Source organism: Lactuca serriola, chromosome 8, assembly GCF_051521515.1.
Source record: "Lactuca serriola cultivar US96UC23 chromosome 8, Lser_US96UC23_V15, whole genome shotgun sequence".
NCBI lineage: Eukaryota > Viridiplantae > Streptophyta > Magnoliopsida > Asterales > Asteraceae > Lactuca > Lactuca serriola.
In genome coordinates, this window is record NC_136415.1 from 235,076,164 (window position 1) to 235,148,252 (window position 72,089).

Sequence of the window (72,089 nt, forward strand, 5' to 3'; positions counted from 1 at the left end):
CATCCTCTCTCCTGATATTTCCTAAGTTGTTAATCCTAAAATACTCAAACTTATTCCAAAAAGCTTGAAAGTTTTCAGAAATTGTTTTGACTTCTATTGAATTGACATGTTGTACAGAATAGAAATTCGGGTTATCACATCATCCCCTCCTTAGAAGGAATTTCGTCCCGAAATTAGAGTTTAAGCAAATAAGTAGTTACAAATAACTAAGTAAAAAGATGAGGATATTTCAGTTTCATCTGATCCTCTCGCTCCCTAGTGAATTCAAGTCCTCGCTTGGCGTTCCAGCGAATCTTCACTATCGGGATGCGGCTTTGTTTCGTTTGCTTGACCTCCCGGTCCATGATTTCTACTGGTTCTTCCACGAAGTTGAGGCTCTCATTGATCTCGATCTCGTCGACTGGGATTACAAGAGTCTCGTCGGACAGACACTTTTTCAAGTTTAATACGTGGAAGGTAGAATGTACGTTACTGAGCTCGCGCGGTAAGTTAAGTTTGTAAGCTACAGGGCCGATTCTTGCGAGAATCTCAAAAGGCCCAATGTACCTTGGATTTAGCTTTCCACGCTTTCCGAAGCGTATCAAGCCCTTCTAGGGTGAGACCTTCAATAGAACACTGTCGCCCACCTGGAATTCTAACGGTTTTCTTCGTTTATCAGTGTAGCTTTTCTGTCAGTCTCTAGAGGCTTTCAATCGTTCACGAATCTGAACGATCTTCTCTGTCGTTTCCCGTATGATCTCTGGACCTGTGAGAGTGCTATCAGGAACTCTCCCTTTAGCTATCTGGGTATCACCCACCTCAACCCAGCACAGAGGGGATCTGCACTTTCAGCCATCGAGGGCCTCGAATGGAGAAGCCTTAATGCTTGTGTGATAACTGTTGTTGTAGGAAAATTCTACAAGGGGTAAATGAGTATCTCATGCTTTCCCAAAGTCAATCACACAGGCTCGCAGCATATCTTCCAAGGTTTGGATAGTTCTCTCACTTTGTCTGTTGGTTTGTGGATGGTAGGCTGTACTCATGTCCAGCCTAGTTCCTAAGGAACTTCGTAGCGATTGCCAAAATCTCGAAGTGAACCTACTATCTCTGTCCAAGATAATGGATAAGGGAACACCATGCAGTCGTACAATCTCTCTAATGTAAGTTCTTGTAAGTTTCTCCATCTTGTCTGTTTCTTTGATCGGCAGGAAGTGTGCAGACTTGGTCAAACTATCGACGATGACCCATATGGTATCAAGTCCACCCGTTGTGTTGGGCCAATTGGTTATAAAGTCCATAGTGATCCGCTCCCACTTCCACTCCGATATTTTCGGTTGTTGTAAGAAACCGGAGGGTTTCTGGTATTTGACCTTGACCTTTGCGCAAGTGAGGCATTTACTCACGAAGGTAGCAATCTCTACTTTCATGTTAGGCCACCAGTATAATTTTTTAAGATCCAGATGCATCTTATCTGAACCTGGGTGAATGGAATAACGAGTGTTGTGCGCCTCGTTCATGACCAAGTCTCTGAAACCACCGAGTTTCGTGGTCCAGATCCGATCCATGAGATAACAAGTTCCACCACCTTTGACTTCCAGGTTCTTGTCCATCCCTCGCAGGGATTCACTGGTCATATTTTCAGGTTTCAAAGCGTCGAGATGAGCCGCCTTAATTTGTGTGGACAAGTGTGAATGGATAGTCATTGTCAATGATTTGAATCTACGACCAGAATATTCCTTTTGACTGAGGGCGTCATCTACTACATTGGCTTTACCCGGATGATAACGAATTTCGCATTCGTAATCACCGAGTAGCTCGACCCACCGTCGTTGTCTCATGTTGAGCTCCTTCTGGTCGAATATATGTTGTAGGCTCTTATGGTCTGTAAAGATTGTGCTTTTCGTATCGTACAGGTATTGTCTCTAGATCTTTAGAGCGAATACTACTGCTCCTAGTTCAAGATTGTGGGTAGTGTAGTTGACCTCATGTGTCTTCAGCTGTCTCGAGGCATAGGCGATGACCTTACCTCGCTGCATCAGAACACATCCGAGACCTTGGTTTGACGCATCGCAGAAGACAACAAAGTCTTCTATCCCTTCGGGGAGGGATAGTATTGGTGCGGTACACAAGGCTCATTTGAGCGTTTGGAATGCTCTCTCCTACTTTTCTTCCCAGTCAAAGGATACGCCCTTCTAGGTAAGTGTTGTAAGAGGTTTCGCTATGCGGGAGAAGTTATGAATGAACATGCGATAGTAGCCAGCGAGACCTAGAAATTGACGAATTTCTGTAGGCGTCTTCGGTGCTGACCAGTTCTCAATGGCTTTGATTTTGGAAGGGTCCACGTGTATTCCTTCTTTGCTAACTACGTGCCCTAAGAATTCGACTCAACGGATCCAAAATTCGCATTTCGAGAACTTCGCATATAGCTTCTCCGAACGTAATGTTTCAAGGACTTGTCGCAGATGTTGACTATGCTCCTCCCTACTACGTGAGTAGATAAGTATGTCATCGATGAAGACAATGACGAACTGATCCAAGTAAGGATGACACACCCTATTCATTAAGTCCATGAATATTGCAGGCGCGTTTGTTAATCCGAATGGCATCACTACGAATTCGTAGTGCCCATAACGAGTTCGTAAGGCTGTCTTCAGAGCATCCTCCCCTAGTACTCGTAGTTGGTGATATCCGGATATCAAGTCGATTTTTGAAAAGAAATTCGCCCCTTGGAGTTGGTCAAATAAATCGTCGATCCGAGGCAAAGGATAACGATTCTTGACGGTCAGTTTGATGAGCTCCCTGTAGTCGATGCACATTCGAAATGACCCATCTTTCTTCTTGACGAACAAGACTGGAGACCCCCATAGTGAGAAGCTTGGTCTTATAAAGCCCTTGCTGAGCAGTTCGTTAAGTTGACTGGACAATTCTTGCATCTCTGCAGGTGTTAGACGATAGGGCGACTTGGCTACGGGGGTAGCCCTTGGAACTAATTTGATTCGGAACTCGACTTGACGTTGCAGGGGTAATCCTGGAAGTTCTTCTGGAAAGATGTCGGGAAAGTTGTGTACTACTGGAATGTCCTGAATGTCCTTCGTTTCTTGGCTCACATCGACCACATGAGCAAGGAATGTGCGACATTCCTTTTGTAAGAATTTCTGAGCTTGAATGCTCGAGATGATACGAAGGTTTGTGTCGGGTTTGTCGCCATAAACTACTAGGGTTTTGCCAAACAGCAGATTAAGGCGAACAGCCTTTTCGTAACACATGATGTCGGCACGATGAAAACTCAATCAATCCATGCCGATAATGACGTCAAAACTTTTCATTGAGACCGACATGAGATCAATCGAAAATGAATGGCTATCTAAAGTTAGGGTACACCCTATGAATATGTTGCTAGTGTTCTCTGTCTTTCCATTAGCCATTTCAACAGTGAACGGTTCTTTAAATGCTCGTGATTTTTGCTTAAGTAAATGAGCAAATTTTTGGTTCACGAAACTCCTCTCCGCTCCACTATCAAATAGAATGCATGCATAAGAGTTATCGAGGAGAAACATACCAGTGACCACTGTGGGGTCGGCAACCGCCTCCTCATGGCCTATGGCCAGAACTCTTCCTACACCACCGACATTTCTTGCCTTCGGGCAGTTCCTCTTGTAGTGGCCCACCTCGCCATAGTTGTAGCAAGTTTGGCCCACTCTAGCACCGGGGACTTGGTTGATTGGCCTCACCGGAGATTTTCAGAAACGGGCACTGTGGCCTTTCCTATTGCAGTTTACACACTGCATTTCTCGGCAGGCACCCACGTGGTGGAAGTTGCATTTGTTGCACTTGGGCAAACTCCCAGAGTACTGCTTGACTAGAGCAGCAGCAGCAGCAGGTTCTATCGCAGAATGAACTGCCACGAGCTGTTGCTTTTTGGCAAATGTTGCCTTCTTTTTGTCATCCTAAAACTTCCGCTTGGACTCAGCGGTTTTGGCGGATTCTGAGATGGCCAGGGTGGTTGTTGCGGCCGGGGTACGGACCCCATGGTCTATGAGCCGCTGTGCCAATCGCTTGGCACTATCAAATGTAGTGGGGTGTGATGCCAATACATTTCCCTGGTATGGTGGCATCAGCCCCCATATATATCTCTCTATCTTTTTCCCCTCGGTATGCACCATGTTGGGACAGAGGGCCACCAATTCACAGAACCTAGCGATGTAGGAGACTACGTTGGAGCCTTTCATGGTTAGGCTCCATAGTTCTTCCTCTAGTTTCTGGATCTCGCCCCTCGGACAGTACTCCTCAATCATGAGGTCTTTCAAAGTTTCCCAGCCCATAGCATTAGCCATTATGAGAGATAGTGACTTAACATGGCTATTCCACAATGATAGGGCTTTTGTTTTAAAGGTGCAAGCAGCGAACTTCACCTTGCTCTCCTCGGGATAGGAGCAGATTTCGAAAACCGATTCGGTTTTCTCGAACCATTGCGAGAGGGAAATGACTTCGCCAGTCCCTTTGAAGGACAATGTCTTGCAGTTGGTGAAGTACTTGTAGGAGTACTCTTTCAAGCACACATGGATTTCACCATGAGTAGATAGGACAAGGGTTCCTCCTCCAGTGGAACCGGATGAATGATATTGAGCCATGGTTGTAGCCACAGCTGCAGCTACAACAACATTTAGAGCTGTCGTGTCGAACTGAGCAGTAGGTGGTGTTGGTGCGGGAGGATTGCTTCTTGGTGATTTATGTGGAGGCATCTTTGCACTATAAGTTTACGAAGAGGAAAACATTGATAAGAATTTAATAGAAAAATTGATGAGAATGACCCATGGACTAACTCGCCATAGGCCAACTATACAACTGAATAACACAACTACTAGTAAATGAAAGCATATGGATATAAATTTCCATGAGATTTAGATATCTGTCAATATTAATGGAATTAAAGATGTAACAAGTTCGGGAAAAATGACATATAAGTAGGTCTTACATCAACCAAGATGGGAAAATTTTGATAGAAATATTACCTAATCAAGACCTTAACAGGTCTAAGATTTACAGGGATAGGAATTTAGCATAGAGTTTTTACACAAACTAAGTTATATCCATAAGAGAAATTGATGAGAATCTATCGGCGACGAGAACTACCAACGTGAGTTCTTGACCCTGACAGAAGACGTTTTATGTCCCTCACGCGCCTATCAACTCTTGCTTGCTGAGCTCGAAGTTCCCTGACTTCGGCTTGGGTTTCAGTGAGTTCCCTCAGAAGAGCTACATTGTGGAGCAGAGTCCTTTCATGAGCGGACTCCAACTGGAGAATGTGGACAGTGTTAATGCCAGAGTTGGCATCAAGCTCCACTACTCGGCCGATAGCTGCTCGACCTTGCTCGGTGTTTCGAGCAATCCTACGAACCATGATGGGTAGGACCCTATCAACTTAACCTCCCTCATTGAGGTTGTAGAAGCTTCTGTCTCCATTGTAGGGCATGGGCTGCCCCTGTTCTTGATTCCATCTGTTCAAGTTTGTGGCCCACAGAGATGTGGGTCCTTGAAATGCTGGACGAGGGTTTGGGTTATGAACAGTTGGGGGTTGGTTGTTGACTTCTGGCTCTGAGTCATAACCATCAGAAAAGCCTTCAACTTCATGATCATCCAAGGGGATTGGGTGATCGTCTTCTGGTTCTTCTCCCAGCCATCCTGCATTGCCGTGGTTGGGGTAGTACGGGTCTCCTGGGAGATGGAATCCAACCATTTTATCTACGCGAGAAAAGGGATAAAGAAATAATTAATAGAAGAGTTAACTAGATAATTATAATATGATCTTTATCATACTCCAATACTTGTTTAGTGCATACCAGTTATATGTATTCCAAAACAGGATAGCCCTTCGAATAAGTGAATCCTAACTTTAAGCCCACAACCAAACAAGGATAGGAAGTAAAGCAAAGATTACAGATTCTAAGGCTATGACATCCTAGACACATATAATCGTAATGTATCCACTCAACAACTATTGACATACTAATAAGGACCTTTAGTTCTCAGATAAGTAATTATAGTAACACAAAATACTCCTATAGTACTTTAAGTTTAATGTTCTTTTCTACTGTTCTTGTTGTAGAAGTGTTGGTAAGCTTTTAGACTTGTTGCAACCTCACAACCATACTTAGGCACATGCTAATCACTCCTCGGATAATGTAGTTGATCAGGCTACATCTTCTTAGGGTTGACCATATGTCTCCAAGTCTACTTGTGGTGTCCAACAATCGTAATACTTTTGTTCTGTCCTAGTGACACTGATTTTTGTATGAATGCAGGTATGTATACTTGGGTAAATATTTTATTATTTAAAAGTATAAACTCTTTATCAGATTATTTTAATCCCGCTTATGCTTATAGTTCATATATCTTTTATGGGTTGATACACTCGATTCACTATAAACAATTCTCTGATACCAATCTGTCACACCCCAAAACCTATGAATGGTGGAAACGTTCTGGGTGGGGGACGTCATGTACAGTATCCCAACAATGCAAAGTAGTAAACAAGCAACAACATCATCCATTGCATTAATAATATAATTTCATACAAGTGTGTTCTGTCAAGTTATATAGACACCAAAAACAATATACATCAAAAATATAAGACGAGTCTTCAACGAGCTCCATCTTCTCAAAACTTGGCTCCGGTACCTATCTACTGGTGACCTGAGAATACAAGTTATTTTGAAAGAGTTTATCAACTTTAAAGCTGGTGAGATCATAAGTATATCAGTGTCTATTTGTATGAAAGCATTTGTAAGATGTTTTGTAAAATGTACTGTGTATGTTTGTAAAAGTTTTGTATTTGTTTGAACTCTCCTAGAAAACCCTATGTTTCCTACTAAAAGTAGCCTTCTACCAAGGCATCTAGTATATATGTGTGTGTCTCTTGTAAGAGTGTGTATTTTCCCAAATTCGACTATCATTAACCAAAAATATAGTTTCTACATTACCGTGCATCGTATGAATGTTCACGAAGTGAATGTAATGGGAATAATATTATAGTACTGTGGTGTTGTATTAAGTAACTACTGTTGTACTAACTACCTTAAGCCAATTGTTATTTAAGATACCATGTGATCGACCTGTATCTTGCTACCGAATCAATAGTAAAACGACGATGTAAGACGTCGTAAGAAATGACGTGTGGCACCCGTAGACTTGCAAGTCCCACTGTAGCGAGTAGCAAGGTGTAGGATAGTCAATCCAGTATAGATCTATACACAAACACATACGCTCCCCAATTAAGGAGATTCTGATACAAAAACAGTCATGGCAGGTAGTGACATGCCCCGTTTAATGGCTCACATAAATGTATAAATGTATATGTAATGTATTTGTGTGCTAGCTATATTGTGTGTTCTTTCTCTGTCTAGCCTGTATGTTTGTTTCTCATCATAGTGTCTATTGTTTGTTTCTCATCATAGTATCATATGTTGTTTCTCATCACTCTGTATCTATTGACTCATGTATGAACTGACTCATTGTATGTTTCATTGTTCTAGTAATAGTATTAGTATCTTCCTAAACTACTCCTATAGTAGTCTACTAGCAATGTATGAACACGTTTGTATACCTTTTCTACCCAAAGGTATGGATCTGAATGAAAGAACATTTATGACTATATATGTATACAGGATATACAATTAATATTTAAACTACCTTCGGATGGATAACCGATGCCCTAAAGCCACATCCAAACAAGGAAAAGGAATTAAAGCGAGTTAGCCTTCCTAAGTCATTTAAACATTACTTATATAACTATACATATATAGGTAGGCATTTGACAATATATAAGTATAATAGAATTTAAGTAAAGGTATTTGACAAGTAAAAGAGTTTGTAAAACAGTTTGAGGTAAAACAGTTTGGTAAACAGTTTGAAAAGTAAGAAAACCACTTATTTGGTAGTTATTAATCACATGTGATTGATATAATAACTAAAATTATTCAACTTGTATTCCCCCCATAAAAGCATTTAAAAACATTTAAAATGTCAATTTAAGGGGTATGAACGCACCTATGGTGAGTGGTATGGATGAACTGATGAAACAGGATTGCTAGGTGTCAAGTGAAGTCTTGAACACACACAAGGATCCTAGTTACCATATAATACCACATATATGAATCCAATTAGTCTTAAAACAACTAATCAACAAAGTTAAGACATCCTAGGACATACTAAACACCTTATATAAGTGTTATAAGTCCCAAAGATTGCATCTAAGTGTTGTAGGACATTGCTATTGAGTTTAGGGTTCAAAGAGAACCCCTAATATGAGTTTACGGTTTTTTGACCATCACTCATTGAGTTTACGTAAACTCATGAGTTTACGGTCGTATACTCATGCTTCCTTGATCATGAGTGGTTTTGAAGTTCTACAAGTCCTTAGAAGCATTTCTACTTGATGGTTAAGCCTTTGGAAGAGATTAGGGCACCATTTCCCTCCTTTGAGGAGTTTACGGCCCTAAGACCATTTGATTTTGGGTTTACTACCGTAATCCCTTAGGGATTATGGTATTTTGATGTTTTCAAGTCCTAAACATATAAAGGAATGAGTCTAGACGAGTTTCCAAAGCTTGTGAAGGGACTAGGGTCACTTTGGCCCCTAAATTAGGGTTTACGGTCCAAGGTGTTCTTGGACCGTAAACACCTTTACTCTTGGTGTTTCTTTGTGTTTTCTTGATGTAAAGAAGTGTATCAAGCCTTAACATACTCTAGGATAGAAGTACTTACAATATAGAAGCTTGAAAAGGTCCAAAAGTCCAAGAACACTAGTGTGTGTTCTTGGTGTTCTTGGTGAAACTTGAAGAATCAACCTTTTGGAAAGATTTCATGGATAGAAGTATGTTAAATCACTAGATTAAGTGATATACTAACTTAAAAGGGCTAGAAACACTTACTAGATGAAGATCTTGAAGAATTCTTTGGATGATACTTGAGAGTGTTTGAATTTTTTTGTTCTTGAAATTTGTAAAAATGGTAAAAATAACTAAGTGTCACCTTTATACCTCTTTCCTTTAGAGTTTACGACAGTAAACTCCTTGTTTAGGCCGTAAACTCTAAACTTTTGATGTGTCGGGACTTTATTGTTGCACAATAAACCCTAAGGCATCATCTCTCCTGATATCTTCTAAGTTGTTAATCCTAATGTAGCGACCAAAATTTTCTTTCGTTAGCGATATTAGCTTTTACATTACTCGAATAATTATTGATGCGAATGATTTTAAGTTAGAATGGTATAAATTAAAAAAAAGGGGTATCAATTAATACCTAAAATAATTAATCGGTAAAGTAGAAATAAAGTCCAAGGGCCAATTTGCTATTCTTTAAAGTACACCATGCAATAGTTTTGGATCATGTGGATTAAAGTGTCTTTTTTGCAAAGCTTAGGGACTGAGGTTGTAAATTCATATTATTTATTTCCATTTAATTATACGCAACGTACGCATTATATCTTTCTTTTTCCGTTACCTCCGACGGCTCAGATGCCGCATGCCAACCCTAAAAGAAAATGATCGCATGTTTCCACCGAATGATTTTTGTTTATGCGGCGACGAGAGAGAGAGAGTAGAGTCGTCGAAAGAAACATTGAAAGAGATGAGAGGGTTGTGCATGTATCCGACGAAGATCCGAGATTTCCGATGATTTTTTACATGTTCGATCACCACCTTCCTAGTGAATCGATCAGAGGATGCAATGGAACTAAAGGAACCAAGTGAACATGGTGCCATGAGAGCTTGAGATGGAATCGAGGTCGCCTCCGGAATAGTTGCGGGTTCTCTGATGAGGGAAGGAATTATTACAGCCATGAATAATGGTTGGATTCTTGGTCTATTCCTGAATTTAATAAAAAAACAAGCATGAGGGTAATGGGTAATTGAAGCTGATGATGGTGGTTAACAGCGGTGTAGAGTGATCTAAGATCGAAACCATGGTTGTGATTTCTTCGTCGTCAATGGAGATCTCATTTGTTATGAATATAAGAAAGATAAATATCAACGAAGTCGTTAGTTGAAAGGAAGGAGGTACCCACACTTTCTATCTTTTGTACAATTGTATATTATCTATATGGCTATAACTGAATAGAAGTTTATTATATATAGTTATCTAATTAAAAATTGCATATGTTATGACAAGGCAGTAGCTTGGATGATAAATGGTAGTCTCTTGCATAGTCTTATTTCATACATAGATCATTTTACTCATATAAGTTGTTTTGTTTGCCAAACATTTCAAATGTTTATTGCTTATTGCTTATTCCCACCGCAATAAACTAAAAACTATTTATCCAAACACCCCCTTAGTGCCAAAACACTAAAACGTATGGAATCATTTTAATCCTATTATGTAGTTAAATACTTTGGTATTAAAAATGGTAATCTTAATTAAGTGATTAAATATAAATACAATTATACTTTTATTTAGAAATCGTATTAATTTAAGGATTGAGGAGGTCACATTTTACAGTGATTTGATTATTGAAGCAAAAGTCTTTAAAACCCAAAACTGGAAATTGCAAGAAATTGTCGGATCTGTCCCTGTATTGGAAAAATTATAAAAAAAATCACCAGGATTTGGATTAATGATCCGTAAATTCTAAAAGTTTGCATATTGAGTCTAGTTTCTAGAAAGTCCGATGTCATCCCAATTAGAGCTGTATATTCGGTTTTATGCTTAAAACACTGAACGGGGGTCGGGCCGGGAAGTATAAAAAAAAGTAAATAATAATATAAAAGTTAGAATAAAGTTGTATTTTTGAAACATATATTTTATTTGTTAATTGAGTATTATGTGTGGTGTTTAGGTGGAGCCTTGAGAATTTCAAGTAAGTTCAAGACTTGGAATAGAATGAAAATTTCATCAAGGCTAAAGGTGAGTTCATAGTTTTAACTCACTAAGGTTGCATGATTGAAACGTGCAATCCGTAGATGGTGATTTGATTCACTTTAGGATGACCATGTCGTTACTTGTGCTTGATGATGATATGATATTTGTGATGCTAATATATGCTTTGTGCTAATGCCATGTTATGACCTAATTACTATGTTGCTTACACTTTGTTGTACTTGATGTATATGACATGCTAACTTAAGTTGCTTGAAATATGAGGTATGGTTGTGTTTTGATGTGTTGGCTATGAATACATTGCATGTTTAATACACATTTATATGGTATGCATTACATGCTTCACTTAATGTATAAATGACATTGCGGGGTTATGCGTAGAGGGTTTGGGTAGTTCATGATCTTTGCCTAAAACCTTATCCGGATCATTGAGGGTGCCTACTAGGTTGAAAGAGTACCTACAGGAAGAGCTATAGCCACAACGGTGATTAGTTGCCGGTCTTTCTAGATGACCGTGTGACACATGGTTTGTGGGCACTTCGGTGTTCGTGGGCTGGAGTGATGTTGGTCCCTCGTTCGCGGCCAGCGCAAACATCACGTGGGAATCGGGAGGTGTATCGTTGGAATTGGCACCGTTTGTACCGATCCTGAACGACATCGTGTGGTACTTGTACTGTGCAAAGTCGGAGTAGCAAAAGTGGAGTCACGGGGTTGGTGTTTTAGGTGGAAGTCATGAGCCACTTAGAGCATTCGGCTGGCCGTGCACACAAGTAGTGAACAGGGTGTTTCTCTTGGGTTAGGTTGCACTAAGAGACACTTTTCTATCAATCGGTTGGATAGATATAATAAAAGGTTGAACATGTAACAAACGGTTTGTTGCATATTAAAAGGTTGAATATATAACAAAGGTTGGTTATTAATAACAAGGTTGAACATGTAACAAAATGTTGGTTGCATATTAAAAGGTTGAATATATAACAAAGGTTGGTTATTAATAAAAGGTTGAACAATTAAAGGTTACTTAAATATGAAATGTGATTATTTATATGTTATGCGGTTGCTTATGTGGTATTTGGTTGATCGTATATGTTATGTGGTAGAAATCTGATTAAACATATATGCATTTTTGCGGTTGAATAATTATGATATGCGGTTGTTTTCTAAGTGGTATTTGTCTATCATTTTTATGCTTCATCATAAAATGAATGATCGACCCATTTGGGGTTTGTATGTTTTATGTGCAACTTTATGAACTCACTCAGCAGGGGCTGACACTTGTATCGTTTCTCTTTTGTGCCTTATGATTGGTACATCCAGTTTAGAAGATTGGCCTTGGTGAGAGGGGTTCTTATGGGTAGTAAATTTATATTAATGATACCACTCTTGGACATGTTTTTGATTAATTACTTTAAAGTACTATTGTTTACATTTCAAATGGTTTGGAATTATGTTTGAATTTTTGAAGTAACGTTGTGGTTTCAAAAATGCTTTGAAAAAAAAAAAAACTAAGTCTTCCGCTAACGTATTATGTTAAATATATGTTTTAAAAAGAAAAAAAATTATGGTAAAAATCACGACGTTACAACTAAAATACTCAAACTTATTCCAAAAAGCTTGAAAGTTTTCAGAAACTGTTTTGACTTCTATTGAATTGACATGTTATACAGAATAGAAATTTCGGGTTGTCACGGTCTTCAAACATCTAATATTAAAGAAACAACCACATTTGCAAACTGGATTTTGAATATAGGTGAAGGAAAGGTTGGTGGCTTAAACGACGGTGAGACAATTATTGATATACCAGATGATATTCTCATTACAAATTCATCAGATCCTATTGGTTCATTAATTACATTTGTCTATCCTTCTATTATTGAAAATGCCAATAATCCAATGTTTTTTTCAAGAAAGAGCAATCCTTGCACCGAAAAATGAAGTTGTTTAAGAAATAAATAATCGTTTGTTATCATTATTTCCTGGAGATGAAAAAGAATAATTAAGTTCAGACAGTCTTTGTCATTCAGATTTTGTACACGATGACTTTGAGGAATCTTTATACTCTCCTGATGTTCTAAGTAGTCTTAGACTTTCAGCTTTGACAATTCATAAATTGGTATTAAAAGTCGGTGTTCCAGTTATGTTATTGAGGAATATTGACCAGAAATACGGTTTGTGTAATGGAACAAGGATGCAAGTTATAGCATTGGGTAAGCGTGTTATAGAAGTAGAGATAATTTATGGAAGTAATATAGGTAAACATACATTTATTCCAAGAATGTCACTGACCCCTTCGGATAAAAGGATTCCTTTCACGTTTCAGCGAAGACAGTTTCCACTTGCAGTCAAGGACAGATGCTATCAAAGGTTGGATTGTTTTTGAGACAACAAGTGTTTACTCATGGATAGTTGTATGTTGCATTGTCTAGAATTAAAAGCAGAGACGAATTGAAAATATTAATTTTAGACAATGAAGGAAACCATACCAATAAGACTGTTGGATTAGTGTCTAAGTCCATAACAATTTTGGTATGTATTTGACCCGATGGTGCATGGTCCTTTTGGGTTGTCTTCACCAAAGCAACTTGTAGGATAAATTAAGGAGAGAAAGGTTTAATTATGATTTATTAATATATTATAAGAATAATATATTAACGTAGAAATGATATTATTTAATTAATATTAGTCAAGAATTAATTAACAATTAATTTTGTGGTTAAAAGAGATTAATTAAACTTAAGGGGACTGGAATTGTAATTATAAGATAATTGTAATTGGGCTATGGATTACCTACTAATATAGGTTGGACGAATTCTATGGGAAGCCCATAAGAATTCATCCAAGGGATATGATAAAAGGAGTCCATGGGCTGCTTAGGGCCTAAGCAGTCAGATTGGGGCTTCCTAAGTGCAAAACCCTAATAACCTAAGTATATATAAAGACCTCTAAGGCCTCAAAAACGTGGTGAACACTCCCAAAAGGGTTTCTGGTTGTTTTTGGTGTTCTTCTTCTCCTCATTCTACATCCTTATGGCTTATGGTGTTTGTGACTCCATTAGAGGTGCAACACTTGAGGCACTAAGCTTTCTGAAGCCAAGGAATAGATTGTTATTGCTACATAACAATCAAAGGTAATTTCTAAACTCTTAATTCAGTTCATACTATGATAGAACTAGGGTTATGGCTTTGGATGATTCAATTGCATGTTCATTAGACAAACTAGATCCAAAGCTATTAGGGTTTGCATGTACACCATAGGAATGATGTAGTGCTCAAAACCCATCAGTGGTATCAGAGCCTAGGGCTGTTTGTTAATGAATTTGATGCCATTTGATTGAATATTAACTGAAAATCGAAAATTTTGAGTTTTTAGGGCTGGACTCGCCGAGTCCATGACTAAACTCGCCGAGTCCACTGGGAACTCGACGAGTCCAGTGCTGACTCGACGACTCAGCGAGTCTGCTAACTGATTTTCCCGATTTTCTTGCTGTTTCGGCTTAGGATAATTATCAAAAATGTTTTTAATTAATAAAATCCGATTTTTATTGATTTTGGGTGAATATCCTTACAAAAATAGAAGATAGTTACCAATTAATCAAATATTTGTTGCCTTATAAGATAATGTTTAATTATTTGAGTTATTTGATGAATTATCTTGCAAATAATTGGACTAGGTCAAAATTAGATAATCACCAATTAATTGTTAATTGCCTTATTTGAATTTGTGATCTAGAATGTTCTTTATATAGTTTTGAAAAGTTTAAAAACTTGCCCTCAAGTTTTGGAATTTAAAATTTTGATTAAAAGGTTTAATTTTGAAATATTTAAATTCTAAACCCTAATGATTTGAAATATTTCAAAACTTTCCCTCAAGTTTTGGAATTTAAATTTTAATAAAAAATGTTGAGTTTTTAAAATGTTAAATTTTAAAACCCTAAGTTTTGAAAAAGTTCAAATTGCACCCTATGATTTTACTAAATTAATTAAGTGTATAATTAAAAGAGAGTTAATAAATCCATAGTGGTATGGTTTACATTTAATTAAATTAAAAGTGTAATTTATTAAATTAGACCACCTAGTATTTTAAAAGTGTAAAATACACCCTTATACTATATATAACATTAACAGTATAATATTCTATATGTATAACTTAAACTGCTAGTCTTACTGTTAGCAGGCCTCATTCACGAAGCCGATCTATAAGGGGGTATAAGGTTATGGCCTATAAAATGGTCGTTTAATGGGTGTCCACCGCTTCCTTGATTGGTGGAGGGTTGTTAGCCGAACGGGTAGGATAGGGCAAACCCTTTCCATAAAAAGTTTAATGAAGTATAAAGTAACTAAATGTTTTTACAAAATTCACAATCTTAGTATAAAGTAACTAAATGAAATTACACTTTGTGCCCTTACGAAGACGTTAGTGGAGCGTGTGTGGTTAATTGACACACTAAATGGTTCTAAGCAAAAGTAGCAAAGGGTGACTCAATGGTTGTTATAGTTCGGTGCAGCGTGTGTGGTTAACCGACACATCGAATAGGTGACTGTTGATATGTGCATATTTAATTCATATTAAGTATAGATTTTTATTCATTTATTAGCTAAATTATTGCATTTTATGGACAAAAGGTACTTAAAAGTGTTTGAATTATATTTCCAGTCCAAAAATGAAGCTCGAAAGCAGGAGAAGCGGTTGAGAGATCGAGAATGGAACAAAGAAGAAAAACACCAAAAATAGCACCTACTTGGCGAGTAGGGTCGACTACTCGGCGAGTCCAAGCAAAGATTCGAGAAGATAAAGACTCGGGATCCCAGAGACTTATCACAATACGGGGACTGAGAGATGGACTCGACGAGTCGCCACCTGACTCGACGACTCGATTCGTATATTTAAAGATAACTCCTCAGAATGATGGGGGAGAATTCTGGAACGATTCAGAAGAGTTTAGTTGCGATAAAGAGGTCAGAAAAACCCTAGAAGACGACGAGAGAAGCTAGAATTCAATCCCGAAGGAGAATTAAGGCAAAATTTCATCATCTCACTTAATCTTTTGTTTTGACATTATGGTTAAACAATTAGACTTTGCTTGTTTGCTGTTATTTACTTCAATTATGAGCTAAAACCTTTAGACTTATGTTTGGGGATACAAAATTGATACTATGGTTTGATTGATCGGTAGGATTAATTCTAAGTTGGTGATTTTTCTTATTTTAGCTTGCTAAAGAACCTTGTGTGTGAATATTAATTAATTTTCTGTTAATAGGAAGATAATTGATTAGCATGAACATCTATTGATTATCAATCTCATATGCTATGTGATCACTTTGCCATATGTCTAGGATTAATGAACATGAAACTAGAGTTAATAAGAAAATTGAGTAAATTCATGTGCAAGCTTGTGTGATGACCATCAACAAGAAGTTAATTAAAAGATTAAATTAGTTAACTATTGCAAGTCTAAATTAAGCCGAATAATTAATCTAGTAAATCTAATTGAATTAGACAACTGGCCACTGTTTAAGTTAGTTTATTTGCTAAGGATTAGTGTAGTGAATGCGAATCTAATCACTTGAATCGGTAACCAACAAAAGAATTAATCCATTGCACCATTACCTTGAAATCAACCATAGGATCAATTGCGTTGAACTAAACATAAGTTCCTTCCCAATTATTGAATCTAGTTAGTTCTTTGTTTTCTAGTTTTTAAATTAGTAATAGTTAGCAAGTTTCTAGTCTTGTAAAACTAGAGAAAACCCCTACGTATTAATTAATTTAGATAGGATTAGTTTTATGTTTTAATTTGCCGTTCCCTGTGTTCGATACCCTACTTATTCAACTATACCACAATTGATAGGTTCACTACGTTTGTGTGTTATTTTTTAATTAAAAGTAGGTTTAAAACTAAGTGAGTTTGTACACATCAAGTTTTTGGCGCCCTTGTCGGGGAACGGTTCTAAAATTAACATTAAATTTTAATTTAATCGATCCTTTGTGTGGGATTTATCTTACACAAAGTTATTTTAAAAGGTAATTCAGTAAGTAGAATTAGTTTTAATAAAATTCCGTTGTTAGAGTAACTAGAAATTTTTTTCTGTTTTTGCCTTGAACTCGCCGAGTGCACTCGTGCCGACTCATCGAGTACATCGCTGTTACAGCTTTAATTTTTTTTTATTTTTGTTCTTTTTACGTGTTTTCTGTTTTATTTACAGTTGTTTCATGACCCGAGGATCTAATACACCTCTGGTCCCTCCTCTTGAAGACCTGCAATCCGCACTAAGGAGGAGCAAAGGCAAAACCGTTGGAGAAACCGCTTCTTCAAAGAACTCATCACTCAAAAACCTAAAGTCCGTTTTCAGCAAGAAGAGGAGCAGCAAAGCCGGAGCATCCAATGCCTCTTTGACAATCGAAGACCCAATTCAAGAAGATATCGAGTACGAGACCGATGAAGAAGAAGAGCCCACATACGAGCACCACTCCGATTTTGAAGACGATTTAGCTATCACTATGGCTAATATCGATGAAGTCCCCATGGGGGAATGGAAGAAGAGGATGCGCGATGACACTGGCCCGGGACTTGTGCAGCCCGCAATTCCCGCTACCACTACTTTCGAACTAAAAGGCCATATTCTCGCCCATCTCAAGGAGATCCCTTTTTATGGGAAGGATCACGAAGACGCCTACAAGCACTTGGACGAAGTGAATGATGTGGCTGACTACTTCAATGTACCGAATGTCCCCCGCGAGACCCAGCTTCTTCGCATGCTTCCAGTCACGTTCAAAGGAGCTGCAAAGGATTGGCTAAAGTCACTTCCTCTCGGATCGGTCACCACATGGGCCAAGATGAAAGAAGAGTTCATAGACCACTTTTGCCTGCCCTCCAAAATAGCCAAGCTAAAGAAAGCTATTGCCAACTTCGAGCAACAACCCAGAGAATTTCTTTATGAAGCTTGGGAAAGGTACAAGAGCTTGCTTAGAAATTTCCCACACCATGACCTTAATAGCCAACAAGAGGTCTCCATTTTCTATGATGGATTCAATGTCACCACAAGGCAATTGCTCAATTCTCAAGGACCGCTCACGAAGAAGGCGCCCCCGGTAATCAAGGAGTTAATTAAAGAATTCTCTAAGCACTCTAGAGAATACCACAATCTAAGAAATGAAGTAAGTCGGGGGGCAGTGAACTCGGCAAGTGATAGCATGGCGGCGGTGATAGCTAAGCTTGATAGTCTTGATAGGAGGATGACAAAAATGGATCAAACAAGCCATGCTATTCGGGTAGGATGTGAGAATTGTAGAGGGCCCCATCTCACAAAGGATTGTGATTTGGATGAGAATGGAAACAAAAAGGCTCAAGTATTCTATTCAAGTAGCAATCGATACGACGAAAATTGGCAGAAATCGAAGAAGGAATGGCTCCCATACGAAGAATATAAGAAGGCTAACGAGGAGAAATACAAGCAGAAGGAGAAGGGATATTATCAAAAGGAAGAACCGGTGATGGAAAAGAAAGTCGATTTAGAAGAATTGTTCACTAGATTCATAGCCGCGTCCGAAAAGAGACACAACGATCACGATGCTGCAATACACAAGACCAGAAATATGCTAAGTAATCAGCAGACATCCATTCTCAACATTGAGAAACAGCTGGGATAGCTTGCACACCAAGTGAACGAAAGAAGACTGGGTCAACTTCCAAGTAATACTGAAACCAATCCGAGAATGGAGAATGTGAGTGCAGTGACATCCAGCAATGAAAAAATTTTCACACATGCACAGAAGATCTCCAAGAGGAAGACAGAAAAGGCAGAAGAGTCGGCTCCAGCTAAACCCGACCAGACTCGCCGAGTCCCTCTAATGGACTCGACGAGTCCATACGTAAATGACAAAACTGTCAGTCCATTAAAGCCATATAATCCTCCTTTGCCATTCCCAACCAAAGCCATGCCTGTGGAAAAAATTGAAGCCTATAGAGCCTTTATGAAGCATGTTAAAGCCCTCCAAGTCAATGTACCATTTGTAGAAACGATGCTCACAACACCCAAGTACTTCAACTTACTAAAAGGTCTCTTTGCTGCTAGAAAGACTTGGCTGAAGTCGCGGAAATAATATTGAGTGAGCTACCCGAAAAGAAGGGCGATCCGGGGAGTATTATAATTCCGTGCCAGTTTCGAAATACATTTGTCACCCAAGCGTTGACCGACTCAGGTGCAAGCATCAATCTGATGTCTTTCTCCTTCTTTAAGAAGCTGAATTTACCGGAGCCGAGACTGGTAAACATGAAGATCCATTTGGCAGACAAGACAACAATTCATCCACGAGGCGTTTGTGAGGATCTTCTCATTAAAGTCGACAAGTTCATTTTTCCAGTAGACTTTGTGGTGGTTGACATGGAAGAAGACCCCAAAATTCCAATTATTTTGGGGAGATCATTTTTAAACACCGCATGTGCATTAATTGATGTATGTGAGTCTACACTAACGTTGAGGGTAGGTGACGAGTCCGCAATGTTTAGAGCCGTACCAGAAGCCAAGCAAGAAGAGGAAAGAAAAGAAGAGATCTCATTTATCCATTTGGATGATGAGATACTACAAAAGAACTTGAACTCTTGCAAGAAGAAGATCCAAGCAATTTTTTTCTACATTCTGGAGAGGATGGAGATGTTAAAAAGGATTTGGAGGAGATAGAAAAGCTACTAGGAGGAGCTTACTCGGAAAACACAAAGGAAATAGCGGAAAACGATCCGACTCGCCAAGTGACTCTCCTGGACTCGACGAGTCCAATCGAAATCACTAACAACTTCGACGACTTAGATCTGCTTGTTGCTAGTTCTATGCATATTCTGGACTTGGATATTTTTCATGATTCTTCAGAAGAACATACAGCAGAAGGAGAAATGGACACAAAAGTTCAACACGCCCATATATCATGTCTTGATGCAATTCCGCTTGAAGATGGGGTAAGCACAGAAAAAGAGGAGAAGGCAAAGGATAGGAGAGTGGAGGCTGATCAACCATTCATTACCAAACCTAGAACACAAACCTTCACAAAATATGAAGTAATTAAGTTTGAGAAAAAGGAGGTGCCAGAGAAGGTGAAAAAGAATGGGGTGAAGAAGAAAAAGAGGAGAAGGGAGGCCCAAGCAGCTAAGGATGATGCTGTGAAAAAGAAGAGAGAGGAATCAAAACGGGCTTACAAAAAGAAGATTCACGCTTACAAAACGAAATACAAACCACAAAAGATTAGGCGTGTATTCCCGATGCTGGAAGATGACGAGACGTAGACGGGAAGGAGTCCAGCTAACGACTCCTTAAAAAGAAGCGCTTGGCGGGAGGCAACCCGTTATTTAGAGTTTGCTTTCTTTTACCTTTTTAGTTTTGTTTGAATTTTTTTTCGTTTCTTAGAATTTTAATTCTCCAAATCATCGGACATGTCTGCTTGAGAGTGCGTATGGACTAAGTGTGGGGTGGAATAAATTTTCTTTTCTAAATAAATGACAAAAACTTTATAATATTTGAATTGTTTGCAAGAGACTCGCCGAGTCTGACCATGACTCGACGAGTCCATTTAGATTTCAGAAAAATAAGATCGCGACCAGACTCGCCGAGTCTGACCCTGACTCGACGAGTCGGTATTATTTAGAGAAAAAAATAATAATGAAATTACTTTTACAACCGGTAACTAGGGTTTTAACCCTAAAGAAATCAGTTTCTTTTTCACAACACACTCGTCGTGTGCCTCCCTCCAACATTTTCTCTCAAGCATTCATCTTCTTCAATTCTTCTTCCATTGTTCTTCAAGTTTTTCAAGTTCTATCACTAAAGGTAACTAATTTCTTCCTATTTTCTGTTAGAAGCACGATTTTAAGATGATCTAGGGTAGTAATTTCATAGAAAACCCGCTTTTGAAGCCTGAAATTTTTCTCCACGGTATCTTTTCGTGGGGGGGGGGGGGGATGACTGCTATCACCCGACAAGTATCAGTTTCTGTCTTGGGGGCGAGTTTCATCAGTGCTCCATTGTTGACTTGGCTTGTCGGATGGGTATTTATGATCGGTCATTGGTGTCGACCACTATTTTCCGTGCATTTATGGAACAGTCTCAGAAAGTGTTCCCCGATGGAGTGACGAGCACGAGTTGGTGGAATACGATTGCCAACAAAGTGTACATTCCGAAATCAGCCCAGGAAGGAAGCATTCGGTCGCCTACACACCGCCTTATCCACCGCCTTATTTCCACCACCATTAACCAAAGGAAGGATGATGACAAGGTTTCTAACCTTGATGTCTTCTACTTATGGAGCATTATCACACCCGATACTTTCTGCAATATTCCTTGGTGTTTAGCTTCATACTTGGCTGAGGGTGCGGTCAAAGACCGCAAGACATCAAAGATTAATGGTGGAATGTTTGTCACACGGCTCGCTAATTCATTTGGGTTGATGACCCGTGGCGCGTGGAACTTGATGACTATGATTCCTACCCCTCCATTCAATCCTATTCTTTTTAGGAGGGATAGGATCATTGAGGAATATGGTGGAGGTCATTATGCTATTCCGCATGATGATCCTGTTGTTGGTCCCGAGGCGCCGGGAAGGAGGGTCCGATCGAGGCGAGAGCGTGATGTAGAGGATGAACCGCCAGTGATTCCGGTAGACAATGATGAGGTACCAATGCATTGGTACAATGTTGAGATGAGGTGGTTACAAGATCAAATGGAACGGGGTATCAACTTTAGCAATCAATCACATATTCGACTTTTTGACCACTTCAACATTCCACATATTGATGGTGGTAACTTCCTGTATATTCCGTCGTGGGAAGAGGTTATCAATGCGAGAAGGAGCGGTGCGAGTGGAAGTGGAGCGGCGTCGGATCATGACGATGATGAGGAGGATTAGTTTCTTTGTGTTTTTATTGAACAATTATTATCTTTGTTTTTTTTTTGTTCTTATTTGGTGTGTTTGGAATTTGTTTAAAACTTTTTACTGTTTGGCTTGATGTTTGATTGCCATGATTATTTTTCAGAATTGAATTAGGAGTGCTTGCATAGAAGGGTTAGAGTTATAAAGAGTGAAAGAGAGTCAAGGAAGGGAAGCGTTAGAGTCAAAGTGTCGAGTCCGGTCCTTAGGGACATGTACATGAGCGAGTGAGTCCAGAAGTGAGGAGAAATTTTGAAGGTTTATTAGAGGCTGGAACAAATGCAGAATATCATTTTTTTTCGTCCAGCGGTTTACTCGCCGAGTGCACTAAACTTACTCGACGAGTCGCCTTGTAATCTCACATATTCGAAGATGTCTGCGCTTATACTCGACGAGTCACATATATGACTCGATGAGTCATTCATTTTTATACCGTGAGGACTGCTGATTTAATGCTGATGAGTGTACCACTTGACTACTTATTCTTCCATATCGATTCTTGAAGATCTTACATTGTTTCCCCTGCATATTTGGAACCTGCCACACGAGATTTTGATACCCAAGTCATGGATGAGCTGTTCCCATGGCTAAAGTCAAGAGAAGATGGAGCTGAAGAGAAGAGTATTAACCTATCGACTGCTACCCTAGGGGAGTTTGTTCCAATTCCCTCTATATATTTGCATTTTTATTTTTTTGCATAATATGCAATGAGGGCATTGCATAAAATAAGTGTGGGGTAGGGGGTTGGTCAAATATTAGAAAATTTAGAATCTTAATTTAGGCTAATTTAAAAAAAAAAATTTGTTGCATACAAAAAATATTACTTAGGGACTTAATTTAGAAAATTTTGGTAAAAGCAAATTAGGATTCCATGTTAGAATTGTGTTGATGATTGCATGAAAACCCAAATGTTTAGTTGAGCCTATACACGTTCTAGTGCATTTGTGGCTTCCTTATTCCAGTGAAATCATGGGACAAAAACACGACCCCGCTCAGCCTGAGGGATGCAATATGTTTAGCAGCCTAAACCTGAAATGTATCCAGGAAAATTATTATCGTTAGCCAATAAAGGTTGAGGTTGAGCGTCCCTGCTTAAGCATGTAGGTTTATTGAGTGAAAAAAGAGAGGTACATGTAAAAAAAAAAGAAGAGAGAATTACAAGAAAAGTTGTAAGAATTTTGGAGCAATCAAAGTGAAGATCAAAAGATCAAAATTCCGAAGATTCAAAAAGTTGAAGATACCAAAAATCAAACAACAAGGTGGTGAATTCAAAGAAATTAAAGATCAAATGTCAAAGAAGTGAAGAATTCCAAAGAGCTCCAATGTGGTATCATAAATTGTAATTGTCTAGATTATGTATGCTTGGGTTGCTCAACCAAAAATACCTTGAGGTTAGGAAGTTTTCTGCGGATGGATTCGGAGGGATTCATAAAATGAGCATAGTTCGGGGTGAGTGGGCGAATGTTTATGAGGATTGTGAGTATTTGGAGTACGGGGGTATTTAGGAAAAATTTAGACACAAATGTATGTGTTGCGGTCTTGGCATAATGGCTGGGCTAGATTGGAATTGTCATATGTGATTCTAATGTTTAAAATTCAGTTTTGCTTGGGGGCAAGCAAAAGTCAAGTGTGGGGTATTTTGATATGTGCATATTTAGTTCATATTCAGTATAGATTTTTATTCATTTATTAGCTAAATTATTGCATTTTATGGACAAAAGGTACTTAAAAGTGTTTGAATTATATTTTCAGTCTAGAAATGAAGCTCGGAAGCAGGAGAAGCGGTTGAGAGATCGAGAATGGAACAAAGAAGAAAAACACCAAAAATAGCACCTACTCGGCGAGTAGGGTCGACTACTCGGCGAGTCCAAGCGAAGATTAGAGAAGATAAAGACTCGGGATCCCAGAGACTTATCACAATACGGGGACTGAGAGATGGACCCGACGAGTCGCCACCTGACTCGAGGAGTCGATTCGTATATATAAAGGTAACTCCTCAGAACGATGGGGGGAGAATTCTGGAACGATTTAGAAGAGTTTAGTTGCGATAAAGAGGTCAGAAAAACCCTAGAAGACGACGAGAGAAGCTAGAATTCAATCCCGAAGGAGAATTAAGGCAAAATTTCATCATCTCACTTAATCTTTTGTTTTGACATTATGGTTAAAAAATTAGATTTTGCTTGTTTGCTGTTATTTACTTCAATTATGAGCTAAAACCTTTAGACTTATGTTTGGGGATACAAAATTGATACTATGGTTTGATTGATCGGTAGGATTAATTCTAAGTTGGTGATTTTTGTTATTTTAGCTTGCTAAAGAACCTTGTGTGTGAATAATAATTAATTTTCTGTTAATAGGAAGATAATTGATTAGCATGAACATCTATTGATTATCAATCTCATATGCTATGTGATCACTTTGCCATATGTCTAGGATTAATGAACATGAAACTAGAGTTAATAAGAAAATTGAGTAAATTCATGTGCAAGCTTGTGTGATGACCATCAACAAGAAGTTAATTAAAAGATTAAATTAGTTAACTATTGCAAGTCTAAATTAAGCCGAATAATTAATCTAGTAAATCTAATTGAATTAGACAACTGGCCACTGTTTAAGTTAGTTTATTTGCTAAGGATTAGTGTAGTGAATGCGAATCTAATCACTTGAATCGGTAACCAACAAAAGAATTAATCCATTGCACCATTACCTTGAAATCAACCATAGGATCAATTGCGTTGAACTAAACATAAGTTCCTTCCCAATTATTGAATCTAGTTAGTTCTTTGTTTTCTAGTTTTTAAATTAGTAATAGTTAGCAAGTTTCTAGTCTTGTAAAACTAGAGAAAACCCCTACGTATTAATTAATTTAGATAGGATTAGTTTTATGTTTTAATTTGCCGTTCCCTGTGTTCGATACCCTACTTATTCAACTATACCACAATTGATAGGTTCACTACGTTTGTGTGTTATTTTTTAATTAAAAGTAGGTTTAAAACTAAGTGAGTTTGCACACATCAACTGTAACATTGGGCGCACCATGTAAGTTTGCATGGTTATTCACACCCTGTTTTGTGATCCTCGGCATCCCAGTCACAAATCGAGGGGCATATCGAGATTTAAACATGTCATTGAAAAGTTCAATGAATCTCAAAGGATCTAGGAGTTTTTCAATACATTTAAAACCTAATCTCATTTTCGTTTTTCATGGTGGAAAATTAGTGAATCGTCATTCACTTACCTTCAAATGTTCCGCAATTTGGGTTACGACATCCCTCTCCCAAGTTGTAGAATATTGTGTTGGGTCCTAGCCTTAATATCTCATTTGGGTGATTTATTAAGGACTCAATCAAACTAACTTGAATTTTTTCTCTCATTTTGTAGATGTCAAAGTATGACACTATGGTCTTCCCAAATCCTGTGGAACAAGCTTTCCACATAAAGATGATATTCCACGATTTGATCGAGGAACACAAGATGATGCTTCACTTCTTCCACCTCCTCCTATTGTTCTCCTAACCCACAATTTTAAAGGCTTGAAAAGTTCAAACTCACTCAAGCCCTTTTGGCAAGTAAACATGAAGAAGGAAAGTCAGTGTGTGCACACGTTTTAGAGATGAAGTCACACATTGATAGGTTAAGAATGTTGGGGGTCGTTGTCTATGAGGAGCTGGCTATTGACTGGGTTATTCAGTCGCTTCTTGACTCATATAGTGAGTTCGTAAGAGAGTACTGTATGATAGACCACGACGTGACCCTCATCGATCTCACATATTTGCTTATTGTTGCTGAATGAACGATGATTTGGCGCATTGGAAAAGCAAAGTTGATTGGTGAATCTGACTTCCAGACTTCTATGGACATAGGCAATGGCAACGAAAGGCATGTCATGGTCGAAAAGTTTAATCATAAGAGAAAGGAAAAATCCGAAGTAGTTCCGTGTGCTATTCCAAAAGAGTCAATTTGCTTTTATTGCCAAGAGAAAGGGCATTGGAGACGAAGCTGCCCAATCTACCTGAGAGATATAAGAGATGGGAGAGTCAAGACGAATGACTCTACTTTAGGTATTATCCATTATCTAACTCTGTTAAATTCCTATTCGTTGATTCTAAATGCATGATGTGATAAGATTACATTTTTGTAGTTGTAGGATTGAAGAAAAGAAAGGAAGAAGCACTACGAGTCTGATCATGAAGAAATGGGTTTCGATCGCATGATTCATGATCGGATTCTTTGAGCTGCTACTTAGAGAGTTATGATAGATTTGTTAGGAATATTTGATTACATAGTTTTTCAGTTGATTTTGCATTGTAAGGACATGTTTTCCGCTGCTTTTATGAATAAAATAAATTTTTGTCTTATTTATATATATCATTGCAATGAAATCTTTGTGAAAAATTTATGTTTGTATGTTTCTATAAATGGATGTGATTCTTAGTTATGTTATTTATGGTAGTGCCAAAATTTTCTAAGGAAAGATTCCCATCACCCAAGATTCAATTGGACAGAAACTTGGAATCATATGATTTGAATCATGTGATGTATGGAAATCTTGGTACTTAGGAAATTGAGACTAACTCTAGATCACACAAGTATGTGAGTCAAGAGAAGGACTAAAGGACTAGAACACAATGTTGTGCACTAGTCAAGTCCACCATATATAACAATGAGACTATTCCTCATAATTTACCAAAGTCTGGTAAATGTGGTTATACTTACAAGATTAAGTGTAATTCTGCATCACTGAAAAGTTTCAATGAATAGCAGAACGAATAAGAAGAATCAATGAAGGCAGAGAGATAAAAGTTTCTCCAATCTAAGAAGAAGAGAGAGTACTTTTGTATCGGATTTTATGATCGTCTTAATGATTAAGAACCATATCACAATTGATCCTCTAAGGACATCTTAGCACTAGTATGGCTAAGAAGAGGAATCGGAAATTGTTGAAATGGTTAAATCAAAAGGATGAGTCACACTTCGTTCCAAAATCAAGTCTTAGAATCGTATTCCAAGATTGTGAATTGAGTGAAACACACTCATCAAATGTGAAGTAGAAAATTGTTTTTTCTTTATCTTGCACATTTGAAATTGGTAAGTTATGATGTCTTGGAGAAGACAAGGACCAACTAAGACCAAATGTGTGTAATGCTTTGTCTTGATATAGACACACACTAACTCTTGGATATTTGTTTATCAAGAAATGTTTCTTGATAAGAGAATCTAATATGTCAAGAGGTCAGTAGGAGTCTGAAGATCTTGAAAAGATTCAAGAAGTAATCAAGAGTAAACCTATTAAACACTAGCACACGACTTTAGGTTTGTAACCTATCCTGTTGACGTATTCTTGTTTCTGTGCCAATCTAGTTGAGTTGATTATGCATATGAGTTCTATGAGTTCTCAATAGGTTACATAAGGCAAGCACCTTGTTCAATGAAAGTACATTGACTAGCATAGGTAAGCTGCTAGATAACTTGGAAGCAATGGTGGGACCCTTGATGGCAAGAAATTAAGAATGAACAAGTTCTGTCCATAAGAGTTTGAATTCGTCACAAACATTATCTTTTGATTATGGTTATGACAAATTCACATGGACATGAACACATACACCATAAAATCTAAGTGTCATAAGGTTTCTCTCCTTCATGAAAATGATTTTGAGGAAACGCTTTCACTAAGAGAGATTTTAAGAAGATAGCGATTATGTAAAGTGCATTTTCAAATTCGATTATGATTACGGCATCCCTCTTCATAGTTCGAATTGTGAGATTTGGCAATTATTCTGAACATTTAGGACTTAGTAAAATAAGTTCTGAATTAGTTTAGACACACGTGTGAGCTGTCTAAGGAAAGGTGTGTGATTTTGAGAAGCTTAGATAAAGGCTTATCGAAGCACATCGTATTAGAAACAATGAACTTTGGAAGTCAATAAGTATTGCTTTCTAGAAGTTTAGCTAGTTTCTAAATACGTGTCAAAGCTAGTGGGAGCATAAATGTTATGCCGGAATGGATATAATCATCATGTTAGTGGGAGCATGATTATTATTTAAGTATTGCAAGATTGGCAATATTAATTATAGAAAAACAAAATTTCACTTTGCAAAGTTGTAGGGGTAGAAAAGTTGTTCTTTCCATAATTAAGGGAGAGAATGTTATACTTCGTTTCCAATCTAAAAGCTTAGATCGAGAAATTTTAATTGAATTTAGTCAAGGGTATATTTATCATTTGCATTCTCAAAGTTCGATTATGATTACGACATCCTTCTTCATAGTTCGAATTTTGAGAACACGACAAATAGAAATATTATGACGATATTATAGTAAGAGACTGGTAAAGTATCACATTTTTCATTGTGAATTGTGTCTCATACGCTTCGGGTATATGATCGATTGCATATGCTTTAATATTCGGCCGTTCTAAAATTTTCCAAATGCCTAGGGCATTTAGAGGGAAAAAGGAAATAGAACCCATTTTGACTAAAACAATTAATCACCTGCCAAGGACAATCTGTGACAACCCAAAAATGTCCGTTAGATTTAACGTCGAAATTAACGTCGGAATTAATTTTGTCAAAAATTAGCCAAATTTATCCCGAAAATATTTTTGACCGGATTTAAACCCGTTGGAATATTTTAATTAATATTCGTCAAGCGAAAATAAAAACACGTAAATTATCTTTCCATTTATTTGGAAAAAGTTTATTTTTATTTTCGGCCATTTAACCGGGTAAAATTTTAAACCTCGTTAAACATAAGTATCGGGTGGGTGGACACTCCTTAGAAGCCTTTTCCCACCTTAGACTCTCTCTCTCTCTCTACTTTCTCTCTCTACAAACGGGTTTTGGTCAAAAATCGCCCCTCCGAGCCTCAAATCGGTAAGTAAACTTCCTAACTTGTTATCTAACTTATCTAGCTTGCAAATTCGTGACTTAATCATCCAAAAACCCCCAAGAACATGAGTTTACGGTCTTGGGAGCCTCCCAAAACCGTAAACGCCTTTAAAGTGGGTTTTGATGCTCAAAAAGCCTTCCAAACCACTTCTCATGTTTAGCAATGACTTAGAGGCTTACCCGAAAGGACTTAGAGCACCAAAATCGGACCAAATGGGGAGTAAACATGATTTTACGGTCTCAGAACATCCTTAGACCATAAACCCATCTCCTTGGACCATAAACACTTGTTTAAGTGTTAAAATACCCCTCAAACACCTCCTAGAGCTTCCATGAACTTCCTTGAGTGCATAGAACTTGTTTTTCCTTCATGACATGCACCAAAGCATACAAAAACATGTCACACTTGATTTTACGGCCCAAGAAGGTTCTTGGACCATAAACACCTATTCTTAGACCATAAACACCCCCAAAGGGTGTTAAAGTGCCCTTAACACTTTGTATGGCTTGGAATTGGACCTAGAGCTTCGTATGCTTAACCTACAACCACCAAAACATAGGATTCATGGACAAAATGAGTTTACTACCATAAACTCATGTGTTTAAGGTAGTAAACTCCCCAAGAACATTTTCTTAGACCGTAAACACCTTTCCAAGGTGTTTAAGTGCCCTAAACACCTTCTTAAGCTCCTAAAAGTGACTAGAACCTTACATGCATGAGTTAGAACCACCAAACAACAAAAGAAATGGACCAACATGAGTTTACTACCATAAACTCATGTGTTTATGGTCGTAAACTCCTCAAGGAGTAGTCATAGGCCATAAACTCCTTAAATGATCCATTTTGAGGCCTTAAACCCTTCATAAGCCCTAGAATTGAACCTAGCCTAATTCCACAAGTGTTATAAGACCTTAATACATCAAAGTACACACCATCCATGAGTTTACAGCCGTAAACTCATGGGTACAAGGTCTTAGGGCCGTAAACTCTATAAAGAGTTTACTCTTGAAGAGTAAACTCCCTATCTAGGCAATACACACCCTTAGATGTTACCCGGGACACTCCTAACACTTGGCCAAAGTGTTTTCCGCATTTTAGGATGCGTATACGTGTTTAATTAGTATTATATTTTCTAATTGTATGTAAACATATGTCATCATATGTTAATAGGTCACTAAGTGTGTTCAAGTCTTTACTTGACACCGAGCACCCAACCGGCACTTTCGTTCGATCCGCTTACAACAGGTGAGTTCATACCCCTGAATTAACCTTTTAAATGTTTTTACATGCTTTTATTGGGGGGGGGGGGGAGGGGAATACAAGTTAAAACATGCCAGTTATCATATCAATCACATGTGATTGATAACCCGCATGCACAAGGACTTATTACACTGTCAACTGTTTTACTAAGTATGATACTGTAAATGGTTTTCCACAACGTCTTTTTCTTGTTCAAATCTTTTCTCAAATTGTCTCTCGCGTTGTATGTTTTACTTTAAATTCAGTTACAGCAGTATTTTAAACAAAGGTTTTCTTTACTTATATTGTTTTATCAAAGTTAAAATCAAAACTTGTTTATGAAAGATTTTCAAGGGTTTCTAAAGGTTTTCAAACTTATTTTACAAAAGAATACCAAGTCATGATTTTCTTAAGTGTAAATGTTTTCCAAAGTTTTCATCAAATTTTCTCCCATGTTTTTATACTCCTACTTTTGTAGATACTACTGCTTCGTTATACTTCTACTTAGTTAATACTCCTACTTAGTTAAATGCTACTACTTTGGTAACGCTTTTACTTCGTGATACGCTTTTACTTCGTGATACGCTTATACTTTGTTAACGCTTCTACTTCATGAAACGCTCCTACTTATTAACGCTTCTACTTGTTAACGCTTCTACTTCGTGAAACGCTCCTACTTATTAACGCTTCTACTTTGTGAAACACTTCTACTTCGATAAACACTTCAACTTCGTTAAATGCTTCTACTTAGTTAAATGTATGCCTGTACTTGTATAGTTATATAAATAATGTTTAAAGGACTTAGGAAGGCTAGTTCGCCCTATTTCCTTTTCCTCGTTGGGATGTGGTCTGGTGGGATCGGATATCCGTCCGAAGGTCGTTTGATCATTAATTATATATTATGTATACATGTATAGACATATAGGTTTACATCGGTCAGTTATTTGTGAGTCTCTATCATTAGCCCAGTATTTACCTCATAACTCACTATACGAGATGCATCTTCAGGACACGGCCTTCTCCGTTGTCAAGTTGGTAACCAGAGTCTCCTGTAGGGAGAGCGGGCATTGTGTGTATAGATCTATACGGGATTGACACCCCCACACCCTGACTGCTAGTTATAGTTCACGGCCTACCAAGCCAAGGGGTGACAAATGTCACATTCTATCCGACGCTTGCAGGGCATCAAGTTCTCTAGTGTCTATCAGTATGGTTACGAGTATCTCAGCGTTACCTTATAATTCATGGCCTTAAGGTAACTGGAATTAACACTATATTCACTATTTTTAGACCTTGCTAGACGTATCATTCATTTGATACTGTCTGGGGTCTGTATTCACTATTTTTAGAACTTGCTAGACGTATCATTCATTTGATACTGTCTGGGGTCTGTATCTCCTTTCGTTAGACTGAGCCAGGCATGTTGTTCATTCGATACTCTCCTGGAGTCTATGATTTCTTTTGCCTTAGTCAGCAGTAATTCCTGCTGAGGCCTATGTTATTTTTCCCTAATACTGTTACTTGTGATATCCTTCTACTTACTTTAAAGTCAAATACCATGTTTTGGTAATGATAATATTTTAGGGAAATTCTCTTTAATACATAACACTATCTGGTCTTGGTAGAAGACTGCTTTTATTTAAAAAATATAGGATTTTCTGGAAAGGGACTCTAATAAACCATTGATTCTAAACTACTACTTTTTATAGAGTTATTTGAATAAAATGACACTAAGTACTTATGAACTCACCAGCATTTCTAAAAATGTTGATACTCCCTTTCAAATAACTTGTATTCTCAGGTCAGCAATAGACAGGTACATCCCAGGAGCCTTTGGTGAGGACAGTTTAGTACCAAGCTGCACCTATATTATTACTTGTATTACTTTGATGTTTCTATGTAATGTAAACCATGTAAAACTATTACTATTAATGCAATGGTTGTTTTACTTTGATACTATACTGCATATGTTGTGATACTTGACATGACGTCATCCACCCCAGAACGTTTCTGCCGTTCCGATTTTGGGGTGTGACATAATCTAAGGTTCGCCAAGGATTGGTCGCTTGAGGAAAGTTGAAAGTATAGTCATGGATGGACCATATTGACATTATTATGAATGGATAAGATTCTATTTAGAATGAGTTGTCATATGGAAAACATGGAAATGTTTCCATATTGGGAGTTGGATATCGAGAATAAATGTCTAGATTAGAAACTTTTATGCAAGAAAGATGTTCAAAGGAATGTACTTTGAATATGAGACTTCATGACTATGGAATTGTCTTGTAACAATCTCCAATAGAACACTTTGTAATTTCATTGGCAAAGTCTTGGTGAATTTGGCGCTGTGATATTACGAAAGGACCGTTGCATAAAATATTAGAATCTAACATATTCTAGTAGTGGCAAGAATTTTGTATTCTTACACTAATGGATTAGGAATTGTGAAATGAGTGTGATTGAAAATGTTATTCAATTATACAATTTCACAAAGTAAGGACCATAGGTAAACATAGTGTGCATGCTAAGAGCATGGGACAATTGTTGTTATAATTCAAGTAAGAAGTTGATTACCCGAAACAACAAAGAATGAGTAATCAATATGGTGATTAAATAAAAGGTGTTTTATTTATACTGAAAAGTTTGGGGCCATATAGGATTATTATTATTCTTGTGTTTCACTTTGCATGTTTTGACTTCCTGAATAATTAAATTATTTCCGAATAATAAGATTATTCAAACCCTCCACAGTCACTCATTCTTTGGAAGTAGGAATGAAAGAAGACTGTCATGAATCTGACTGTAGATTGTCTAAAGTGTTTTAGACATAGCAAAAGTTTGTTGTAGGGTTCATGAGTGTTGCTATAAGATTAGAGTATTGGAATAAACCCACGCTCACTTGGATCGCTTCATGGATTTTATCACGAGTGATTGGTGAGACGATAATATCTTATATTCTTGAAACCGAGATGTGTGAGTTGTATCTTGCGAGTTGGTTGCACATTGATAATACGTAAACGCACCAGTAACTTGGTGTTATAAAACGTATTGTTGTGTGTGATTCGGTGAGTTAGTGCAAGCGAGCATTGAATCGAAGTTTATTTGTTCCTTTTACCCAAAGTGGGATAAAAGTGATATCTATGGGCCCCTCGATGATTTAGTGATGACACCCTAAGCGCTTGGCCAAGCCAGGACTGAGTTGATGTGTTCAACTATAGTCTGTTGTCAGTCATCATAAATCAAAAATCAGGAAACAACACATTGACTGAGAGAATGATTTAAATGTATGTGTCACGTCTATACGATATCTAGAATGGAGGAATATATGATCCCTTATCTAAAGGACGCGTATCTAATAAGATCAGAGTTGAAGGCGTCTTTTGAAAGCTACGATTGTGGATCAGGATCTGAAGTCATACGCAGAATAGTTATTAGACTTATCCAAGTGGGATACTGTTGGATTAGTGTCTAAGTCCATAACTATTTTGGTATGTACTTGACCCGATGGTGCATGGTCCTTTTGGGTTGCCTTCACCAAAGCAACTTGTAGGATGAATTATGGAGAGAAAGGTTTAATTATGATTTATTAATATGTTATAAGAATAATATATTAAAGGAGAAATGATAGTGTTTAATTAATATTAGTCAAGAATTAATTAAGAATTAATTTTATGGTTAAAAGAGATTAATTAAACTTAAGGGGTTGGAATTGTAATTATAAGATAATTGTAATTGGGCTATGGATTAGCTAATAATATAGGTTGGACGAATTCTATGGGAAGCCCATAAGGAATTCGTCCGAGGGATGTGATAAAAGGAGTCCATGGGCTGCTTAGGGACTAAGCAGTCAGATTAGGGTTTCCTAAGTGCAAAACCTTAATAGCCTAAGTATATAAAGACCCCTAAGGCCCCAAAAACGTGGTGAACACTCCCAAAAGGGTTTCTGGTCGTTTTGGTGTTCTTTTTCTCCTCATTCTTCATCCTTATTTCTTATGGTGTTTGTGACTCCATTAGAGGTGCAACACTTAAGGCACTAAGCTTTCTGAAGCCAAGGAATAGATTGTTATTGCTACATAACAATCAAAGATAATTTCTAAACTCTTAATTCAATTCATACTATGATAGATCTAGGGTTATGGCTTTAGATGATTCAATTGCATGTTCATTAGACAAACTAGATCCAAAGCTATTTGGGTTTGCATGTACACCATAGGAATGATGCAGTGCTCAAAACTCATCAAAGACATCTAATCTTGTATTCAAAGAAGTATTTGGAAATTTAAGATTTCTAAAAAATATTTAGAGAATTTCATTATTGATTTTTTTGTATTTTGGGTTCAATTACATACTTATTCAATAAAGTCTTTACTTATATGTGTTGTGTTATTTTAATAATTCGTTGATGTTCAAAATTTTATATTATTTATTTTAAAAAAACCGTGTAATACATGGGTCTTACACATAGTTAAATAACAACTAATGATATTTAACTTTTTAAATAACAAATGGTGATGTTTAAAAAAAGACAAATCTTCATAAATTGTCCATATGGTTTCCCAGATAATGATGTTTAGTCCCTAATTCTTTCCGGTCTCATGGAAGGTCCTTGTAGTTTCAATTTTTATCTTGGTTGGTCAATCAACCACATAAAAAGACTTATTTACACTTTTTTATTTATTATAGGCTTTCTTTAGTTAAAACTATCTTGAAAATTTTTTTTAAAAAAAACCCATATTCCCAACCCTAACGACAGTCACATTCACCATCTCCCCATCCTCACCTCTCTCTCTCTCTGTGTGTGTGTGTGTGTGTGTGTGTCGTCTCTCTTCTCGGTGGCAGAAACCATTTATGTCACTTAATGGCCATCTTACAACCACTATGTGGAAAAACAACTATGCCCCCACCACGCGTCTTGTTCCCTACATTGTCTTGTTCCTCGCCCTTCTCACCAACAGAGATGACGATCTTGCTTTGTATTAACTTTTTCGATCACCAGTTTCTGGAGATGGTGGCTATGTTTTTGTTGTTAATCAAGATGTAAAATGTTATGGGAAGAGGAGCGACTTGGGCAACAAGTAAAGAAAGCGACTCATAAAATAAGGCTTCTTATGCATCATTTTCTATTTTGGCACAATTACCCCTACATACTGTCATAATGGAATTATTAGTCCACACGTGTCATATTTTGACATTTTAACTCTGAAATCAACTTATCTCATTAAGACGAATTTATCAAGGAAAGGAGATAATTACCATTAATTAATTGGTGTAATGATCAACTCATCTGAATTCCTTATTGTTTCCCCTTTCTTTTCGCACCTTTTCAACTCAAAATCACTAGATGTTCATTGCTTTGAATCTGGAGTGTTTTTAGGAGGATATTGAGCAAATGATTGATTTCTTTGGTTTCTTTTCCTCTATCGGTGTTTACATGCCACATACTAACTTGGTAGATGACGTGTTCTATCACGTGTTCCATAAATTTCTAACACGTCATGTTACTCCTCTACCGCTTTAACATTGTACTTTGAACATTTTGCGTATTCTAGCACTACATGTCGCATAGTTATACAGTACATTGACCTTAACCAATATAGCAACATACAACAACATTTTACATCAAACGAACCCTAAAGGACATGTAATTCTATGGTACGTGTTGTGTTGTACTTGTCTTGGTTCTCAACATTGCAATATATAATGTGTTGAGTTTCCTTGTCCTACGTACTGCATATATGTAAAGTACATTGTTACTCTTTAACTTACAACTACATCCTTGCCTTACGTCAAATGCATGCACCACATAAATCTATATTGCATGTCGCGTAATGGAGGTGGGTTCAATACTTCTTTTTATTTCCTATTTTACCCAAATATCATAATTTCCCTTCTTAGCAGATTCAACTCATAATATAAATGAGCTCAAACAACTATAATACATCTCTATGAATATAACAATGTTATCAACTCAAGTTTACAAAGAAGATAGTTAAAACTCATAAAATCCACAAAATAACAAAATTGTCTTCTATCTAAATTTAGCTCTTAACATAAACAATATGAGTGACAACCAATTAACTATTTATATTATCAACTTACAAAAAGGGTTTTGCATTATGAATTACTAAAAAATCTTTCTTCGTGTTTCGATATCTCTATCTTTCAGTTGTTATTCAAGTTCCTTTATTTAATCTAGAGAAAGCCCTTTCGTTTATGAATTATTTTCATTTATTAAGGAGGATATATATATATATATATATATATATATATATATATATATATATATGGGAAAAGTGTCAAAATTACTTTCATTTATTAAGGAGGATATATATATATATATATATATATATATATATATATATATATATATATATATATAGGGAAAAGTGAATATACCCTTAAGGGTATATAAGTTTAGCTACCCTATGTACAAAACTACGTAGTTTCAATTATTAGATAGATTTTTTGAAAGAAAAAAAATACAATTTCCATAAACAAAGGGCTACGTTCCTAATTAGAATCGACTATGATAACATCAAATCACGTCCTCCTTGATCGCTTGAAGATCGGCTGCTTATCACAAAACAAAAATTCAGAGTAATCGAATTCAAAGAAACAAATAACGATTTAACATTCAAAAGAAAAAACGACATCAAATCATGTTCTCCTTGATCTCTTGATGATCGGCAACTTATCACCCACAAAAATTCAGAGAAATCGAATTCAGAGAAAAAATTAAAGATTTAACATTCAAGGGAAAAAACGATTTCATAGAATTTGATTTAAAAAAAAAACAAAAAAAAAATTCTGCTATTTCGAAATTCACCAATAACGATTTCATTCAAATTGGAATTGAATTCTGGGAGTTCTCAAAAATCACAACTCATAACGAATTGGGTTAGATCAGACCTACAAAAAGTACTAATCATAGCAACCTGTTTTATCTTTCCAGAGCACTTCCAAGTAAGTCATTGATCTCGTGTTATGGCCTATGTTATGTGTATCTGACTAGTAAATATCAACAATATGAACTAACTGTGAAGTTTCAAAATGTAGATTTCCTAATATCAATTGGAATCGGTTGTAATTTATTTTAGTGAATGATTTTTTTTAAGAATTGTTTGAACTTGGCTGCCACTATGTGATTGATTTAAACGAAAGTATGATGCTACAAAAACTACAAATCCTCTGTGTTCTTTATTACCTTATGAATATTTATTTTTTCATGGCTTTTAAAAGTGACATTGTTGTTTTTAGACATTGCCATTGACTGTTATTGTGTTTTTTTATGTATAATGTTTCCATTATCTTCAATATAAAACAATTTTGTGTTAATCTTTTATTTGTAAATGTACATGGTTGTCCATTGCAGGCCATAATGAGTGAAGCCGAAGCAAGTAATCAAGCTATAGAACCATATATAACTGAAGATATTGACACAAATGATTACGTGGAAGCAACATCTGAACGTGAAACAATAAACAATATTGGTGATGAAGATGATTTTAATGATGTTAATGATGTTAATGATGAAAGGATATTGGGAAAGGTTTTTGATACACCCGATGATGCCTATACATTTTATAATGATTATTCATTTTTGCATGGCTTTGGTATACGTAGAGATGACACAATTAAAAATCCTAAAACAAATGAGCATTTTCGGAAGATATATGTATACAACAAAGAAGGTCGTTTCAAATGGATGGACAAAAATGCTTCAAGTGAAAATGAGAAAAAACGTCGCAGAGATGTTAGAACCGGATGTCAAGCAAAGCTTCGAATAACAAGACAGGAGGATGGGAAATGGTTAATGGACTCGTTTAATGACACACACAATCACGACTTGAACATGACACCTATGAAGGTTATGAAACATCGATCTCATAGCAATTTCCACCGTTCAATAGAAGGTAAATCTCTTATGGTGCAATTTGGTCAAGCAGGGTTGAAACCTTCTCATATTATAAAGGCTGTTGATACAATGAAAACCACAAATGTAGCTGATGTAACTTCAAAGCAATGTGATGATGTCTTATCTAAGCATCGAAAACAACATAGAGGAAAGGAGTTCTATGGACTTATAAAACATTTTCAAGATAAAACATTAGTTGACAATGACCAGTATTTTGTCGTGGATTTGTCTGATGATGGGTATCCTAGAAATATCTTTTGGGCTGATGGTAGATCAAGAGATGCCTATACAAAATTCAGAGATGTTGTTGTGTTTGATGTCACTTATATGACTAACAAATTGAAGATGCCTTTTGCTCCCTTTACTAGGGTGAATCATCATGGACAATTTATACTTTTTGGTGGAGCATTGCTTGAAAACGAAAAGGAAGAGACGTTTAAATGGTTATTTGAACATTTCCTCAAATGTATGTTTGGAAAGTATCCGCAGGCAATTATTACTGATCAAGACAAAGCAATGGGAAATGCAATAAAAAAAGGTGTTTCCGAAGACTCGACATCGTTTTTGTTCATGGCATATCATGAAACATGAAACTGAGCACCTTCGATCGTATGTTTCCCGTTACAGTGATTTTCAAGAAACGCACAAAAAATGGGTAAATAGTGACACGATTGAACAATTTGAAGCAACATGGGAGGTTATGCGTACTAAGTATGAACTGGAAAGCAACTGTTGGATTAGTGACATGTATAACCAACGTATACATTGGGCTAAACCCTTCTTGAATGATACTTTCTTTGCTGGTATGACAACAACCAGACGAAGTGAGAGTATTAATTCATTTTTTGATGGATTTTTTAATTCGAGGACCATGTTGAATGAATTTGTTGTACAATACGACAAAGCAGTTGAGTCTCGAAGGGCCGCCGAAGAAGATGAAGACTTCAAGACTATGAACTCGAGGCCGGTTCTTTCTTCAGTGCATCCAATCGAAGCAAAAGTAGGTCAATGTTATACCAGAAAGATGTTTGATACTTTCAAAAAAGAATGGACCGAAGCTATTACCAATTTGAATCATGAGACTATAGGAAAAACTACAGTGGAAAGCACATACCGAGTTGGGCAATTGGATGTTGATAAAAAATATTGGCGCATTGTTACCTTTCGTTCTTTGGATCATGTCAGCGGTACATGTTCCTGTTCTAAGTATGAGACAAATCGGATTTTATGTAAACATAGCCTATATGTGATGAAGAAAAAGCATGTTAAAGAACTCCCGGGTCACTATATTTTACCATGATGGACGCTTAATGCTAGGTACAAACTAGGCAGTGCTAGTATTGGACTCGGAGAAATGAATAATGAAAATGGAGTTAGTCCCTACACACTATGGTGTGTCCTTTCAAATTTTACCAAACTAATTGAACAAGTTAGAGACTCCCCTTTAGAGATACAAAAAGTCAATACGCTATTGATAAGTCTTTTAAATGATCAAACAAATCGAAAGAAATATATGTCTTTGGAGAATGCATCTCAAGGTTCTTGTATGGGAGTTTCTCAAAGTGATATGATGCCACAGTTATCTGTCCGCGATCCTGTTGGTCCAACTACTACAAAAGGGTGTCCTAAACTTGCAAGTAGAATCAAGTCTTCTTTAGAAGCCCCCAAAAAACGAACATGCTCTTACTGTCAAGGATTAGGTCATTATGCTACTATTTGTTCAAAAAGAAAGGTAATTATAATAATAATTTAATATTGATGATTGAGAACTCTAATAATCATATTAACAATTTTTTATGTTTTTCATGTATCAGGCGGATAGAGATGGCAAAAAAAACCGTACCCAATGGGTACCCGAAACCCTAACCCGAGTTGACCGGGTAAATCCCCGAGTTGACCGTGGATGAAGACGGGGATGGGTATTACCCGAATATAAAAAGCGGGGATGGGGATGGGGATCGTTTTACCTGTCGGGTACCCATACCCGTACCCGAAACCGGCCCCGATGGGTACCCGATATATATATATATATATATATATATATATATATATATATATATATACATATATATATATATAGTATTATTTATGTTTTTATTTTTAATAATGCATAAGCAAATGTTCATTAGACAAAATAAGGTTTTCTAACAATCAAACGTATAGTTTTGGGAAGACTTTTTATGTCTCTTTTTGCAAAGAATGATTTAATTTGTAACCTTGAATGTTATTGTTTGTGTTTGAAGACATTCAGTGATTATAGTGTTTTATATTAGTTCTGTTAATTTTTGTTTTGTTGGTTAATATATAATTATGAGTTATTTCTCATAAAAGTTCAAAACTTTGTAATGGGAAAAAATCCCCGACTATCTATTGGGGATCCCCGATAGCCATTGGGGATGGGGATGGAGATAGATTTTTAATCCCCGATGGGGATGGGGTCGGGTATGGGGATGGAGATGGGGATTCGGGTATAGGGATGGGGAACACGAAACCCGGTATACCCGTACCCATTGTCATCCCTACAGGCGGATGAATCGTTGCAAGAAACATAATGATGAGATGTGTTGTTTCTATGAGCAAAAGAAAAAATAGATGCTTCATGACATTTTTTTGGTTAACTTCACCTTTTTCATGTTTTAGACACAAATGGTGTATGGATAATTAGAAGTTTTTGATGCTTTTGTAACAATTTTAATATTTTAGAATGAAATTTGTTGATTGTTTATGATGGTATTTTATGAAAAAAAAAAAAACAAAATTATGAAGGTATTTTGTGAAAAAACGTAATTCTGAGGGTATTTTGTGAAAAAACATAAGTACGATAGTATTTTATGAAAAAAAAAACAAAATTATGAGGGTATTTTGTGAAAAAAAAAAACAGAAGTACGATGGTATTTTAAGAAAAAAACAAAATTATGAGGGTATTTTAAGAAAAAAACAAAATTATGAGGGTATTTTGTGAAAAAACAAAATTATGAGGGTATTTTGTGAAAAAAATAGAAGTACGATGGTATTTTATGAAAAAAAAACAAAATTATGAGGGTATTTTGTGAAAAAACAAAATTATGAGGGTATTTTGTGAAAAAACATAAGTATGATAGTATTTTATGAAAAAAAAAACAAAATTATGAGGGTATTTTGTGAAAAAAACAGAAGTACGATGGTATTTTAAGAAAAAAACAAAATTATGAGGGTATTTTGTGAAAAAAAAAACAGAAGTACGATGGTATTTTATGAAAAAAAAACAAAATTATGAGGGTATTTTGTGAAAAAACAAAATTATGAGGGTATTTTGTGAAAAAAAACAGAAGTATTATGGGATTTTATGAAAAAAAAAAAACAAAATTATGAGGGTATTTTGTGAAAAAACGAAATTATGAGGGTATTTTGTGAAAAAAACAAAAGTATGATGGTATTTTATGAAAAAAACAAAATTATGAGGGTATTTTGAGAAAAAACGAAATTATGAGGGTATTTTGTGAAAAAAAAACAGATGTATGATGGTATTTTATGAAAAAAAAAAAAACAAAATTATGAGGGTATTTTGTGAAAAAACGAAATTATGAGGGTATTTTGTGAAAAAAAACAGAAGTATGATGGTATCTTATGAAAAAAAAAACAAAATTATGAGGGTATTTTGTGAAAAAAAAAACAAAAGTATGATGATATTTTATGAAAAAAAAATTATGAGAATATTTTGTGATAAAACGAAATTATGAGGGTATTTTGTTAAAAAAACGGAAGTACGATGGTATTTTGAGAAAAAAAACCAAAAGTATGATGGGATTTTGAGAAAAACAGGAAATGTGATGGTATTTTGTGAAAAAAAAAAAGGAAACTTTTCTGCAATTTTGGGTTAATAATGAAAGTAAGCTGTCATTTTGGGTTCAAAACGAAACTTATCTACAATTAAAGGTTAAGAAAGAAAGTATGCTATCATTTTGGTTAGTGTTGTGTTATATACACATAAGTTTGATGTTTTTTAACGTCGTTGGATGATTTCGCCCCTGTCCCAAATATGGTAATCCTCAAGACCCCAGAGTGAATTATCTTAACTGTGGTAAAACTAAAGATTTTGACTTTAAAATCACCCAATTCTTTTTCCATATTCAGAATCAAATACGAATATTGTACAAACTTAACACAATATTGTACAAACTTAACACAATATTTTCACAGTTTTAGCAAACAACAAGGTTCGATTGAGCTATTACAAGTTTCTTGAGAATATTCTACAAACAATAATAACCGTTTTACCCTTTGATTAAATGGTAATTTAATCAAGTAAACTGTAAACTATACAGGGGTGTTTCCTTGTTGAACTAATGAGCTATCTAAAATATGAATAAATGACCATTTTACCCTTCGGTCAATCCGGTTAGCTATACACATGAGTTTCTTTTTGAGTTTGACAAAAAAATAAAATAAAATAAAAAACTAAACTTAATACAGAAAGTAAAGGAAATGAGGCTTTCCCCATTTAATAGCTATCTTGGCTTTAATTCCTTGTGCTTTGATGTGCCAATAAACTAGTTTTCTAGGTGGTATATGGGATGCTCTAATCTGATATACATCATGGTGAACAAGGACTCCAAGAGCCTGAAAAAGAACTTCTTGAAAATTAATGGATGGAAAATGAAGAAGAAGGTTGAAAAGGGTTTGTTTAACTCAAAACAGATGCATTAAAGGTACGAGCCACATTTATATGAAGCTTTAACTTATTCTTTTTTGGCAAGTTCTCCAACCTGGTTTATGTAGTCTATAGAACTATGCCACCATAGCTGCATCATTGAGTAGTCTCTATTGGGCATTTTGTCATACACCTATACACCTAAATGTTAAAATACAAAACATCAAAATTGATTGGTAACAAAGAAACATTCCTTGATTTATATGCATTTTGAGATCTAAATTTACTATACTTGCAACTAATATGCTGTCCAATAGAAATACTGGAAGGATTCCATTCGAAAATAAGCAAGCTTCAATAAGATGATAAAAACAAAGGAAAAAAGAGAACTTGAAGTGTTCATACCTTCACAGAGAAAGTTTCACAAGGGCTAGATATGAATCCAGAGAGCTTTAATTTGTCATCAGACTCATCCAACTTATGTAAAGAACTAGAAACTTCATTCCCCAAACTACTCACCAATAGGGGCAAAGGGGAAGATGAAGGATACAAGGAAAGAAGCTCATCACACTACATGAAAATGATATTTTTATATGTTAACTTTCTAAAAGTAGCAAGTGAAGGATATAAGCTGAAAGTATGGAAAGTGAGCACCTTTCAGTATCAATTATTTTGAAGCAGGTTCCCAGGTGAACAAGAGTAATTCTTAGTATGCATTTTTTAACAGAGTGAAAAACCTTTTTCAGGCTTCCAATATATGCAAAATATTATATCAGCAGTTTAGTAATTTAAAATACTTGAAACAAATTGTGGTTATGAGAAGGAAAAAAACACAAAGAAGAACCTGGATTTTAAATGCCTTCTCCTAAATGGTTGGTTGTAGAATAATACCTACGTTCATAATTGTCTCCCAATAGAAAGTCCCAAGACTCATCGATTCCAACCTTATTTCCATTATATGAAATTTATGTAAGCAAGTACTCATGTATGCCCTTCTGTACATTTCCACAAACTTTAATCAGACTATTGACTTTCTCTCGAGCATTTCATCGAGCACCTTATGTGCACAACTTATGTTCTTCCTCTACTAGCCCATTCACACGAGTGAAGTGTCATACCTCAACAAAATATACAATCAGATAGGTTAAGTGGATTTTAACACCACCGTTTCGTCGAGTAAGAATCGTTAGGTGGGGAGAAGCGTGAAATGAAGTAAATAGAGAACCCATTGGAACGATGGATGATTGTGCCTCTTGAACCCAAGAAAAAAAATCGAAAACATGTGTGTGGGATCGAAATGCCTGTTGGATGATCAAATAATCAGATGTTAACTGAAATCCCCAACGATCACCTCACTTGTTGGTTGATACGAGCTACCATAGAAGAGCTAAAGAGAAAGATTTGATTGGGGATTGATAAACTTCATTCCTGATCAGAAGATGTTGGTGGCTCAATTGATCGATGCGAGTACGAGGAAGAAAAAAGGCCCGGTATTTTCACTTAAACGACATCGGATATAACGATAGGGTAGCTAAACTTATATACCCTTAAGGGTATATTCACTTTTCCGTATATATATATATATATATATATATATATATATATATATATATATGGAAAAGTGAATATACCCTTAAGGGTATATAAGTTTAGCTACCCTATCATTATATCCGACGTTGTTTAAGTGAAAATACCAGGCCTTTTTTCTTCCTCGTACTCGCATCGATCAATTGAGCCACCAACGTCTTCTGATCGGGAATGAAGTTTATCAAGCCCCAATCAAATATTCCTCTTTAGCTCTTCTGTGGTAGCTCGTATCAACCAACAAGTGAGGTGATCATTGGGGATTTCAGTTAACATCCAATTATTTAATCATCCAACATGTATTTCGAACCCAGACACATGTTTTCGATTTTTTTCTTGGGTTCAAGAGGCACAATCATCCATCGTTCCAATGGGTTCTCTATCTACTTGATTTCACGCCTCTCCCCACCTAACGATTCTTACTCGATGAAACGGTGGTGTTAAAATCCACTTAACTTATCTGATTGTATATTTTGTTGAGGTATGATACTTCACCCGTGTGAATGGGCTATTAGGGGAAGAACATAAGTTGTGCACATAAGGTTCTCGATGAAATGCCCAAGAGAAAGTCAATAGTCTCATTAAAGGTTGTTGAAATGTACAGAAGGGCATACATGAGTACTTGTTTACATAAATTTCATATAATGGAAATAAGGTTGGAATCGATGAGTCTTGGGACTTTCTATTGGGAGACAATTATGAACGTATGTATTATTCTACAACCAACCATTTAGGAGAAGGCATTTAAAATCCAGGTTCTTCTTTGTGTTTTTTTTCCTTCTCATAACCACAATTTGTTTCAAGTATTTTAAATTACTAAACTGTTGATATAATATTTTGCATATATTGGAAGCCTGAAAGAGGTTTTTCACTCTGTTAAAAAATGCATACTAAGAATTACTCTTGTTCACCTGGGAACCTGCTTCAAAATAATTGATACTGAAAGGTGCTCACTTTCCATACTTTCAGCTTATATCCTTCACTTGCTACTTTTAGAAAGTTAACATATAAAAATATCATTTTCATGTAGTGTGATGAGCTTCTTTCCTTGTATCCTTCATCTTCCCCTTTGCCCCTATTGGTGAGTAGTTTGGGGAATGAAGTTTCTAGTTCTTTACATAAGTTGGATGAGTCTGATGACAAATTAAAGCTCTCTGGATTCATATCTAGCCCTTGTGAAACTTTCTCTGTGAAGGTATGAACACTTCAAGTTCTCTTTTTTCCTTTGTTTTTATCATCTTATTGAAGCTTGCTTATTTTCGAATGGAATCCTTCCAGTATTTCTATTGGACAGCATATTAGTTGCAAGTATAGTAAATTTAGATCTCAAAATGCATATACATCAAGGAATGTTTCTTTGTTACCAATCAATTTTGATGTTTTGTATTTTAACATTTAGGTGTATAGGTGTATGACAAAATGCCCAATAGAGACTACTCAATGATGCAGCTATGGTGGCATAGTTCTATAGACTACATAAACCAGGTTGGAGAACTTGCCAAAAAGAATAACTTAAAGCTTCATATAAATGGGGCTCATACCTTTAATGCATCTGTTGTGAGTTAAACAAACCCTTTTCAACCTTCATCTTCATTTTCCATCCATTAATTTTCAAGAATTTTTTTTTTCAGGCTCTTGGAGTCCTTGTTCACCATGATGTATATCAGATTAGAGCATCCCATATACCACCTAGAAAACTAGTTTATTGGCACATCAAAGCACAAGGAATTAAAGCCAAGATAGCTATTAAATGGGGAAAGCCTCATTTCCTTTACTTTCTGTATTAAGTTTAGTTTTTTATTATTATTATTTTTTTTGTTGAAGTAAAAAAGAAACTCATGTGTATAGCTAACCGGATTGACCGAAGGGTAAAATGGTCATTTATTCATATTTTAGATAGTTCATTAGTTCAATAAGGAAACACCCCTGTATAGTTTATAGTTTACTCGATTAAATGACCATTTAATCAAAGGGTAAGACGGTTATTATTGTTTGTAGAATATTCTCAAGAAACTTTGTAATAGCTCAATCAAACCTTATTTTTTGCTAAAACTGTGAAAATATTGTGTTGAGTTTGTATAATATTCGTATTTGATTATGAATATGGAAAAAGAATCGGGTGATTTTAAAGTCAAAATTTTTAGTTTTACCACCTTTCAGTTAAGATAATTCACTCTAAGGTCTTGAGGATTACCATATTTGGGACAGGGGTGAAATCGTCCAACGACGTTAAAAAACATCAAACTTATGTGTAGATAACACAACACTAACCAAAATGATAACATACTTTCTTTCTTAACCTTTAATTGCAGATAAGTTTCGTTTTGAACCCAAAATGACAGCTTACTTTCATTATTAACCCATAATTGCAGAAAAGTTTCCTTTTTTTTTACACAAAATACCATCACATTTCCTGGTTTTCTCAATATCCCATCATACTTTTGTTTTTTTCTCAAAATACCATCGTACTTCCGTTTTTTTCACAAAAAACCTTCATAATTTCGTTTTATCACAAAATACCCTCATAATTTTGTTTTTTTTTTCATAAAATACCATCATACTTCTGTTTTTTTTTTCACAAAATACCATCATAATTTTGTTTTTTTTCATAAAATACCATCATACTTCTGTTTTTTTTCACAAAATACCCTCATAATTTCGTTTTTTCACAAAATACCCTCATAATTTAGTTTTTTTCATAAAATACCATCACACTTATGTTTTTTTTTCACAAAATACCCTCATAATTTCGTTTTATCACAAAATACCCTCATAATTTTGTTTTTTTTTTTTCATAAAATACCATCATACTTCTGTTTTTTTCACAAAATACCCTCATAATTTCGTTTTTTCACAAAATACCCTCATAATTTTGTTTTTTTCATGAAATAGCATCATACTTCTATTTTTTTCACAAAATACCCTCATAATTTTGTTTTTTCACAAAATACCCTCATAATTTTGTTTTTTTCATAAAATATCATCGTACTTCTGTTTTTTTTTCACAAAGTATCCTCATAATTTCGTTTTTTCACAAAATACCCTCATAATTTTGTTTTTTTCTTAAAATACCATCGTATTTTTGTTTTTTTTTTTCACAAAATACCCTCATAATTTTGTTTTTTCCATAAAATACTATCGTACTTATGTTTTTTCACAAAATACCCTCATAATTTTGTTTTTCACAAAATACCCTCATAATTTTGTTTTTTTTTTTCATAAAATTCCATCGTACTTCTGTTTCTTTTTTTCACAAAATACCCTCATAATTTTGTTTTTTTTTTCTTAAAATACCATCGTACTTCTGTTTTTTTTTCACAAAATACCCTCATAATTTTTTTTTTTCATAAAATATTATCGTACTTATGTTTTTTCACAAAATACCCTCATAATTTCGTTTTTTTTCACAAAATACCATCATAAACAATCAACAAATTTCATTCTAAAATATTAAAATTGTTACAAAAGCATCAAAAACTTCTAAATTATCCATACACCGTTTGTGTCTAAAACATGAAAAAGGTGAAGTTAACCAAAAAATGTCATGAAGCATCTAGTTTTTCTTTTGCTCATAGAACAACACATCTCATCATTATGTTTCTTGCAACGATTCATCCGCCTGATACATGAAAAACATAAAAAATTGTTAATATGATTATTAGAGTTCTCAATCATCAATATTAAATTATTATTATCATTACCTTTCTTTTTGAACAACTAGTAGCATAATGACCTAATCCTTGACAGTAAGAGCATGTTCGTTTTTTGGGGGCTTCTAAAGAAGACTTGATTCTACTTGCAAGTTTAGGACGCCCTTTTGTAGTAGTTTGACCAACAGGATCGCAGACAGATAACTGTGTCATCATATCTATTTGTGAAACTCCCATACAAGAACCTTGAGATTAGATTTCTTTCGATTTGTTTGATCATGCATTCTCCAAAGATTAGATTTCTTTCGATTTGTTTGATCATCTAAAAGACTTATCAATAGCGTATTGACTTTTTGTATTTCTAAAGGGGAGTCTCTAGCTTGTTCAATTAGTTTGGTAAAATTTGAACGGACACACCATAGTGTGTAGGGACTAACTCCATTTTCATTATTCATTTCTCCGAGTCCGATACTAGCACTACCTAGTTTGTACCTAGCATTAAGCGTCCATCGTGGTAAATATAGTGACTCGGGAGTTCTTTAACATGCTTTTTCTTCATCACATATAGGCTATGTTTACATAAAATCCGATTTGTCTCATACTTAGCACAGGAACATGTAACGCTGACATGATCCAAAGAACGAAAGGTAACAATGCGCCAATATTTTTTTATCAACATCCAATTGCCCAAACTCGGTATGTGCTTTCCTCTGTAGTTTTTCCTATAGTCTCATGAGTCAAATTGGTAGTAGCTTCGGTCCATTCTTTTTTGAAAGTATCAAACATCTTTCTGGTATAACATTGACCTACTTTTGCTTCGATTGGATGCACTGAAGAAAGAACCGGCCTCGAGTTCATAGTCTTGAAGTCTTCATCTTCTTCGGCGGCCCTTCGAGACTCAACTGCTTTGTTGTATTGTACAACAAATTCATTCAACATGGTCCTCGAATTAAAAAATCCATCAAAAAATGAGTTAATACTCTCACTTCGTCTGGTTGTTGTCATACCAGCAAAGAAATTATCATTCAAGAAGGGTTTAGCCCAATGTATACGTTGGTTATACATGTCACTAATCCAACAGTTGCTTTCCAATTCATACTTAGTATGCATAACCTCCCATGTTGCTTCAAATTGTTCAATGGTGTCACTATTTACCCATTTTTTGTGCGTTTCTTGAAAATCACTGTAACGGGAAACATATGATCGAAGGTGCTCAGTTTCATGTTTCATGATATGCCATGAACAAAAATGATGTCGAGTCTTCGGAAACACCTTTTTTATTGCATTTCCCATTGCTTTGTCTTGATCAGTAATAATTGCCTGCGGATACTTTCCAAACATACATTTGAGGAAATGTTCAAATAACCATTTAAACGTCTCTTCCTTTTCGTTTTCAAGAAATGCTCCACCAAAAAGTATAAATTGTCCATGATGATTCACCCCAGTAAAGGGAGCAAAAGGCATCTTGAATTTGTTAGTCATATAAGTGACATCAAACACAACATCTCTGAATTTTGTATAGGCATCTCTTGATCTACCATCAGCCCAAAAGATATTTCTAGGATACCCATCATCATACAAATCCACGACAAAATACTGGTCACTGTCAACTAATGTTTTATCTTGAAATTTTTTTATAAGTCCATAGAACTCCTTTCCTCTATGTTGTTTTCGATGCTTAGATAAGACATCATCACATTGCTTTGAAGTTACATCAGCTACATTTGCGGTTTTCATTGTATTAACAGCCTTTTTAATCTGAGAAGGTTTCAACCCTGCTTGACCAAATTGCACCATAAGAGATTTACCTACTATTGAACGGTGGAAATTGCTATGAGATTGATGTTTCATAACCTTCATAGGTGTCATGTTCAAGTCGTGATTGTGTGTGTCATTAAACGAGTCCACCAACCATTTCCCATCCTCCTGTCTTGTTATTCGAAGCTTTGCTTGACATCCGGTTCTAACATCTCTACAACGTTTTTTCTCATTTTCACTTGAAGCATTTTTGTCCATCCATTTGAAACCTTCTTTGTTGCATACATATATCTTCCGAAAAGGCTCATTTGTTTTAGGATTTTTAATTGTGTCATCTCTATGTATACCAAAGCCATGCAAAAATGAAAAATCATTATAAAATGTATAGGCATCATCGGGTGTATCAAAAACCTTTCTCAATATCCTTTCATCATTAACATCATTAACATCATTAAAATCATCTTCATCACCGATATTGTTTATTGTTTCACGTTCAGATGTTGCTTCCACGTAATCATTTGTGTCAATATCTTCAGTTATATATGGTTCTATAGCTTGATTACTTGCTTCGGCTTCACTCATTATGGCATGCAATAGACAACCATGTACATTTACAAATAAAAGATTAACACAAAATTGTTTTATATTGAAGATAATGGAAACATTATACATAAAAAAACACAATAGCAACCAATGGCAATGTCTAAAAACAACAATATCACTTTTAAAAGCCATGAAAAAATAAATATTCATAAGGTAATAAAGAACACGGAGGATTTATAGTTTTTGTAGCATCATACTTTCGTTTAAATCAATTACATAGTGGCAACCAAGTTCAAACAATTCTTAAAAAAAATCATTCACTAAAATAAATTACAACCGATTCCAATTGATATTAAGAAATCTAAATTTTGAAACTTCATAGTTAGTTCATATTGTTGATATTTACTAGTCAGATACACATAACATAGGCCATAACACGAGATCAATGACTTACTTGGAAGTGCTCTGGAAAGATAAAACAGGGTTGCTGCGATTTGTACTTTTTGTAGGTCTGATCAAACCCAATTCGTTATGAGTTGTGATTTTTGAGAACTCCCTGAATTCAATTCCAATTTGAATGAAATCGTTATTGGTGAATTTCGAAATAGAAGATTTTTTTTGTTTTTTTTTAAATCGAATTCTATGAAATCGTTTTTTCCCTTGAATGTTAAATCGTTAATTTTTTCTCTGAATTCGATTTATCTGAATTTTTGTGGGTGATAAGCTGCCGATCATCAAGCGATCAAGGAGAACATGATTTGATGTCGTTTTTTCTTTTGAATGTTAAATCGTTATTTGTTTCTTTGAATTCGATTACTCTGAAATTTTGTTTTGTGATAAGCAGCCGATCTTCAAGCGATTAAGGATGACATGATTTGATGTTATCATAGTCGATCCTAATTAGGAACATACCCCTTCGTTTATGGAAATTGTATTTTTTTTTTCTTTCAGAAAACCAATCTAATAATTGAAACTACATAGTTTTGTACATAGGGTAGCTAAACTTATATACCCTTAAGGGTGTATTCACTTTTCCCATATATATATATATATATATATATATATATATATATATATATATATATATATATATATATATATATATGGGAAAGATAGTAGAGAGATTTGATTTCATTTTGTTAAAAATCTATAGTTTTTTATGGTTCTATATCTATGAATAAGTACATGACAGCCACATATTCCCTAAGCTCCGCACTACATACTATAGTGTCGTTTGAAATCTATCATAGTAAGTAAAGATCTTTTTGCCACATGTCATATTTTTATTCATTTTACCACATGTAATTTTATGGTTATTTTAAATTAATTTTTATTCCACATCTCATTTTAGGGTGTTTTTTATTTTATTAAATTTTACATATTATTTAAATCTAATAATAAATGCATAGCAATTTCATTAATGGACTTTACTTCTAATTTCAAAATTACAAAATTAAAGTTTCATTAATTTCCTTTATTTATTTATCTAAATTATTTGTTTAAATTGAGAAGAGAAAAAAAACACTTTAATTTTTATAATTCAATATTGTTCTTACTTTTCTTATAAATTCAAACTTCTCAAATATTTTGAATTTTATATTTAATTTTTTTTAAATGAACCCATATAATACATGAGTCTTACACCATAACAAGATGGTTTTTGTAATTTACACACACCACTCTACCTATTATATTAGATTCTATGGTCAACTTTTTATCATTCCTTTATCCTCTAACTAGACGAATTCCCGCGCGTTGCGCAACGAAAATTAAAAATATATTGTTAAAATACTGAAAAATATATGTTTAAAATGGTTATGTTATTAACATTAACTTTGAGATAATATTTTTACACTAATTTATATATATATATATATATATATATATATATATATATATATATATATATATATATATATATATAATATTAATTGATATCAACCCACATTCCTTATTATTAGAATTACATATAATTATCTATTTAGTATTATTTTTAATAATAATTATTATTATTGATTAATTATATTTTTACTTATATGATTGTTTTCTAATTTCAATAATGATGTTCATTTAAAATAAAATTTATTTATAGCTAAATGTAATTTATAATTTGATATTATTATCATTTAAAATTGTTATTCATTAATTTTAAACCACTCATTATTAATAATAAGTTAAAGCTGAGTTTTAAGAAACACATAATATTATTATTAAAATGGGAAATATGCACTAAATAATAAAATGATAAGATAGACAATTTGCATTTAAAAAGAGACTTGCATTGATAATATGACATATCCATGTAATTTGATTTTATTATTTATAATGAATGCTTATTAATTTTAAAACCACTTGTTATTATTAATAAGTGAAAGAAACTTTTGAAAAACACTTATTATTATAATTAAAATGTTAAACATATACTAAAATATAAAGTGATAAGATAGACAATTTACATTTTTAAAAAGGCTTACATGGATAATATGGATATTATGACATATCCATGATTTTTAATTAATTATTGTTTTAAAGCAACATGAACATATAAACATGTATACAATAGGTAATTAAATATTATATATATATATATATATATATATATATATATATATATATCACCTTCCATAACATATGATCGATAACATGAATTTAATCTAATTACATTAAAATTTCAACCACAACATACAATGATATTCTTAAAAGAATACTTAAATCAATCAAAATACAAAAAAGAATTGGTAACAAACTTACAAATTGAAAAATTCAACATAATAACATGGCTCGAAAAATTGTTCAAAGCCCTCAAACCGACACAAAAAACTTTAAACTTGTTTTCTTTGTGAATTTTGTATGTGATTTGTATTTGTGTGTCTACTAAAAAAGATTGGCCTTTTTATAGTAGAGTATCCATTAATTATTTATTAAATATATTATATATGTTATAAAACCTTTTAAATGTTAATCATTATTAAGAGACTTTTGAGTGGTATTCATTAAAATATGTAACGCCCGTAGATTCGGGCTAGTCAATTTAGAGATAAAAGGGGTCGAAAACGACTTTTCAACAAAAGATTATCTAGAATGAATAATATTAACCAAGTTTTAGTATATGTTACAAAGTTTCTGTACATATAAAGAACGCCGTAATCCGAGTTATAACGAAGATGTTATGACCCGTCGAAGTTTCGTGACGGAACCGGTACGATACCGGGAAGCGTAAATAGTGAATTTATGATAGAACGAGAATTAGACTTAACAATCTAAACGAAAGTCGTAGAATACGTTAAACCAAGAGCGTCCATAAAAAGAACACCCAAATCTGACTTCGTATGAGGAAGTTATGATTTTTCTAAGATTTAGCATAATAATGCACAACCCGAAAATTCGAATTTTAGATTGGTCGACTTTCAGCCAAAATAATCTAAACGAGAAATGAAGATATCGCTAATAGGAGTTAAACGATAAAAAGACAGTAAAAAACGATGTTGGGTCAAAATATGGTTTATACTTTGCTTTTCTGGGAAATTATATTTTTCTGTAATATTTCTGGAGTTTACGGTCATGTTTACGGTTGAGTTTACGGCCGTAAACCCATTTACGGCCCATGTTCCCCTTGTATAAATATAGGTGTTAGGGTGAGGAGTAGAGGTTTGATGAACTAGAAGGAGTTTACGGTCAGAGAGAAAGGAACGTTTGTGTGGGTGAATCTTGTGTAAGGAACTTAATTCATATTATCAATACATTCAAGATTCATAATATTCTTCTTCTCCTCTTCTTATTTGATCTGACATCATCCGTTTGATTGAGATTCCGCACCATCAAACGGATCTGACTGATACACAGGCAAATTAGGGACTTACAATTGGTATCAGAGCCAAGTTGTATCAGTCAATTTTGTCAGATTTGGGGCATTATTTGATCTTATTTTCGAAATATTTTTGCGTTTTTGGATAGATCTCGCAAAAATAAGGGGTGTTTGTTCTTCGTGTTTTTCATAAAAAAAGGGTTTTTGATCGAGTTTTGGAGCTTCAAAGTCGAAAAAACGCTGTTTTTCACGTAATCGTTGCAGGGTTTTCGGCCGGAGCTTACTGTCGGAAACAGTTCACGGCCGGCGGCGGCGTTTGCGTTTACGGCTAGGGTTCACCGGATTTTAAAGGCCGATCGGAGTTCTCGGCCGGAAATAGCTTGCGGCGGCAGTTTCCGGAGTTTGCGGCTCGGTTGGGAGTGTACGGCTCGGAATTTGCAGCGGCTCGGAACTTGCGGCTCGACTAAGCAGCAGCTCGCATCAGCGCCTTCATAAAAAAAAATAGGAAAAGGGGGGGGTGCCGGGATTCGAAACCGGGTCTCCCATTCTTCATTCCTCAACGCCTTACCAGTTGAACCAACCTGAATCTTGTTTCATTACTCACGATTTTAATTGATAAAGACTCACTTTCGCACCTACTTTCGAAATTTTGACACTTTTAACCCAAAAACTCAATTTCTTTTAACTTAAATTTTTTTTTTTCATCCAAAATTAAAATAATAATATTAAATAAATAAATAAAATATAAATTAAATTAAAATTAATAAATAAAATTATATTTTAATTTTTTACTTTTATTTTTAACTTTTGACCTTAAATTTTGACTTTGACTTCCAAGTTTGACCTTTGACTTTAAACTTTGACTTTTTCGTTTAACTTTTAAAATTTCAAATTTAACTTTTCGGTTTGACTTTTGAGTTTAATTCTTTAAATTTGACTTTTAAGGTTGACTTTTAAAAAAAAAAGGCATTTTAAATTTGACGTTTAATTTTTATCTTAGCTTCTAGTTGTGCTTTTTAATTGATTTTAAGGTCTACGAGGGAGTTGAAAACATGAAAGAGAGTCGTCAGGATATCTTAAGACAAAATTTCAACATGTTCGATTATATCCCTAGAGAAACCCTGGAAGCTCAGTTGCAGCGATTTACCACACTTACTACTGAGATGAATATAGTTGGGATCTTCTTGTCTAAATCTGAGATAAACAAAAGGCTATTGAATTCACTTCCAAAATCATAGGATATGAATGTAGCTGTCATCAAGAAGACAAAAGATCTCAATCGTCTTAGTATTGCTGAAGTAATTGAAGAGCTTGACGCTTTAAAGAGTTCTGTAAAGTTTCATATTCTCAATCATGTGAAGATACGATTAAATTTCTTCGGGATCAAATTAATTTATTTAAAAGAGAAGTTCAGGACCTGAGATATGAAGGATATCAACTCAGGAAAGGACAGAAACCCCTGAAGGCTGAGTTAGAAGCAAAAACCAAGGACTTTAGGAAACTTTAGGAAGAGTATAGCAACAAGTGTGAAAATTATGATTATGTTAAGAGACAACTTGCTGATGTACCTGAAGAACTTGACGCTTTAAAAATTAAGTGTGGAAAAACTGATGTCAGTTTCAAAAATTATACTGCGTCAAGTCAGACAGTCGAGTCCTTATATGAAACCCAATTAAAATTCAAAGAAAAGCAAAACAAGGGTCTATGGTATGATAGTGTACCTCCTCCTTATAATCATAACTACACATCCATCCCTATGACACAGGACGAAACTGACAGGGAGCCACATCTTCGATATGGAAAACGAGCTGGATTTGTGTCAGGAGGAGTTATTAATTTTGAAGATACTAATGTTGCTACTTCATGTGCAGGTAAAGTAGCAGAAGATGAGAACAAGGAGAACACTATTGAACAAACTGATGACTCCTTGAACTCTGAATCTGTTGCTTCGAACTCAACTGCTTTTGATCAACCTGCCGTTGAAAAATACAGGCCACCAATTCCAACGCAACAGAGTTCTTGTGGCAAGTGTGCATGAGGGAACAACAAGAAACGAGGCAAGGATACGCCACCAGGGGCAGGAAGAAACAACTTCACAGTGAAGAAAAGACATGTTTTCACTGTGGAACACCTGGACACATTGCCAGAAATTGTCCAAAGCGCGCATACGTTCCCTACTATGCACAAGGCTGGCAGAACGCGCCAAGAGGGAGATACTTCAAAAGAAACCCCCCGAGATCACGATCAGACTTTGACGACTGGAATGCCAAGAAGGCCAAGAATTCAACTCCCAAGGCCAAGAATCAAAATCCAAAGGCCAAGAATCCGAATCCCAAGGGCAAGAAGGGAATGTCGGACAAGAAGTCCAATCCAAGATATGGTCCCGTGAAGCCAAAATCAAAGTCATCTCAACGGCCGACATCATGTTCAAAAGCAAGTACTGAGCCACCCATCGGATCGAAAAAGAAATAGGTTAAACCTAACTACAAATGGGTTACGAAGGCTCAATCTCCCAAATCAACTAACGATTCTAATATTTCTATGTATTCTGTTTGTGATAAATAGGACATGTCATGGGAGAGAGTAACGTGCAAGGATGAAAAAGGTTGACCTAGTTTCAAAATGGACTGGGTTCCAAAGACCAACTAATCCCGCTCTGTGTCAGAGCAGCTATGGAGGCATATCATTAAACTTCGGTTTGTTGGTAGTGGCTGTTCCAGGCACATGATAGGGGACATCTCTCAACTGTACAACATTCAGACCTTTGTTTGAGAGTATGTGTCCTTTTGCGGGAAAGGAAGAAAAGAAGGGATCAAACGGGGTTAGTGCTTAACGACATGAAGAATTTTCGGATATATTCTAAGATTACGTGTGCTGTTCTCAGACCTTCTGGATGCAAATTCAATCGGTGACTTACGGTTTGCGTTTTCTTCTCTATACTCCTGAGTTTGTCTTAAGTTGATTCACTTTAATGACTAATTTTTGTTTTAGGATAGTTTAAATGTGCGCATTTACTTTCGTTTCTCTCCTATGCACAAATTTAGGGGGAGAAATAAAAACAAAACAAAAATTAAAAAATTAAAAAAAAAATTAAAAAATTAAAAAAATCCAAAAGCATTAGAAAATCAGAAAATAAAAAATGTGGTGTTAATGGAATGTGCTTGCAGGAGATGTTTTGGGAAGTGATATTAACAAGTGATAACAGGCAACCTGAGTCTGCGTAACGTACCCAAAGTTAAAGGGTCTATGCTCTGGTTTGATCGTCGGTAGGTACGAAAATTTTTAAATGGACTTGACTAGGGAGAGTTGAACTTAGGAAATTTATAGACTTGACAAATCTTGACCTAGTTAGATACGTTCAGCCTGACAATACGACGCTCAGATAGGTTAACCAGGGAGATATATATGGGAATCTACTCGTCACATTAATTGAACCCATACTTGGAACCGTGGTTTAACTTTTCCTCGATGTGCGGATTCTGTCCTTAATTCCGGTTGGATGGGGCGACTGGTAAATTCCGATAAATTAGGTCTGTAGAATATCATTTTCTTTCTTTCCGTCTGTTAGTCATATGTTGTCTCATTTGCGTGACTTCCAATCCGACCTGGTACACAACATATGCAACTCTATTTCTCTGCAGGCTATATATGTGAAATACTTCTTATCTGTTAGCCATATGATGTCTCATTTACGCGACTTCTAATCCGACCTGGTACACAGCATATGCAACCTTCTTCTTCTTAACCCCTCTGAAGTAATAAGTAATAGAATTTTGAATCTATCATCTCTCTGAATGGTTGTCTGCTCACCCGGTGTAAGGAGTACTCTGGAAGTTCTTGATGGCTGGGGCATATCAGGAAGCGGGAAACATGTTCCAGTACAATTAAAATTGAACACTCAAAGATTGTCTATAGATCTCGCTGCTCAATTTAGGTGGACAACAATATCCCTGGTCGTCGTCAGATGAATGGTCCTTAAGATATAGTATCTAAGGAATTAGGATCAGATATGATTTTTAGGAACTTAAGTTCACCTTGTCTTGTAACAAATAGTATGTCCTAAATTTGTCACAATTTTTCGTGTTTAAGTGGACAACAATACCGACGATCGACCAGACAAAGATGTGAATATGAAAGGTACCGACAAGTGGATAAAGATTGTCTAAAAACTTTGATCCCAAATCACTCTTAAAGTTAGATATCATTTTTATTTTTGTTAAATTTTTCATAGTTTCTTCTAATTTAAATATTAGGGTAGAATTAAAAATTAAAAATAATGAAAATAAAAAAAAATCAGAAAAATTCAAAAATCAAAGAAAAAAAAATCAAAAATCAGAAAAATTAAAAAAAAAATCAAAAAATAGTGTTATTTCTAAAATCCAAAAACATATTTTTGTTTCTGTTTTAATTTGTGTGCTGAGTTTTCTTTTAGTTTTGTTTTGTCTTGAAAAGTGATTTCAGGTATAGATAAGACTCATGGAGTTTGTGTTGAAGATTTCTGAGCCAAAGCCTCGTCCGTGAGCATCGAAGAATTCACATTTGAAGGATCAAGAAATGAAGATTATTCTTTCAACATTCAATCTTTCAACCCCAGAAGCAAGGTGAAGCTGAAATTGAAGAATATGTGACAGATTGCATTGAAGCCTCCTCAATCAGTTTGCTGCTATCTTAAACCAGCTGAAGTGATCTAAAAGTTCAGTTATCTCTGATGTTCTCTCTGAAGTTTCTCAAGCTGAAAGCGCTATCTTTCAAGAATCAGTACATCAAGCATCCTCACCCAACGTGCGTTTAAAGCCAAACTCTAAAGAAAATCCCAACTGCTCAAGATGAAGTCATTCATTGAAGATAAATGTTGAAGCCAAGCTCTCGATGAAGATTAACAAGAAAAGCCTGCTAGTTTTTAGGGGGAGCTTGTTGGGTCATTAAGAAAAGAAAGCTATAAACCAAGGGGGAGATTGTTGGGTTAAAATATGGTTTATACTTTGCTTTTTTGGGAAATTATATTTTTCTGTAATATTTCTGGAGTTTACGATCATGTTTATGGTTGAGTTACGGTCGTAAACACCTTACGGCCGTAAACCCATTTACGGCCCATGTCCACCAAGCCCATGTTCCCCTTGTATAAATATAGGTGTTAGGGTGAGGAGTAGAGGTTTGATGAACTAGAAGGAGTTTATGGCTAGAGAGAAAGGAACGTTTGTGTGGGTGAATCTTGTGTAAGGAACTTAATTCATATTATCAATACATTCAAGATTCATAATATTCTTCTTCTCCTTCTCTTCTTATTTGATCTGACATCATCCGTTTGACTGGGATTCCGCACCATCAAACGGATCTGACTGATACATAGACAAATTAGGGACTTACAAACGGAGATCGTATGCGAAAGTTATGGATGAAGCTTAGTCGCTACTCTTCGAGCGTGATAAATTCGATACAGTTTTATAAATCCGTGATAGAATGAGAATTAGCCAACGGGGTCTAAATGAAAGTTGTAGTACTCGTAAATACCAACGCGTGGATATAAATAAAGTCGGAAACGGAGCTCGTATGCGAAAGATATGGACGAAGCTTAGTCGCTACTCTTCGAGCGCGATAAATACGATACAGTTTTTGTAAATCTGAGATAGAAGGAGAATTAGCCGGCGAGGTCTAAATGAAAGTTGTATTCCTCGTAAATACCATCGCGTGGATATAAATAATGTAGAAAACGGAGCTCGTACACGGAAGATACGGACGAAACTTAGCGGCTGCTTTACTATAAAATCCCTATAAATAAAGGGTGAAGCCTTCATTATTTCTTCACACCATAAGCATTTCTTTCTCTCTAACCTCCCTAAACCCCTCCCAAGTCTAGGGAACCTCCCTAGCTCCGAGAAGAAAAGCTTTCGGCTTGGAAACGCTGCTCCAGCGAAGCCCGGTTTTTAGTAAAAACCCGCTGTAAGTGAGCTACGCCTATACTATATTTAATATAGCTTTTATTTAATTATAGGAACATTGTTAGGACCTTAAAATAATTATTTGGGCTATTATTATGAGTTATATTGAGTGTTATTTAACGCTTATATCATACTAATAATAGCTAGACTATTAATTAGTCTCGGCGAATAATAGACTAAACTCGACTTGTAATAATACTAGGTTTCATTGAAGAAAATTATTTTTTTTAAGAAGCGAAGCGCTGTCTGAGTTCGGAATCACCACCTTTACAACTGAGTGTATGGTCCCTTTCATCTTACACATAGATATGAAGTATTCTATATAAATCATGTGTTATGTGTGTGTATTATCTGAGTACTTGCTGTTTATGCTAGTTGAACGATTTTATACACGTTTTAAAGGATTTAAATTTTTTATGTATTTTATGTCTACAAAAATGTTGGGGTAAAACATGGGTAGATGTAATAGATGGAATATAATTTGGACGATGAGTTGAGAGGTGTTATAGACCACGAGGTGAGGGTGAGAGGTGAACGATGTGAGAAGCCTTTTCCCAAACGATGGCCCCGTCATTCAACAGATTATGGATGACAACCACGAACTATTCTAGACAGTCCAGTGGAACACTAGCAGGCTCGCAACCTGTAAGCGTTGTGAACGATGTGTTCACTCGGTATACTCTAAACCCTGACGATCATGCAGACTTGATGCCTAAACCCTGGTGATCATGCAGACTTGGTGCCAAAACCCTGGCGACTATGCAGACTTAGTGCTTGTTGTATAAATTCTGGCGACTATGCAGACTTAGTACCTAAACCCCGGCGATAATGGACTTCGTGCCGATTCCTTAGGATGATCCTTAGGAATGTATGAACGAGGAATGGTTGATTCTTAGGGTAAATCCTTGAGAGTAAAGAAGATAATGGGGATGGGTAATTGGGTTGATTGTTTGATTGTTTGTACATAATAAATACATTATTGTGGGTTGAAAACCCTATGTACTCACCAAGTTTCCCAACCTGACCCACTCAGTTTATTTATGTCACAGGTGTTGTCATAAAGTCACATTACACTTAGAGATTAAAGAGATGTAGATCACTAGTAAGTTCTGTTTATTCTTATGTTTCTATATTGACGATGACATTTCAAACGTTTTAAAATAAATAAAATACGTTTCTTCAAAAATGTTTTGATAACGTATTTATCATGTTTTTCTGGGAACAAATTCCGCTACATTTTTATGAAAAGAAGTACTCTGATTTTTATAAAGCATAAACAAAATCGGTCTTTTCTGGCCGTGAAAATGGGGATGTCACAGTTGGTATCAAATCATTAGTTTAAGCGAACTAGGAATATGGATTTATTTCTAGACTTAAACTTAGAATGCTAAGCGACGATTGTGAGGTGTGAGCACTAGCTTATTTTAGGAATTATGCCTAAAATGCTTTTATGCGCTAAATGCTTTGTGCCATATATATTGTTATTTAATCGGATCCATGGTCTGTTGCCGACCGGATCTGGAAACCTTATGTGTTTAGGATTCTAAACGTACGACAACGATATTAGAACTAGCATGGAAACTTTTCGGAGTGATAAGGATGATTTAAACATCAATCCTAAATAAAGATCTAGATTCACCTTATTCGGTGTATAGATCAAGATGACAAGGACCCGTAGCGGAAATGTGAATGCAAATGGGAACCGAGATCAGCCCCTAGTAATTGAGCAAATACCGGTTGTGGTGGCCGCTGCTGAGCCAATAACGATGGCTGGAGTGCAAGCGACGATTCAGGCGATGTTGGATCGCCAAATGGAGGAAACCAGACATTTGCTCCAACAAAATCGAGAGGAAGCGACCATACAGATTGAACAGCCCGAGTTGAACGAAGGGCAGACTGAGGAGGGAAACTACAGTGGGACTGTTGGTCAAGCCAACCCACCGATAGTTTGGGAAAACCACCAGGATGGAGGAAATGATGGACGTGGATGCAAATACAAGGATTTCATGGCGTCCAAACCACCGAGTCTATCTGGAAGCCCGACGCCGGTGGAAGTCATGAACTGGATCTCTGAGATGGAGACGATGTTTGAGAGTTGCGAGTGTAGCAACAGGTAGAAGACCGCTCTCGCGGTTCCTCTGTTGAAATCTAGAGTACTAAGCTGGTGGAAGCTACTAGCCGATTCGATGCCCAAAGGAGAAGCGAGCAAGATGTCATGGGAAGATTTTCTGGTGCAGTTAAAGATGCAGTACTGCTCTGAGCACGATCTTCTGGAGATCAACGAGTTTCAAAATCTAAAGAAGGGAAGGATGAGTGTCATCGAGTATGCTGCAAGTTTTACGGAGAAAATGAAGCTTGTTCCTTACTTAGTTTCAACTGAGCTCTCCAAGGTCAACAAGTTTGTCCATTGATTACCAGCAGACTTTGGACCAATGGTCAAGCAAGCAACCACTTTGAAAGGAGCCATCTGGGCCGCTAGGAATGTTGAGTCCCATATTAGGGAAAAGGGTCTGGAGAGAGCTGAAGTTGGCGAGAAAAGGAAGCATGAAGGATCTTCAAAATCCAACAAAGAAAGGAAATTCTCAAAGACTGAAGAAGTAGGAGGAGGTTAAACCAAGTGGTGCGAGAAGTGTAAAAAGAAGCCCTTCGGGAAATGTGGCGAGGAGGTGACTTGCTACAAATGTGGAAAGACGGGGCATTACGCCAGCAAGTGTGCGTCCAACAAGAAGGTGTGCTATGGATGTAACAAAGAAGGGCATATTTCTAGGGACTGCCCAAAGAAAAACGAGGCAGCAAGGCCAAACACACCACCAAGGCCAAGAGCATTTCACATGATCCTCGACGAATCAGAAAACCATGCGAGGAATCAAGGATGAAGACTTCATATCCAAAGATCAAGTTATGCAGTAGCCATAGTATCGTACGATGTAGCCTATTAGAGGCATAGTCTAGGGTGAACTTGAACACCTATGTAATAGTTTCAAGAAATAATAAAACCTTCGTTTTGTTATCTGATGTGTTAAACTGTTATGTGATTTTCTTGTATGGTGAGTTGGGGACTGCGAGACAATACTTGGGACGAGTATGAGTAGGTGTGAAAGGTAGTAGATGCATATACTACCGGAAGCACATGACTCACGCTTGGATCAGGGAGAGTCACAAGGTTACGAAGAAGCTAGTAATTGATACCGTTTTATTCAAGTATGTCGTTACCATCGTTTTGGTAATGACTAAAAAGATTGTTGATGCTCCGACCCTAGTGGTCATATCGAATTGAGTCCGACTACAATAAGTATGTTACGTGGTTCAGAGAACCAAGTTCGATGTAACATCCGACTTAAGCCATAGGATTGATGTAAAAGATAATCGAAGTGATCGGTAGAGGTATCACGACGGTTGCTTGTAGCTAGAAATGCTACCTTTTAAAATGTGATCATCTCACATTAGAACATAAAGGGAGGTATAGTCTGTTCTAAAAATTTGACTCTAAAAAGACCTGAGTCTGAGCGTTGCAACATACGATGTTAGGTCATTAAAATACGACACATCGGTCCATGGTAGTAATCCTAAGATTGTTAAGAGGAAGAAGCAGTCTCCAGTAAGGATCGAGATTGTGACTTGAAGGTCATAATTGGGAGTCCAACGTGAGATAGGGAGCGGGTCCAAGATTAGACACCGCCTGTAGTCAGGAAATCTTAGAGTTAGATACTCGTTTGAAGAAACATCAAAGTTACGATTATTACTTAGGATAAAGAGATAACGTATGGAGTCATCATGTCAGCCCTGTTTCCTTGACGATTCCGGGACGTAATCATCCTAAGGCGGAGATAATTGTAACGCCCGTAGATCTGGGCTAGTCAATTTAGAGATAATAGGGGTCGAAAACGACTTTTCGACAAAAGATTATTTAGAATGAATAATCTTAACCAAGTTGTAGTATATGTTACAAAGTTTCTGTACATATAAAGAATGCCAAAATCCAAGTTATAACGGAGAAGTTATGACCCGTCGAAGTTTCGCGACGAAACCGACACAATACCGGGAAGCGTAAATAGTGAATTTACGATAGAGCGAGATTTATACTTAGCAATCTAAACAAAAGTCGTAGAACACGTTAAACCAAGAGCGTCCATAAAAAGAACACCCAAATCTGACTTCGAATGAGGAAGTTATGTTTTTTCTAAGATTTAACATAGTAGTACACAACTCGAAAATTCGAATTTTAGATCGGTCGATTTTCAGCCAAAATAATCTAAACGAGAAATGAAGATATCGTTAATAGGAGTTAAATGATAAAAAGATAGTAAAAAACGGAGCTCGTATTCGAAAGTTATGGACGAAGCTTAGTCGCTACTCTTCGAGCGCGATAAATTCGATACAGTTTTATAAATCCGGGATAGAATGAGAATTAGCCAACGGGGTCTAAATGAAACTTGTAGTACTCGTAAATACCAACGCGTGGATATAAATAAAGTCGGAAACAGAGCTCGTATGCAAAAGATATGGACGAAGCTTAGTCGCTACTCTTCGAGCGCGATAAATACGATACAGTTTTTGTAAATCTGAGATAGAAGGAGAATTAGCCGACGATGTCTAAATGAAAGTTGTAGTCCTCGTAAATACCAACGTGTGGATATAAATAACGTAGAAAACGGAGCTCGTACGCGGAAGGTACAGACGAAATTTAGCGGCTACTTTACTATAAAATCCCTATAAATAAAGGGTGAACCCTTAATTATTTCTTCACACCATAAACATTTCTTTCTCTTTCTAACTTCTCTCTAACCTCCCTAAACACCTCCCAAGTCTAGGGAACCTCCCTAGCACGAGAAGAAAGCCCCGGAGCGCCCGGCGGCTCCGAGAAGAAAAGCTTTCGGCACGGAAACGCTGCTCCAACGAAGCCCGATTTTTAATAAAAACCCGCTGTAAGTGAGCTACGCCTATACTATATTTAATATAGCTTTTATTTAATAATAGTAACATTGTTAGGACCTTAAAATAATTATTTAGGCTATTATTATGAGTTATATTGAGTGTTATTTAACGCTTATATAATAGTAATAATAGCTAGACTATTAATTACTCTCGGCGAATAATTGACTAAACTCGACTTGTAATAATACTAGGTTTCGTCAAAGGAAATTTTTTTTTTAAGAATCGAAGCGTTGTCTGAGTTCGGAATCACCACCTTTTCAACTGAGTGCATGGTTCCTTTCATCTTACACATAGATATGAAGTATTCTATATAAATCATGTGTTATGTGTGTGTATTATCTGAGTACTTGCTGTCTATGCTAGTTGAACGATTTTATACACGTTTTAAAGGATTTAAATTTTATATGTATTTTACGACTACAAAAATGTTGGGGTAAAACATGGGTAGATGTAATAGATGGAATATAATTTGGACGATGAGTTGAGAGGTGTTATAGACCACGAGGTGAGGGTGAGAGGTGAACTGTGAGAAGCCTTTTCCCAAACGATGGCTCCGTCATTCTGTAGAGTATGGATGATAACCACGGACTATTCTAGACAATCCAGTGGAACACTAGCAGACTCGCAACCTGTAAGTGTTGTGAACGATGTGTTCACTCGGTGTACTCTAAACCCTGGCGATCATGCAGACTTGATGCCTAAACCTTGGTGAGCATGTAGACTTGGTGCCAAAACCCTGGCGACTATGCAGACTTAGTGCTTGTTGTATACATTCTGGCGACTATGCAGACTTAGTGCCTAAACCCCGGCAACGATGGACTTCGTGCTGATTCCTTAGGATGATCCTTAAGAATGTATGAACGAGGAATGGTTGATTCTTAGGGTAAATCCTTAAGAGTAAAGAAGATAATGGGGATGGGTAATTGAGTTGATTGTTTGATTGTTTGTACATAATAAATACATTATTGTGAGTTGAAAACCCTATGTACTCACCAGGTTTCCCAACCTGACCCACTCAGTTTATTTATGTCACAGGTGTTGTCATAAAGTCACATTACACTGAGAGATTAAAGAGATGTAGATCACTAGTAAGTTCTGTTTATGCTTATGTTTCTGTATTGACGATGACATTCCAAACGTTTTAAAATAAATAAAATACGTTTCTTCGAAAATGTTTTGATAACGTATTTATCATGTTTTTCTGGGAACAGATTCCGCAACATTTTATGAAAAGAAGTACTCTGATTTTTATAAAGCATAAACAAAATCGGTCTTTTCTGACTCTGAAAATGGGGATGTTATAAAATAAGTGGTTTCAAATACATGAGGTGTTTGCAAATTTTTATGGAAGTTTCAAATGAATGAGGTTCAAAGAAAAATACTAGCTATATAAGTATGTATGATATGATGTATGATGATTACACATTTAAGAATATGTCATTATTATAATAATAATTAAGTACGGATTATTACTTTATTTTAATAAACACATATAATAATATAAATGATTGATTTTTTTAAGAAAAAGAAAAAGTAATTATATTTTTGTAAATATATTATATAATAAATCTAATAAAAAATATAAAAGTACCATCCATTTTAAGAAGTCCAATCTATCAATGCATTAGACATTAACATTGATAACGTATTATTGTATATTAAAATAAACTAATGATCATAAATTATTTATCAAATCAAATAGAAAAACAGCAAGATGTATTTTTCTAAAATTATTATAAAATAGGACTATTATAAAAATTTAGAAACCCAATTCATACATCAATCCATTTTATCCAATTAAATTTCATACGGCCTAACATAAAAATATAGTTACTAACCACACACACTCTTACACACATACACACACACACACACACTCTCTCTCTCTCTCAACAAGGAATACACTACCTCATCCATCAGACTACCGACGTCATCGAAACACCGTCATCAACGTACCAATGCTGCCTTTGTGCCAACTCTACCACCTACTTGTGATCGGCGTAGGCCGTCGGCGTTTGGTTTCTTTACTTCTATCTTTCGATCACCCCCCCTCTCTAGATTTGTCTCTCTTTCACTTTCTGTTGTTTCCCATCGGTGGTCGACGATATGTCTCCGGCTACCGGTTGTGTTATTACGTGTCGTAGGCGGTGAAGACGTGGTTGGAGGACTCATTTATATGTTAGAATATATTCAATTGAAATATTTTTAAAAGATGACATAAATATCTAATTTATCTTTTATAATATATTATATATTAAACATTTTAATAAATAAACTAGATATGTTGCGCATGGTCCGTGTGCGTCTGATTTAAGTGTCGTTTTTGTTTATAGATTAATAGATGTTGTTGTTGGTTATTTTAGTTGACTTTGGTGAGTGTATGAAAAAACAAAAAAAATTAAATATGAGAATCAATATATAAAAAATATACCAAAAGAAGAAATGATAGATGTAGAAAGTGCAAGGGTGAAAACCCGACTTTTGTCCCGAGCCGTTTTTTGTGTTTTTTATGAAAAATATAAATTTTTTTACTGCAAGGACCAAAAGTGTCAAAATAGCTAAAGAATTAATGAGACTGAGATTAACAAGTTTTTAGAAAATAGACAAAGGTTGTCAATTCCTTAAAGTTTTGTAGCAAAACTTTGAATATTAAAAGGTCCTAAAAACTATAAAAATTTGGATTGCAAGGACAAAATATATCAAAATGGCTAAAGAATGTGAGACAAAATTAACAAAAAAACATGTAAGTTTACTATTCCTAACTCTTAATTTCTTTAATATATATATATATATATATATATATATATATATATATATATATATATATATATATTAAACATGGTTTATATAAAAAAACAACGACATGTCTATCTTAAGAAATCAAACAAATCATTAAAAAAATTAAATAAATAGAGGTAGGCATGGTTTAGAAACATAAAAAAAAAAAGACAAGTAGAGGCTTATTTACTTTCTCAAGGGGTAAAGTAGAACTGCAAAAAAATAAAAAACCCAATATACATGATTTTCAATTTAATTATTTTAAAAACTAAATTGGTGTTTAGATTAGTGTGTGATGTGTTTTACATTGGTGTGTAAAAAAAAGATGATGTTATTTATGCCCCATATTTTTATAATTCCATCCTTCTAATAATTGTTTTTAGGTGATCCATTAATTTCTCACAACTTTTGGTTTTTTCAACCAATGCATATATAGAAAAATTTTATGTTTTTTTTTTGTTTTTTTTTTTGAACTGACAAATATATATTATATAAAACACCAACCCTAGCAAGGTGCTAGTGGAAGGATAAAGAAAACAAAAGACAGAGTTCAATTACAAATAATTTAACGGGGATCTAATCCAATCACCCCAATTAATACTACACCTGCCATATCTATGTTTTACCCACATAAATGTCATAGACTTAATCGAATCGACAACCTTAATCGGATCAGCAATATCGCCATTGAAGATTCTATCATTCCCGGCATGCCAAATAGCCCACAAAGCACCATAGAGGATCGAGAACAAAGCCTTCTTCTTGCGATTGGAACCCATCTTCAGTCTGACACCCTCATCAATAATTCCTCGAACAGAGTTGGCGTTTATCTTCCCAATGCCGCACCACTTCTCCAGATTCCTCCATACATGATCCGCAAACGGGCAGTCCACTAGGAGATGGTCGGAAGTTTCTAACCTCGAGATACATGCACTACACCATTGGGAGTCTACCTTAACATTCCTGCGGCTAAGGGCCAACAAAGTTGGGACCCAACCTAGCTTGCCAAGCGAAACATAGAACTTTCATTGGCACCCACTTAAACCATGGAAATTCACCATCGCATATTAGGTGTGGGGATCTGTCTATTCTCGTTCTCATCATAGCTACACAGTAATTCTCTTTACAAAAATCAGATTCACAGGTATCGCCGGTTGGTGATTTTCTAATAACATCATGAACTAGAATGTTTACTTTTCTAAGTTCATTTTTGCATCTAATAATATTATTCCAAACTCCAGGGATATTTTTTGAAGCATCAATATTTTCATTCGGACTCCCCATGTAATGAATGCCGTTTATAACGCAAGACCATAATGAATTAGGAGACGTTTTGAGCTTCCACCACCATTTAGATAATAAAGAAATGTTAAGAGCTTTTATGGAACCAATACCGAGACCCCAAACTTCACGTGGTGCTATTAATCTCTTCCATGCCACCTAATTGATCTTTTGGGACTCCACGTCTCCCCCCCAAATAAAGTTCATCCGAATCCTTTCCAAGATTTCTAGAATACCTGATTTTATGTTCTTAATAGGAATTTTTTAGACACCATCCTATTTTATCCTACTACACACCACTCTAATACTATGTTGACCTATGACTTCTTTATTTACCAATTTCCGCTGTAATCAAATTTAAAGTTTCAAGAACCTGTCATGTTTTTTTTGTTTGTTTGTTTTTTTTAGTGTAGATTGGTGTGTCAATAGGATAAATAAATAAGTAACCAATAGGCAATAAATAATACCAAAAAAAAAAAATAATCAAAATTTTTTTTAGTGTAGACTTGTGTGTCCATAGGATCAATAAATAGGTAACCAATGGGCAATAAATAAAATTAACCATAAAAAAGGGTCTATTTTGGACACACCAATCTACAATATGAACCTATATTAATAGACTACTTTTTAGATAAATGACGATAATTATTATCATATAAATACTATATTGACATTACTACTAATCATTGCATTGTTTTTTGAAAAAGTAATTTTCTTTCTTTTTCTTTTATATATATATATATATATATATATATATATATATATATATATATATATATATATATATATATATATATTAAAAAAAGGAAAAAAAATAAAGGGTCTTAAAGTTGCATATAACATGTATTGTTAAAGTATTGTCTAAAAAAAATATATATAGCATTAGACTTATTTTTTAAGTTATTATTTCACATAATTGCCTATTTTAAAAAAGGTTAAATATTGAAAATTGTGTACTCCCATTTACTCATGCTTATTTTTTGTTGGTTTTTTTTTTCTTTCATGGCTACTTTGAATTTTTAAGATAGACACCTTATTTTCTATTTTATATTTTAAGATAGACATCTCGTCTCTTTTGTTTATTATTTTTTTTATGATTTTTTACATAAAGAAAAAAAAATAAATAACTCATAGGGTTCTTAATTTTTTATTCTTTTTTTCTTTTATGATTTCTTTGTTAAATCATGCATACTAAATTTTAATTTTTAAATTACTATACAAATATGAATTTATAGTCATTATCATCGTTTTAATTTTAATAGGTTATTTTTTGTATCAAAAAACTAAACATATATAAAAGTTATTATCATTATAATTTCAAGGTTTGAAACCATATAAAAGTTTAATCACAATTATGTGAAATTAAGTTTTTGTTTATATCTTTTTATTTTTGTCTCAAAAAAGGGGCCCTACTGTGGTTTAACAAAGAAATCATAAAAGAAAAAAAGAGAAAAAAAAGAACCTATAAATTATTTTATTTTTTTCTTTAGATAAAAAATCATACAAAAATAAATAAATAAAAGAGACGAGGTGTCTTAAAAAAAATCAAAGAAATCATAAAAGAAAAAAAAAATAACAAAAAAGAGGTGTGAGTAAATACGAGTACACAATTTTCAATATTTAACTTTTTTTTAAACGGATCCATGGTCAAAATAGACTATTATTAAAAATAGGTTAGATGTTAGATTGGTGTGGTGTGTATAAAGAAAATCAAAAAAAAAAATTGTTTGTAAAATAGGTAACCAATGGGCAATAATCGGCATTCAAACCCCTCTTTCCGTTGGTGCATGCATCTATATTAACGCCAATTAATGCTTTGTGAAAATATAATTATAGTTCGGTTAAAGTGCCAATGGTGCGTAAAATTTGCTCTTTTCATGAACTTGTTATGGGAGGAGTGAGTTGTCATGTTGCAAGATAATTGTTGGGACTTTAAGCTAGAAATGTTGTTTTTACATTTGATGTCTATAATTTGAATAACAACCAATGAGTACATTCAAATATAATAACCTCCTCACCCATGTATATAACATGTGAACCTCTCATCAATATAATGCAGCGTAAGTGGCACATGGAAATTACCGAAACAAAGATAAATTTATTCTGTTAATTGTATGACTGTGACATGTCCTTAACATGTGAACCCTTCATCATCATGGTAGAGTAAATGTGTGGAAGGTGGTTAAGAAATAAGAATTTGTTGGCTAGCGACCAGCAGAAATTTAAACCCAGTGCATGTCCATTTGCTGGGACCCACCGCTATTAGCAACCACTCAACCACATTTGGACTTCTATAAATCAAGCCATTCTCGACATAACCAAAGAAAATTAAGGAAGAAGAGCAAGAAGAATGGAGAAGCAGGAATGGGGTTTCAAGGAGAACCATGAGCTGCATGCAGCTGCATCTTTCACGATCAGAAACATCCTTGAAGCCATCATGGGCAACATTGATGAATCCGCAACTGGGAAACCAATGATTCATCTCGGACATGGTGATCCTTCGGTGTATCCATGCTTCAAACCATCTCCTGTATTAGAAGAAGCCTTAGTTCAATCAATTCAGTCCACTCAGTTCAATGGTTACCCTGCTGGTGTTGGAATTATTCCTGCAAGAAGGTTTGTTGCCTTAGTATTATCTGTATTTCCAGATTTTGATTTTAAGCATCATTATTAACGACACAATAATTATGATGGGTTGCTTATATTTTGTTCATTAATTTAACAGGGCTATTGCTGAGTATCTAACGAGAGACCTTCCCTACGAATTAACAGCTGATGATGTTTTCCTAACGGCTGGAGCAAATCATGCTATCGAAGTCGTACTAACATTTCTTTCGCGTCCGGGTGCTAATATACTTTTTCCTCGGCCTAATTACCCAATTTATGAAGCTCGGGCAAGATTTAGTCCACTTGAGGTCCGCCATTTTGATCTCCTCCCTGAAAAAGGATGGGAAGTTGATCTTGATGGTGTCAAAGCATTGGCAGATGAAAATACGGTGGCTATTGTCCTCATCAACCCTGGAAATCCCTGTGGAAATGTTTTCACAATCGACCATATGCGAAAGGTGTGGTTATTTCTTTTAGTTTCATTTCTCCCCCATATGCAACCATAGAATAATGCCATTCCTATTACAAATATGGTTGAATATTATGAAAGATGTTATGTGGTACGTAACGTATAGATTCTTGTTTTTGTTTGTTCGAAAACTATAGATTGCGGAATTAGCAAGAGAACTTCGGATTTTGGTGATAGCCGATGAAGTTTATGCGCATCAAGTTTTTGGACAAAAGCCTTTCATCCCCATGGGAGTATTTGGAGATATCGCACCAGTTGTGACGCTTGGGTCATTATCAAAACGATGGATCATTCCTGGTTGG

General features: G+C 35.4%; 3 protein-coding genes and 1 long non-coding RNA gene across 4 annotated transcripts in view; 3 read left to right on the forward strand and 1 right to left on the reverse strand.

Annotated features, from left to right (window-relative positions):
• The first annotated feature begins 37,271 nt into the window (after window positions 1-37,271).
• LOC145067942 (protein FAR1-RELATED SEQUENCE 5-like) lies at window positions 37,272-38,399 on the forward strand. Its single transcript, XM_079014964.1, has one exon. The coding sequence runs from the start codon at window positions 37,272-37,274 to the stop codon at window positions 38,397-38,399; it is 1,128 nt and encodes a 375-aa protein (XP_078871090.1).
• A 6,278-nt stretch (window positions 38,400-44,677) lies between these two features.
• LOC145070748 (uncharacterized) lies at window positions 44,678-45,994 on the forward strand. The gene is made up of 3 exons (XR_013690069.1): window positions 44,678-45,217; window positions 45,422-45,579; window positions 45,654-45,994. It is a non-coding gene; the product is annotated as an uncharacterized LOC145070748 (long non-coding RNA).
• Window positions 45,995-48,344: 2,350 nt separating this feature from the next.
• Window positions 48,345-50,012, reverse strand: LOC145067944 (protein FAR1-RELATED SEQUENCE 5-like). The gene has a single exon (XM_079014965.1). The coding sequence runs from the start codon at window positions 50,010-50,012 to the stop codon at window positions 48,345-48,347; it is 1,668 nt and encodes a 555-aa protein (XP_078871091.1).
• Window positions 50,013-71,052: 21,040 nt separating this feature from the next.
• The window catches only part of LOC145070203 (nicotianamine aminotransferase 1-like), a 2,110-nt gene continuing 1,073 nt past the window's right edge, over window positions 71,053-72,089 (forward strand). The window contains exons 1-3 of the mRNA XM_079017144.1: window positions 71,053-71,327; window positions 71,437-71,776; window positions 71,925-72,089. The exon at window positions 71,925-72,089 is cut by the window's right edge and continues 54 nt beyond it. Of these exons, the coding sequence (XP_078873270.1) occupies window positions 71,062-71,327; window positions 71,437-71,776; window positions 71,925-72,089 (771 nt within the window). The 5' untranslated portion in view covers window positions 71,053-71,061. The remainder of the gene's footprint in view (window positions 71,328-71,436; window positions 71,777-71,924) is intronic.

What these genes read in the sequence shown, in the direction of transcription:
- LOC145067942 (XM_079014964.1), top strand. Translation starts at nt 37,272, where the DNA reads ATGAGTGAAGCCGAAGCAAGTAATCAAGCTATAGAACCATATATAACT.
- LOC145067944 (XM_079014965.1), bottom strand. Translation starts at nt 50,012, where the DNA reads ATGAGTGAAGCCGAAGCAAGTAATCAAGCTATAGAACCATATATAACT.